The sequence below is a fragment of the Papaver somniferum genome, chromosome 1 (genome assembly GCF_003573695.1).
Source record: "Papaver somniferum cultivar HN1 chromosome 1, ASM357369v1, whole genome shotgun sequence".
In the NCBI taxonomy this organism is placed as follows: domain Eukaryota; kingdom Viridiplantae; phylum Streptophyta; class Magnoliopsida; order Ranunculales; family Papaveraceae; genus Papaver; species Papaver somniferum.
This window is the reverse complement of record NC_039358.1, coordinates 188,586,562-188,658,650: the sequence shown is the minus strand read 5'-3', so window position 1 is coordinate 188,658,650 and position 72,089 is coordinate 188,586,562.

Here is a 72,089-nt window from a genome sequence, read left to right as displayed (position 1 = left end):
GAGTGCTTGCATCATTTGACACTAGTGTTGACTAGATGTAAGGAAAAGAATTTAGTGCTTAATTGGGAAAAATGTCATTTCATGGTAAATCAGGAATTGTCTTAGGGCATATCGTATCTTCAAAGGGTATAGAGGTAGACAGAGCCAAAGTTGGCCTTATTAAGACTTTACACATCCCAAAAACCGAAAAAGATATTAGGTCATTCCTAGGGCATGCAGGTTTTTATCGTCGATTCATTAAGGATTTTAGCTTGATTTCTTGACCTCTTTGCAATTTGCTTGCAAATGATGTTAAGTTTATCTTTGATGATGCTTGTTTAGAGACTTTTGAGAATCTTAAAACTTCACTCACAACCTAGATAAGTTTGGATCCTACCTATTACGTTCTAAAGTCGTAATTTGTACTGATCATGCTACTTTGAAATATCTTTTGTTTAAGAAGGATACAAAACCTAGATTGATTAGATGGATCCTTTTGTTACAAGAATTTTCTACAGACATTAGAGACAAAAAGGGTGTAGAAAATGTAGTAGCAGACCACTTGTTTAGGCTAGTTGTTAATTCCCCTGGTGAATCCCTTCCTATAAGGTATAGATTTCTTGATGAAAAATTATTCTTTGTTTCCCAATCACCTTGGTATGCGAATATAGTGAATTAGCTTGTTACTGTTCGAATGCCGCAACGCTGGGGTAAATTATCTACCCCATACCAGCCACAAAATAGTGGTCAAGTAGGGGTATCCAATAGGGAAATTAAACTTATTCTAGAGAAAAAAATTAATCCTAATAGGAAAGACTGATCGTCGAGGCTTACTGATGCCTTATGGACTTACCATACTGCGTTTAATACCCCCATTGGAATGTCACTTACCGTCTGGTATTTGGAAAGGCATGTCACTTACCTGCTGAGTTAGAGCGTAAAGCATATTGAGCTGTTAAGCAGCTAAAATTTTCACATGACAAGGCAGAAGCTCACAGAAAGCTCCAACTCGATGAGTTGGATGAGATTCGTAGAGATGCATACGATAGTGCTAAGGAGTATAAGAAAGAAATGAAACTTGTGCATGATAAATATATTTTAATAAAGTCATTTTCTCCAGGTCAAAAAGTTCTTCTGTATGATACTCGTTTGCATCTATTCCCCGGAAAGTTCCGCTCTCGGTGGACCGGTCCTTTTGTGGTCCGCACTGTTTTTCCTCATGGAGCTATTGAAATTGAGACACTAGATGGTAGTATTTCTTCAAAGGTTAGCGTCAGAGATTGAATCCCTTTTTAAAGCCTTTTCCTACATGTGATATTGAGGAGGTCCCTCCGGAGGACCCTATTTACCTTGATTGACCAACGAGGTAGTTGTATGTTGTATATTATTTTTGTTTTTGTTTTTATTTCTCTCCTTATTCTCCGTGGAAGGATTATTACGCTTCACCCATGTGTTAGAGCATGGCTCAGTTGAACCCACCAAGCGTTGGTATGTCAAGTTTGGTTGTCATATTTTAGTGAATCAAAACACATGTTAAGAGTCGCTTGATTATGTACTAGAGTCAACTTCGTATAGGTTAGCTTGAAAGTATTATGATATGAGACATTACAAGTATTGCGAAGTCTTGAAGATGTGAAGAAGCAACGAGCTACAACGACAACAATCATCCTTCCACTTGAGGTTAGTGATATTTGACTTGAACTGTTTCATTCCCTAACGTATCTTTCAAGTCGTGCATATTGAAAACATAACTGCGAAGCATATTTGAACTCTAGATAGACATATTATTAAGGAATACAATACGAGGTTTACTGCTTAACCATTAAACTTCGTAGATAAGACATCGCCATAATCATTTGAATGCTATTGTGATTATGTATGGGTATGAGGTGAGGATTTCATCCTAGGGAACAATGTTTACATGTGTTCTAAGGAAGTAAGTTCATAAACTCGTTTGTGAACCGAAAAGGAAATTGCCAGGTGTTATTGGTTTTGTTATTCATTGCATATCTTATGAACAACCAATATGTGTGATTGAGTATAACCGCTCACAACTTGTTTGTGTTCTTGGTAAAACTATTCACAAAGGCCTGACTTATGTATTGGTATGACTTTTATTAGTGAAACCGATCTTAAGTAATCACCTGAGATGGTATGATCGGGTTTGTGTTTTGTCTGACCAAATATGGGAAAGGGAACCGATCCTAGTAAGAGGTGCAATACATCACAAAGGGAAACCGATCCTTGTATGGGGTGCAACAAGGTTTATAGCAGAAAGGGGAACCGACCCTATGGACATGTGCAACACGGTTTTAGGCAAAGGGGAACCGATCCTATGGACATGTGCAACACGTTTATATGTGGGGAACCGATCCTAGTACCTAGTCAAAAGAATTTTGGAAAGCTAGTCTGACTATGCACAGTACTCACATGGAGGTAGAACCGAAATTTGTTTTGGTAGAACCGTTAAACCCATGATTGTGATTGAATATTGGTTTGATCAATCACATAATTCTTGAAAGTTAGATGAACCAATTCTAAACTTGTTTGGAAGTGTGGCAAATCGGTTTCCAGGTTGTAAGTGTGAAAGACAACTTACAAAGTAAGGATGTCGACATACTTTGAACACGTGCTATGAATGTTTATTTCTTTAATTGTTCAAAGATATTACTTAGCGGCTAAGGGAAGAGAATCCCAGGATCGAAACATAAGTAAGTTAAGAATCTTTTAATTAAGGTTATTAATTTCATTTTGTAGGGAAATTCCAGAATTAGTAATGTACATTTACTAATTAGATTTTCCGAGAGATTTCAATCATTATTTTTGGACAGAGCATTTCCAGGAAATATGAAAACCGAATTTGTGCTTTGATGAATATCTTAATAATATTTTTGGTTTTGGAAATTCCTTGGTGTCCAAACTTCCTTGTCTATAAATACTTGAAGTTTGCCTTTCTAGCAAACTAATCCTTCATAACAACAAACTTCCTCTTTTGTTGTTGTTACTGGTGTAGCCGCCTATTCGGAGAGGAGAGTAACCTAATTAGGCGAAATCTCTTACGACCTCTCAATTTAAAGTCTTCTTTGGGATTTAGAAGCTGTAGCGTGTACTGTTGGTGGGAAACTAGATAATTGCGGTTTATCTTTTGTTTTCGATTGACTTGATTGATTAATGGTGGTTGAAAATTGATTGCACCTAGTTTGTTTATTCTTGAGAATCTTCTCTTCTGTTATAAGATTCACTCAAACTAATTCAGAGTTTCGACAGGGATCTTTAGACTGTTGTGAGTTCTAAAGACAATCTTGTGATAATCCATTGTTAACAGACTCCGTTCTGTGCGTGATTGATCATAAGAGATTCAAGTGATGGTGTGCAGGTTTTTATTGAAGATTTAAGAAGATTTGGAGACAAAGAAGATATTGAAGATATGACTTGGGTTTTATAATCTTTGGTGTGCACAATACTTGTTTTGGTAAAAGAGGATACAATTAATAATCGGTTTATCTTTGTGATAGATTGGATTGATTAATTGAGTAGATCGGCATCAACACAATTCTTTGGATTAAGAGTGTTGTTGGCTTAATCTTAAACGACTACTTCGGTAATTTAACATAAGAAAGATCTAAGGACCTGATGAAGGAGTTTATGCTAAGATAAACGGAAGAGCCTTTGTTTGACTCATATCACTTGGTTGAAAAGAGTTGATACCAAACAGATTTGTTGTTCCTTTACTTTTTGGAATACGAACCAAAGGAATTGTTCCAAGTACGTGACTTATTTATAAGTTGGAGGCGTAGGAATACAAACGGAACTAGGTGAACTATAGGTTTAGTTGTTTGGTATCAACTATACGAAGTTGGTGTAATTTTGTGTAGCGGCTTAATCCTGAGAGTATTCAATTATGGACAAGGTCCCGGGATTTTTCTACATTTGCGGTTTCATCGTTAACAAAATTTTGCTGTGTCATTTACTTTATATTTCCGCATTATAATTGTTTTATTATAATTAAAGTAAATCGCACAAACGCTAATTCTTATTTACTTGATAAGCAATCCTATTGTGTTTCGTTAAGTCCGAACCTTTGTATCAAGTAAACATACTTCGTTATTGTATTGTCTTGATCTCGTATCCACAGACGATCACACGAAGTGTGAACCGATTCGTTGTATTGTCTTGAACCTGTCCATAGACAGTCACTTTCGGAGAAAGGAGTTATAGGTAGGAAATTTTTTAGCTTGAGGTATATTTGGGTACCCTCGCCTTTTCAATTGGTATCAGAGCAGGCAAACACGAAAAGATCTAACAATCTGTGTTTGGTGCGATCCAACCTATAAGAATGAATCTAATGGTCGATTTAGTTAACGTTATGCAAGAGTCTAAATACTCAAAATTGAAGATGTTACTACTTCGTTGAATAATGACCCTGGAGTTACGAAAACATCTATGTTTATCTCTGATGATAGAGAAGATGCTGATCAAGAATTGGTAAAACTCCTAAAGCCTATACAATCTCTGTCTTCTAAAGTACTTATTTTAAAGACAGAGTCAAATCTTCTTAAACAGGAGATCAGAGAAAAAGACATTCAACTGAATTGTCTAGCCAAAAAGAAATTGGATCTTGCTGTCAAACTAGAAGCTCTTGGTAAATCTCTTACAGATAAAGAGACACGTCCTATGATTCTGACTAATGATGCTGTTGTGATTTCTCCTGATGCGGAAACTAAAAGTCCTTGCTCGAATTTTACAGACTGTGATAAAACCGGTTTAATCACATCTGAAACAGATCAATATGATGGTAGTTTGCCCAACTACATCAAGTTAGAAGAGGATGAGAAACCAGATATTAGATATACTGATGATCAAACAAAATCTTGTCCAAAGGAAACTTTGAACTGATTCCGTGGTGATTGTAAGGAATACAATTTTCAGTCACTTGACAGGAAATTTATACTTCTTCAACATACAGTGGTAAAAATTTTGAAGGAAGTTTCATGTCTTAAAAAACTGAAAGATCATTCCTCAGTGGAAAGACAGATTATACCACATCCCGATAAGATCAACTCAAAGGAGTCAGAGGAAAGAGTTGATAATCGCTTCTGGAAAAAGGTTCCTCCGCACCCATATCGAAACAGTTTTGGTTTTGATGAGGAACGACTCCAGAAGGAAGGGAAAGAGTGAATCTCTGCCAAAAGAAACAATCAGGAATTTCCGATAGTTGTTTCAGATGATCACACTAATGTGAATAATAAGGAAGTCCTTAGAATGAGAAAATATTATGAAAATCTCATTGAAAGAATTAAGAGAGATTTAACTATCTCCGAGAATTCTCACATTAGTACATTTTCTCCACAAGATCATATCTCTAGAGTTAGAAAAGATCATCATCTTGGGTGTAGTTGCAGGAAATCCTACACTACACCCCTCATATTATTTCATTGTTGATCAACTCATTTTTAGGTTTACACTCTTAATTTTATTGATTAATTTTTGAATGTTCTTACAAGAAAGATAAAGAAGTCAAGAATGATCTCTGCTCTGAACTTTCTCTCTCCTATTTACTTGTTTCTTACTCAAAAAAGATCTCCCTTTCTTTACAACTCGAATGACTATTTATAAGAAAATACATAGTGGATGACAGCTAATCTGTCTTTTATTTTCGACTATCACATCTTTCTCATGTTCCTTGCTGACGTCGTTTCTGAAATTATTCTGCGACACTATTGTATGTACCATTGATAATTTCGCTGAGACATAATTGTTGCGAGATTCTGATCCTACATCTTGCCTCTTCTCATATCTTCTCTGCAAAGTAGAGAATGATGTGAGAAATGCCGCAACTGCTTATCTTCTCATATTCTGCATTTATAACACGTGTTCTTTCTTCCATTTATTTCTCGACACGACTTTTGTAACCGTTACTTTTTAACCGCTTAAATCTTTCCGCATTAACCGTGTTTATTTTCTCGAGGAAAAATTCCCTCTATATATATTTCTTTTCACTCCCTTCTTCTTTCCTTTTATTCTCTCTGCAACTTCATCGTTCTTCTGCAAATTCCATTATTGCAACTTTTCTTCTTTCCTCTTCAATATTTTTAAGTTCTTCTTCATCTTCAAACTAGATCTTCATAGTTCGTGATCTTCTTCGATACAATCTCCCTGCTATCATTTTTCATGGATTCATCAAGGTTAGTCTTCTCTTTTCTTCCTTATGAGTTTTGCTGAAATTGATATATTTGAAATTAATCTTGTTTATTGCCTTATTTGATGTTGTTTATGTGATTCCCATACTCTTGTTATTTCATCAAAAGCGGCTCCAACACTAAATTTACAGTTCAGAACCCTAACAATCCCAAATCACAGCATAAGGTTGTCGCACATAAAAGAAAGTATGTGAATGAGAAGGTAGTAAGAAACACTATCTTTTTCTAATAACAATATTGTTGCCTCTGTTTCTTATCTAGATTGTAATTCGCAGGGAGATAAAGATCTTCAAAAACTTCACAAGAAATCTCGCCACCTCAAGACTGTTCCAACTTCTGTTCCCTTCCACCTACTCATTTCTTCCAAATCTCCCGCGACATCTTCGCAAGATAAACCTTTATCTCCAATTCGTGAAAATGCTGCCTCTGATTTCATTTCTTCCAAATCTCCTGCGACATCTTCGCAAGATAAACCTTTATCTCCAACTCGCGAAAATGCTTCCTCTGATTTCATTTCTCCAGTTAATCTTTATATGATTGAAATTCCCCTTGTGGATCCTTCTGCGAATGAAACCTCTTCTCTTCCCATTGAGAATGTTTCTCAACCTTCTATCTCTACTAGTTCTCTACCCAAGTCTCTTCCCCTGTCGAAAGAAACCGTGGAAGGGATAGATATTGCTTTCAAGGTTTTATCTGAGATTCTGGATGATGGAAAGAAGTCTTCTACTGATCCCATCAAGTCTAATGTTTGCGAAATTCTGAGCAAGCATTTGGGTTCTGACAATCCTGCTTCGCAGACAGCTTTAGAAAAATAATGTAATGCTCTTCGTCTTCAAAATCAGAAACTTCATAATGTTTTGCTGGATCGTGACAATCTTCGCAAGAAGAATTATGAATTAAGAGGTATGATTTCCTCATCTATGTATTTAATTTGCCTTTTCGATGGTTTTATCCTTCCCATGTTTAATTATCCTTTAAATCCCTCTTTCGCATTTTAAGCATTAAATCAGAAACGAATAATGGAGAGATATCAATTTGAATCTGCTGTTGAAGAAGCCCGTGTTGATAAAGAAATATTGATGGATCAATATAACCAATAGATAACCTCTATTCATATTCTCTTGATCAAATAAATAATCTTACCAATGAAAATACCCAATTAGTTCAAAGACAAGATCTATTAAGTAATGAAGTATCTCGTCTTTCTTATTCTTTAACCAAAGCTAATTTAGGGATGGAAACTTTATCAGATGAGAATAAAACCTTATCTCAAGAGAAGCGAACTTATTTAAACAAGATGGCGATATCTTCGCAACAACTTAGTATTCTCCAAAAAGTATGTGCTGACCAAGAGAAATCTCTTCGCTCTTTGAGAAATGAACTTAAAGAAGTAACAGAATCATCTATCGCTGAAAGAGATACACTCATTCAAGGTAGAATAGCTTTAAGTGTGAAGGCAAATCAGCTTAAAGAACAATATTCCAAATTAGAAGAATCTTATTCTTCTCTTGCGAAGAAAAATGCCTTCCTTGTTTCTAAAGAGAAAAATCTTCAGTCTCGACTTAAAGGTTTAGTTGGAGATAAATTTGATGACGCAATGGACCATTGGGAGAATAGTTGTCTATCCTTGATTCAACACCTTATTTCGCAAAAGGAAGGTAGTCTTGACTGCCTTAATTATCTTTTCTTCATATCTCTCTGAATTCCTTATCTTAACAAAATTTTGTATTCTATTTTTCGCAGAGTCTGAGAAGAATCTTCATTCTTCTGTTTCTGATTTGGAGGCTAAATATGCTAAAATTCGCAAAGAGAATGCCTTGCTCGTCTCTACCCTTACTGGTTCTCGCGACCGAGCAGAAAGAAGACTTGATTATCTTGCTTATTTTAAGATATTCAAGATAGGAATCATCAAAGAGCACTTCTTCGCCAAGTTCATCTCCGGGCTGAAGTCCTTGTAAATGACATTTTGTCCAACTCTCTTCCTCCTACATCAATTGATCTAGAAGTAGATGATGATGAAGTTCCTCGTCCTGCTGATAGTGATTATGATTACGAAAGCGGTGCAGAGGATAATTTCCTGGAAGATGAAGAAGAGGTTCCTTCTAAAGAAGTATCTGCTGGTGTTAATCAGAATGAGAAAGAAATTTCTCCTGAAGAAGTAATTGCTGGCGATAATCAAATGCTAGTCATGGCGAAGATCAAAGCCGAAATGAAGGAGAAGCTTGCGAGAATGTTGGCGAAGAATTTCTGTCATCTCCTGCTACTGATATATTGAAGCTTGAGCTTCTTATCTAGCTTTGTTTTCTTGAACTGTCTTATTTTTATCACTTTTGAGAGTTACATTTTTCAATAACTTTGAAGTCAACTTTTCCTTTTAATATTTTGTTGATAAGAAAGATAATGCTTCTTGTGTATCGATTCCCATACTTGCCTCTCATTATCTTTCTTGCAAAAATAATCTGTTATGAATGCTTATCATAATTTGTTTTATCATATGGTCTTATTTTGCCTTCCTAATTAAAGGTCTTATTATGCCATCTCTTGTCATTGCGACAAAATCGCAGGACGTCCTTGCACTTTCATACAAAAACCCATTGATCTTGTCTTAACTTTTCTTTTGTATTATGGCCTCTTCAGGAATGTTGCGACAATATGACAGGCCTAAATATTCTTGCGAAAATAAACCCCATGACATTGCCGTCTTGCGACGAAATCGCAGGACGTCTTCGCACTTTCATGCGAAAACCCATTGATCTCGTCTTATCTTTTTCTTTTATATTTTGCCTCTTCAGGATTGTTGCACAAATATGACAAGCCTTAATATCCTTGCGAATAAAAAGCCTCATGACATTTGCGTCTTAAGACACTTATCAGCTCCCTAATGGAGGGTGCCGCCCTTATCCCCCCTGGTTGCCCCTTCAAGGAGGCGTACTTCTACCATACAAGGTTAGCTCCTCATCCAGTCTTAACAACAACCAGTTTTTTCGCAGCCTCTTATCCCTTTTACCTATAGGGCTTATGGTTACGAGACTGCACCCTAAGTGGGGTTTTCTTCAGGCCGAGTGCAGTATAAGCCAAGACTTGTCAAGAATGGCAAGGACGCTTCAAACGCCCCCGGCACCTTGACTCAACCGTGTACCTCGGCGCCTTGATCATATCTGCACTCCTTGGGAGAGTCCTTATTACCTTAGTCGCCCAACCTAAGTCATATGCTTAAGTTGAGAATCCAAGGTGCCTCTCCCGGATGGGCTTTATTGACCCCAAATCTCCATGACTCAGGTTCCGGTGGCGGTGTAGCCTTTCCCTGAGCCATGTAACAGGTACCCCCTAATATGACGTACTTTAGGTCTTACATTTCCTCTTGCGAAATTTTATTCGCGAACTAGGGTGTACGCCATAAAGGTTCGCCCCTTTCTTTTATGTCATTGTTCTGTGTTATCTCTGCGACAATTTCGCACATCATGATCTTCTTTTGATATGAGTAATTCTGCAATTATTTTTCAGAATTCATAACTTCTCAAAGCTTCTTACTGATAATATTTTCAAATACAACCTGTTCCATGGTCTGTCTAATCTATGACCAACATCTTCCTTCTGGATCCATTAATCTATAAGCTCTGTTCCAACTATCTCCTTAATGATGTAAGGTCCATCCCATTTTTTCGCTAATTTTCCACCATTTTCTCGCTGATATATTGGTGTTTCTCGCAGAACTAAATCTCCTGGTTGAAATTCACGTATTTTGACACGTTTATTATATTCTCGAGCTAATCTTCGCTGATAATTCTCCATATGTTGTAAAGCTTTTTCTCTTCTTTCTTCTAATTCATCAAGTTTGTTTAAAATTAAACCCGCACTAAGATTTTTCTCCCAAGCTTCTCTTTTTGTTGTCGGAATAACAACTTCTGTTGGTAACACCGCTTCAACTCCGTATGTTAAACAAAAAGGTGACATTCCAGTAGCTTCTCTTCTAGTTGTATTATAAGCCCATACTGCATTATGTACTTGTTCGCACCATGATCTGTGATGTCCTTCCAATTTCTTCTTTAATATATCTGCAATTGTTTTATTTGTTGCTTCTACTTCCCATTAGCTTGTGGATACAAAGGAGTGGACTTTCCACATTTTATCTTGAATGCATTAAGTAACATTTCTATATTCTGCCCCTCAAACTGTTTCCCATTATCAGATACCAACTGTGCAGGAATTCCAAATCTGCAAATGATATTTTCGAATATGAATGTAAAGATATCTTTGTCGCGAATATGTTGTACTGCCTTCACTTCTGTCCATTTTGTGAAATAATCTGTTGCGACTATTAAGTATCTTCTTTGTCCAGTTCCTGGTAAAAATGGCCCCACAATGTCTAAGCCCCATTTTCCAAAGGGCCATACACTGGTTGAAGATGACAATGGTGCTCCTGGTGCATGTATTTTCTTTCCATGTCGCTGACAATCTTCGCGCGTCTTGATATTTTTTTGCATCTTCATGCATGTATGGCCATAATAACCTTGCATTTTTGCTCTATGTGCCAAAGATCTTCCTCCACTATGATTGCCAGCATCTCCACTATGTAACATTTTCAGCACCTTTTCTCCTTCCTCTCGTGTCAAACATCTGAGTGATGGTCCACTAAAGGATTTTCGGTATAGCAACCCATCTCTTAATTCATAATTCGTTGCTCGGATTTTTAACTTGTGTGTTTCCAATCTATTTCTTGGTGTTTCTCCTTTCGCCAAATATGCATGAAGTTCCATTCTCCAGTCTGCGACATTGTTCATTTGTTCTTCTTTTCATTATCTATATCATCACATCCACATCTCTTCTTTATTTATTGATGGTGACAGAAGTGTTTGTATTTTTATGCATCTCGCAGTTGGATCTGTCATCATGCTTGAGATGAAAGCAAAAGCGTCTGCGAGTCTATTATCCTTTCTTGAAATGTGCCTCCATTTTATCTTTGGGATTTTCGCTGATAATTCTTCAACCAGCTTCTTGTATTTCTTCAAGGATGGTTCATTTGTAGTATACTCTCCTTTTATTTGGCGAATAACTAGCTGCGAATCACTAGTGATCCTGGCATTTTCTAGTTTCATTTCTATTGCGAATTTTAAGCATGTATCACAGCTTCATATTCTGTTTCATTATTAGTGGATGCAAATTCCAATCTGAATGAAAAAGCCATCTTTATTCCTTCTGGCGAAATTAAAACAATTCCAACTCCATTTCCTTCTCCATTTGATGATCCATCTACCAATATTTCCCATCTATTTGGTTCTGTTAATAAATCTTTTGGATCTCCATGTTCTTCTTCTACATCCATCATTTCTTCTTACTGCTTCATCTTCTTCTAAAGGAAATTCTGCCAAGAAATCCGCAACAACTTGTGATTTTGGTGAAGAAAAATTTCATATTTAATATCAAAGTGGCCTACTTGTGCATTCCATCTCTACCCTTCCTGATCTTTTAGAATTCTTCATCACTGATTCAATTGGTACTTTTGTTAATACCTTTATCTTGTGTGCTTGAAAGTATATGCGGAGCTTAAATGATGCATAACAATGCTAAGATTAACTTTTCAATCTTTGAGTAATTCTTCTCAGCATATTAAAAGTTTTGCTAATGTAATAAATGGGTTTCTCCACTCCTGCGTCTACTCGCAATAACACAACACTTAATGCATGCGACGTTGTCGCAAGGTAAATCAATAATTCTTCTCCTGGTTCTGCCTTTTGTAAAATAGTTGTATTCATAAGATATTCTTTGATTCCTTGAAAAGCCTTTTCACATTCATCACTCCATTTAAATTTTGCACCCTTCTTGAGTATATCGAAAAAATATTTGCATTTGTCTGATGATCGCGAAATGAATCTCCCCAGCGAAGCTAAAAGCCCATTCAACTTCTGTACATCTTTTATTGTTGTTGGTGTTGGCATGTCACGAACTGCTTGCACTTTTTCTGGATCAACCTGTATTCCTTCCTTTGATACAATGTAGCCTAAATTTTTTTCCGATGCAACTCCAAAACACTTCTTAGGATTCAATTTAATGTTATACTGCCGCATTTGTTCAAAAATCTCCCTCAAGTATTGTACATGGTCTTTAGCTTCTTTACTCTTTACTAACATGTCGTCCACGTATACTTCTAATTTTTATGTATCCATTTTGCGAACACCTTCTCTACCATTCTTTGATATGTTGCTCTCACATTTCGCAAACCAAATGGCATTTTCGTGTAACAATATAAACCTCTAGGGGCAAAGAAAGCAGTATGTTCTTGATCTTCTTCAGCGAGAGGAATTTGGTTATACCCTTTGTACCCATCTAAAGATGATACCCTATCATTTCCCGCTGCAGATTCCACCATTTGAGGAATATCGGGTAACGGAAAACTATCTTTGGGGCAAGCTTTGTTCAAATCAGTGAAATCTATGCAAATCCTGATTCCCTTGTTTTTCTTTGGGACAATGACCATATTCGCTATCCATTCTGGGTATTTAGCTTCTCTTATAATTCCTGCCTCAAGCATTTTCTGTAATTCTTCTTCTATTTGGGAATGGTAAGTTGTTGCAATTTTTCTTATTCTCTGTTTAAATGGTCTCACATTTTTGTTAATCTCCAATTGTGGCAGCAATTGATGGATCTATTCCTGGTATCTCATCCATGTTTCCTGCGAAAATATCTTTATATTCTCGCAACAAGTTGACAGTTCTTTCTTCTTCTTTATATCCATTTTGGTTCCAATTCTCAACATTAGAGGCTCCTCTACAGTCCCAACATTTATTTCTTTTGTTGGTTCTGCGGCAGTGTAACTGGGTTTAGGTTCTCCTATTGGTGTTGGTTCTTTTATTGCTTTTATGGGTCCTTCCCCTTCTTCCGAAATTTCGCTGGGTATTCCTTTTCCTCCTTTTGCCCTTATCATATATACTCTAAATTCTTCTTCCTTCTTTGCTTCCTTTACCAATTTTCTGCGAAATTGTTTCTTTTTTGCTTGTTCTTCATAATGTTTTACTTCAATTTGATGACATAATTTCGCATTGTCAACATCTCCTCTAATTTCACCTATTTCATTTGGAGTGGGGAATTTAATACATTGATGCAACGTTGATACCACAGCTTTTATCGCATGTATCCATGATCTTCCTAATAACATATTATATGGCGATTCCATATCCACCACGCACGATGTTACATATGTTTCGATTTCTCCAAGTGGAATTCGTACCACTATTTCTCCTTTAGGTTTTGTTGTGGATTTTCCAAAGCCGTGAACAAAATATGCTGAACTGGACATTTCTTCAACTGAACTTCCTGTATCGATTAAAGTTCTGTTCAACATCCATTCTCCTGTGTATTTTATTGTTGTATCCTTCTCTTTTCGTGTAATAGGCACTGTGATGACCAACAGAGATGTATGGTTCAAATTTTCTTTTGGTATTTCTTCCGCCATGAATGCAATTTTTTGCTTTTCCCAATATTTCAAGGGTGATATTTTTTCTACCGCTATAACTTTCTTTCCTTCAAAATTTCGTTTATGTATTCTTCCTTTGAGGTTTTCATGAAATTCATTGATCAAGCTTTTTGTTATCATATTACACTCCAATCTTTTGCCATTTTCATTAATTCTACTCATCTTTCTTCTAACTGATTCACTGATTTATTTAATCACTTTCTTGATTTGAATATTCTCAATAAACAATCTTCAACTTTCGATCTTCAATCCATGTTTCTAGCGCCATTATGTAGTTGCAGGAAATCCTACACTACACCCCTCATATGATTTCATTGTTGATCAACTCATTTTTAGGTTTACACTCTTAATTTTATTGATTAATTTTTGAATGTTCTTACAAGAAAGATAAAGAAGTCAAGAATGATCTCTACTCTGAACTTTCTCTCTCCTATTTACTTGTTTCTTACTCAAAAAAGATCTCCCTTTCTTTACAACTCGAATGACTATTTATAAGGAAATACATAGTGGATGACAGCTAATCTGTCTTTTATTTTCGGATATGGTTTGCGACATTCTCGCAACCTTACAAATTTTAACTTTGCAAGCTCTCTAATTTTCTCAAGACTATCACATCTTTCTCATGTTCCTTGCTGACGTCGTTTCTGAAATTATTCTGCGACGCTATTGTGCTGTACCATTGATAATTTCGCTGAGACATAATTGTTGCGAGATTCTGATCCTACATTGGGAGAAAATATTTTGGGCAGAAATTCCCTAAAAGAAACATGAACTATGTTTCTGATATTCACTGTAAGCTGGAAAAAGCTTACTCCGATGCAACTTAGTTGTATCAAATGTTGTGCATTCTCATCCTTTCGTGCTCATAATCTTGGATGGGAAAGGTACAATAAAACAGGAGCACAATTGTTTTGTGTAGTTGTTTATCAAAAAAATATTTTGTGACAATATATAGGTTGCTGCGAATCCATGTTAGTCTAAAAATGTTCATGTTTAACATGATTTTCCAAAAATAGGTGTTATTTGGAATTTTCGGATTTTAATAATCCTTCCAAACTTGAGATTTTCGGGCTAAGGAAACGAAATATATTCCCTTATATTTTCGGATTCTCTAAAGGTCTTTTGGTCCAAAAGTTGTCTCTTTTAAAAGGAGGAACTTTCTCTTACTTGTATTTTGATACCCTGATCAATCCTATATATATATATGAGCAAGCATGTCTCCAATAACTCGCAGTGTCTCAAAGGATAATAAAGAGGAAGCTCAAAAGGTTAAGGATTGTCAAGGAATCAATACAGAGAGGAAGAAAAAGGGCATATCAAACATCATGTCTGATTATGATTCTGATAGTTCAGTTGGATCAAAAGATGAGTCATGTCTGTTAGCTTACAACAAACAACATCCTACCAAAACCCAATGGATTCGTTCTGATAGTATGTCTCAATATATCCAAGGTTTTGACGAACTAGAAACCAATCTTGCTATGACTATTCGACATCAAGATTGGGTAAAAGAGAAGTATGAAGGAACAAGAGGAATTCTTGCTGAGCTCAATGCTCTAATTGAAGAACTTGAAAAACAAGAAGTGGTTGCTGACAAGTCCCTGAAGACATGCTTTAAAAGTTTGAACACTAAAGAGACCCCAGTGAACAACAAGAGCACCACTAGAGATTAAGTTATTTACTGTTTTGCTTAATCTAGATTAATAGACATCAATTTTTGATTTTTTCATTGATTGTATTGGTCTATTAACGAATAAAACTATTATGAATAAAATTATTTGATTGCTAATTTTTCTTGTGATAGTCGGTTTACATAGCCTGTGTTTAAATGCTTTTATCTTAATGCTATGTTTGTTTATGGGATGTTTGATTTAGGTTTTACTACCTTAATATTCGATCTCATATATTGTGAACCCTTATGGTTTGGGTGACTTTTTGATTTAGCAGGATTAAGTTCTAGCCCATGTTGGTAGGCTTTATCAAAGAATCATGAGGGGTTCTGGTAGAAACAATATGTGAAAAAGTCACAATATGTTGAATCGGTTTTTGTTTAGGATAAAAGCATATGTGTTTCGACGGTTTTCAACTCTTGTTTGCAATTGTTAAAACCGGTTTTCAACCTTTCTCTGGTAAAGGTTGAGGGTTGTTGTTATTCTCTTTTTTTGCATAAGGATGACAACGTGATGATATTTCGATATCAATTCTCCTTGGACGAAGATGCAAACATATTGGAGTAGTGGATGCTAAATTTGAGGTAACAATCTTGTTAGTTAATTGTTTTCCTGTTTAAGAAAAGCCTGAGTTTATATTATATATATTTGTTGCTTTTTCTTAACAAAATGTTGGTATAATTGATGTTTATTCCATAATGTGTGTGTGGATGTGTGATTCAATTGGTTCCGGTTAAGAAAAACTATTGTTATCTTGCTTTATTGTGTGGTATCAATTGTTTAGGCTTACAAAATTTCGGTACAATTGATGTTGTGTGTGGTTCAATTGGTTCTGGTTAAGAAAACTATTGTTATCTTGCTTTTGTATGGTATCAATTGTTTAGGCTTACAAAATTTCGGTGCATTTGCGGTGCTTTCAATGTCTATGTTGTTTCAATTGCTTCCGGTTGAGGTGAATAATTATGCAAGTTGATTTATTTTGGTTTGTATGAATTATTTATGGATTAACGAAATAAAAAGTGTACGTGATGAGTTGTTTAGTCCAATTCGATTTCGGATAAGAGAAACTAAGTTAATTCTGATCTTAGTTAGACTTATCGAAGTGAGGTTTCGGTTATTCAAGTCTAATCGAATGCCTTAACAAGAAATGCTAGTTAACTAACCTAGTATTTGTCCTGTTTAAAATTGAAAGGTCTAAGTTTATGGATAATTAGAACCTGATGAGAAAAATAGAGTTTATCTTTATTTTGGTCTTATCGAATTAAGCGGTTGTTTTTGAACAATCGGTTTAGCAAAGGGACTAAAGTGCTTAGTTTATTTTTGGTTTGCTAAACTAAATTGGAAAAATTATTTCAGACAATTGTTTCCTTGATAACATATCAAAATAAAACTACTTGTAGTTTCGGTTTTGATATTGGTTATCAGAACATGATGTGTGGAACCCTCGTGCCTAACTCTACAGGTTTGCAAGTCTATTTTGAGATTTGTAAGATTCTTTTCGTGTTGTCCTTTATTTTTTCGTTTCTTTGTCATTTTTGTGAAAAAAAGGGGGAGAAATATATGGAGTAAACAGGTGATACTGGCATTGATTTCGTATTGATTGGTATCGCTAAGGAAAAGAACAATGGTGCTTGAATGTTTATCTAACGAAAGAGTGAAAGCACAGACTAAGGGGGAGTACATGTCATATGAATTGGTATAACAAAGACGTGCGGATTGAATATCTACCTATCTTACTTAGGGGGAGTAATAGCTTTGTTATTATAATGTCAACAACGACATTTTCAAGGATTGAATGTAAGCAGTTTTATTGTGCCGTTGAATCGGGGATCAAGCAGATGTGTAATGAATTCTTGTAATTTGTTTATCCATATGATGTAAGAGTTTTGTCACTAAAATTGACAAAGGGGGAGATTGTTAGAGCATGGCTCGGTTGAACCCACCAAGCGTTGGTACGTCAAGTTTGGTTGTCATATTTTAGTGAATCAGAACTCATGTTAAGAGTCACTTGATTGTGTACTAGAGTCAACTTCGTACAAGTTAGCTTGAAAGTATTAGGATATGAGACATTACAAGTATTGCGAAGTCTTGAAGATGTGAAGAAGCAAGGAGCTACAACGACAATAATCATCTTTCCACTTGAGGTTAGTGATATTTGACTTGAACTGTTTCATTCCCTAACGTATCTTTCAAGTCGTGCATATTGAAAACATAACTGCGAAGCATATTTGAACTCTAGATAGACATAGTATTAAGGAATACAATACGAGGTTTATTTCTTAACCATTAAACTTTGTATATAAGACATCGCCATAATCATTTGAATGCTATTGTGATTATGTATGGGTATGAGGTGAGGATTTCATCATAGGGAACAATGTTTACATGTGTTCTAAGGAAGTAAGTTCATAAACTTGTTTGTGAACCGAAAAGGAAATTTCCAGGTGTTATTGGTTTTGTTATTCATTGCATATCTTATGAACAACCAATAGGTGTGATTGAGTATAACCGCTCACAACTTGTTTGTGTTCTTGGTAGAACTATTCACAAAGGCCTGACTTATGTATTGGTATGACTTTTATTAGTGAAACCGATCTTAAGTAATCACCTGAGATGGTATGATCGGGTTTGTGTTTTGTCTGACCAAATATGGGAAAGGGGAACCGATCCTAGTAAGAGGTGCAGTACATCACAAAGGGGAACCGATCCTTGTATGGGGTGCAACAAGGTTTATAACAGAAAGGGGAACTGATCCTATGGACATGTGCAACACGTTTACAGGAAAAGGGGAACCGATCCTACGGACATGTGCAACACATATAAGTTAGATACCATATATATGTGGGGAACCGATCCTAGTACCTAGTCAACCGAATTTTGGAAATCTAGTGTGATTATGCACAATACTCACATGGAGGTAGAACCGAAACTTGTTTTGGTAGAACCGTTAAACCCATGATTATGATTGAATGTTGGTTTGATCAATCACATAGTTCTTGAAAGTCAGATGAACCAATTCTAAACTTGTTTGGAAGTGTGGCAAATCGGTTTCAAGGTTGTAAGTGTGAAAGAGAACTTACAAACTAAGGATGTCGACAGACTTTGAACACGTGCTACGAATGTTTATTTCTTTAATTGTTCAAAGATATTCCTTAAGGCTAAGGGAAGAGAATCCCAGGATTGAAACATAAGTAAGTTAAGAATCTTTTAATTAAGGTTATTAATTTCATTCTGTAGGGAAATTCCAGAATTAGTAATGTACATTTACTAATTAGATTTTCCGAGAGATTTCGATCATTATTTTTGGACAGAGCATTTCCAGGAATTATGAAAAACGAATTTGTGCTTTAATGAATATCTTGAGAATATTTTCGGTTTTGGAAATTCCTTGGTGTCCAAACTTCGTTGTCTATAAATACTTGAAGTTTTCCTTTCTAGCAAACTAATCCTTCGTAACAACAAACTTCCTCTTTTGTCGTTGTTACTGGTGTAGCCGCCTATTCGGAGAAGAGAGTAACCTAATTAGGCGAAATCTCTTACGGACGCTCAGTTTAAAGTCTTCTTTGGGATTGAGAAGCTCTAGCGTGTATCGTTGGTGGGAAACTAGATAATTGCGGTTTATCTTTTGTTTTCGATTGATTTGATCGACTAACGGTGGTTGAAATCTGATTGCACCTAGTTTGTTTATTCTTGAGAATCTTATCTTCTGATATAAGATTCACTCAAACTAGTTCTGAGTTTCGACAGGGATCTTTAGACTGTTGTGAGTTCTAAAGACGATCTTGTGATAATCCATTGTTAACAGACTCCGTTCTGTGCGTGATTGATCACAAGAGATTCAAGTGATTGTGTGCAGGTTTTTATTGAAGATTTAAGAAGATTTGAAAACAAAGAAGATATTGAAGATCTGACTTGGGTTTTATAATCTTTGGTGTGCACAATACTTGTTTTGGTAAAAGAGGATCCAATTAATAATCGGTTTATCCTTGTGGTAGATTGGATTGATTAATTAAGTAGATCGGCATCAACACAATTCTTTGGATTAAGAGTGTTGTTGGCTTAATCTTAAACGATTACTTCGGTAATTGAACAAAAGATAGATCTAAGGACCTGACGAAGGAGTTTATGTTAAGATAAACGGAAGAGCCTTTTTTTGACTCATATCACTTGGTTGAAGAGAGTTGATACCAAACATATTTGTTGTTCCTTTATTGTTTGTAATACGAACCCAAGGAATTGTTCCAAGTACATGACTTATTTATAAATTGGAGGCGTAGGTGTGAGTGGGGAAAAACGATTTGCTGGCTTTTATGGAATTGAAGAGTCGACCGTGTGGAGACTCCTTGAACCGAGCGAAATGTTGAACCTTACACAGATGCACTGCAAGAAGGGAGTGCTTTAAGTTCGAGAGATCAATCTATAAGACCCCGGACTAAACCAAAAACAATGGCCGTTCCAGAGTCAATTCGGTCACAAGAGAGGATGGGTTGATCTGGAGGAGGGAAGCTGAGGAATACGTGAGATCAATGGTGACCTGAGATTGTAGGTGTGTTGTGAATTCAGCATGAAAATTCTCTGAATGATTGAATTTTGCTCAATTGAGAGTAATTTCTGTGAGTTCGTGTAGACGAAAGATTGTCTGTATGAACTTTGATGAGAAATTGCTCGTCTTAGTGAATGTTGTTCGAGTGTTCCAAAACTTCTGTCTTTTCAATCAGGATTCAGAGACATTTTATAATGTCGTAGTTGAAAACACCATGATCCCATGAAGTGTGACAGTTGCTGGAATCAGAGAATGGGAAATGGGGAAATATTGCTAGTTTGAACAAATATCGTTCTTTTAATGAATTGTTGGTAGCTGGACCAAGTAAAATATTAATTTAAGTTACTGACTGCTGGGTCGAGCATAATAAATACGAATGTTAATCATGGAATCAACATAAAATTATTAGAGTGTTCGAATCTGCTCAGAATTACGTTTCTGCAGAGCTCTGGATTCAAAATCCTAATTTTACCGAGATAATGATTTATTGAAAATCACATACGACCGGTTACATGGGATGACGGGTTCACCATATAATGCCCAGATGCTCGAATAAGCAAAAATACCAAAGTCTCTTGAGGACCAGTTGGTGAAAGAATGATTAAATGTTGGTTTAATCATTTACTGAAATAATGCTCGTGTGAGCGACAAATCATAAACCCTGGTTTTATGGAAAATATGAGGGACCGTCTAAGAGGTCATGGGACCGGCTCTTGATGGCCGTGGGACCAGTAGATGGTCATTTGAGCAAACTTCCAATTGTTTGGAAAGAGTTTGAACCTAATATGAACAGCTGAGCAAATTAGGTTAAAATCATTAAAGCACACGGGACCAGCTGTTTGCAAGCCTTAGGGCCATCCTTGGTCGGTCAAGGGGATGTGCCCGTGTCACCATGATGTCCGTGCTTCAGTTCTGAGAATTTTTATATTTTCTGGTGCACGTTTGAGCAACATTTGGAGAAAATATGAAAAATCCATGGTTTTGCTGAAACTGGGAAAAATACATGAGATGATGAAAATAATAAATAAACAAGGAATCACAAGTTGTGGGACCGACCACGGTTAGGGCATGGCCGGCCGGCTGACACGCGGTCCCACATGCTTTTCCCAGTTTTATGTGATTTTATGTATTTTTCTCTGATTTAAGGGAAATTCCATGAAATTGGAGAGTTTGGAGAAATTAGGGAACTTCTATGAGATGAGAGACATAAATTAAAATATAAAATAGGGAATGGGAGTGTGGGAACGGCAATGGCCGTGGCATGGCCGGCCGGCCAATGGGAGCGGGTCCCAAGGCACTCTTCCCAATTTTATGTAATTTTGATGATTTTAGATAATTTTCATAAAATCAAAGGGATTTGTTGAAAATCAAGATATTTTGTTGAAATCAGGGAGTTTTCATGAAATCAGGAAACAAAACACCAAATAATAATAAAATAATGGGCATGTGGGACCGACTAGGGCATGGCCGGCCGGCTAGAGCCCGGTCCCACAGGTTTTCCTAATTTTTTAATATTTTCCATGATTTTAGAGAAAATACATGAAATTAGGTAATTTTAGGAAAAATTCATAAAATCAAGGAATTTTCATAATTTGAGAAGGAATAATAAAATAATGGGACGTGAGGTGTGGAACCGGCCGGCCGGCGGTCCCACGAAACCTTTCCCTAATTTTATTATTTTTGATAAAATCATGTGATTTAGATAAAAATACATGAAATTAGGTAATTTTCATGATTTAAGGGAAAATTCATAAAATCAAGGAATTTTCATAATTTTAGAAGAAATAATAAAATAATGGGACGTGAGGTGTGGGACCGGCCACGGCCAAGGCATGACCGGTCGGCCGACGGTCTCGCGACACCTTTCCCTAATTTTATTATTTTTGATAAAATCATATGATATAGATAAAAATACATGAAATTAGGTAATTTTCATGATTTTAGGGAAAATTCATAAAATCAAGGAATTTTCATAATTTGAGAAGGAATAATAAAATAATGGGACATGAGATGTGGGACCGGCCACGGCCAAGACATGGCCGGCCGGTGCTCGGTCCCGCGACACCTTTCCCTAATTTTATTATTTTTGATAAAATCATGTGATTTAGATAATTTCTTTGAAATAAAGGAAATTTGCTCGAACAGAGGATTTTCATGAGATCGTGAAATAGTAAAAATATGATAAAATATAAAATTGGGCGCGGGACTAGTCACGGCATGACTGGCCGGCTGGTGAGCCTAGTCCCCTGGCGCTTTTGCTTAATATTTTATTATTATTTTCCCTTCCTATTTTGCATAGGTTCCTCGTTCGTTCGTATTTTTGAAATGCTCGTTCGTGCATTCAAAATGCTGGTCTGTGCATTATCTGCTAATTACACTTGCACCATTTTGTCAGGGCTTATTCGATGCTCAGATGCCTGTTTCGTTGAATATTTATTACTAACCTGTGGAATTCTGCTGGGAAGAACCACAGATTGAAGTAACGAAATATAACGAGGAATCGTAGAATATTGCTGAATTCAGGCGATTATTGACGACTCGTAGAATATTGCTGGATATTCAGGCGATGGCTCGTAGAATATTGCTGGATATTCAGACGATTTAAGATAATTAATTGCTTGGCTCTATACTAGAAGGCTTCCTGTCTAGGAGCATTAATTATCTGAGGGTTGAGCAATATGAACTTGCTGGAGTGTCATATTCCTCTTGCATAGTCGGGGAAAACTGGTTACATCCCGAAGACGTTGTCGCTCTATACTAGCAGACATGCTGTCTAGGAGCCGCCCAATCTTTCGATTCTATACAGTATGAGATGTGTCGTGGCCTCAGCTGAGAGACTACACATCTTCATCTTCTCTGAGAGACTTTCTCCATCAGAGGTGGCATGAGCTTTCATGCACAGAGACATGAGTCTCGATACTCATCCGATTGCCGGATCCGGAGTAATTACTGAAATTGCTCAGTATTCATGAGATGTCGTGGCCTCAGCTGAGAGACTACACATCTACATGTACTCTGAGAGACAGCCTTCTCAGTCAGAGATTTATGACATGAGCTTTCATGCTTTATGAGAGACATGAGCCTCAATACTCATCCGGTTGCCGAATCTGGAGTATAGTTTTACAATTCTACCCTTTGTCGAAAATCACATCTACATTAAGTCCCCTGCTTAGTGAGGAACAGTCATGTTCCTCAGTCAGCATTGAATGGTGATTTTAGGTACAAACAAATAAGTAATTGAACTTAGTCATAAGATAAGATATTACCGGATTTCGACTGAATGAGCAAACCATGGTTTGAGCGGAAACCTCTGTGGCATAATAGAACATCATCCAGTGAACATAAATTGATATAGAACCGCTGATTCGATGGTGGAACCTTGGTTGGTTTAGGATTCACGGGTCGGGCCCAAAAGGGAAATCCTTATGGAATTAGGTTTTGGAAATAAAATTAGGTATAAAAGGAATTAATCCTCTTTTTTTTTTCTCTCACTTGACCACCATCCTTCATTTCCCTCACGTCCGTGCATCAGGAGCAGCAGGAGATTTTCGCCGGAGTTCGCCGCCGTCGTCCGACACCGTCCGGCCATTCCGGCCGGCGCCGTCAGGTGAGTTGATTTTTTTTTTCAGAGTTTTCTGATTTCATGAGTTTTCATGCTTTCACCATGTCAAAATTCTATACATGTGTATATGTTGATGTGAGTTTTGTAGAAAAACCCTTGTTTTATCAAACATATGTTCGTTCGATCGTTAGTTTTGAAAACTAATAAAAATCCCTGATTTATGAGAGATTTTTTATATATGTGGACTTAGGTCCAGTGATAAAACTTAGTGTATGAGCTTTCATGTGAACCAAGATTTTACCTTAATAGATGTGAGCTTTCACAAAACCGAAATAAACCCCGTTTTAGAGGATAATGCTCATTCGAGGAAAATAGACTATATATTTTTATGTATGTAAATTATGTCCAGTGATAAAACTTTATTTATGAGCTTTCATGAGAATTAGTATTTTATCACAATAGGTGTGAGCTTTCACAAAACTAGCATAAACCTTCGTTTTTAAAAAAATATACGAAGGAAAATATATTTTTTATATATATGTAGCCGTGACATATTTTATGTGAAACATGATGACATATTTTATTCACATGGATTTGTTCTTATTAGATAAATTCTGAAAATTTATATGAACAAATTGCATTAATTATTGATTTATAAAATCAAGACATGGGTTTTGAGTAACCTTCAAACTAGACAACTTATTTATGATGAAGTCATGTCTTATTGTAAATTCATAGTTCAGTTGTGTGAATGTTCACATTATGAAAATTATGTATATGATTTTATGAGAAAATCATTTTCCATGAACTAATGAAGTTTTGTTCGTTATTGCAGATTTCAAGGAACGAATTGATTTCGTGTGTTAACTCTTGTATTGCAACCACTATTGTTAGTGAAATTGAAAGAGGTAAGATTCAAGAATTACCATTTTGTGGATGAATTTATCTGCATGTCGATAACTCCATGCTCCTGGTTTCAGAAAATGCCGGCTTCCAGCAGTCGTAGTTATTCCTCCGGTTCTGACGAAGATCCCAAAGCTCCCATAGCTAAGTCGAGAGCCAAGGTAATTCGCGATGAGGGAGCAAATCCCAGCGTACCCTTGAATGAGCGGAGAGTTACTTTTGCCGAATCAGAAAAGAAAAGCCGAAGACGATGAGAAAGATGCTCGTCAGCGCAAAAGGATCGAATCCGGCGCAAAATACAGAGAGCTGAGGAAAAACGCCAATTCTTGGACGGGGTACCCTCTGATTTGATGTTATGTTCTTGAAGAAGAAACCACTTGGGGTTTGCCTGATCAGTGTGCCAGAGAACTCGAAATTCCCATGAGCAGATTGACGAAGCTGAAGCGGAAGAAGATTCAGATTCAGATGATGATTTTTATGCTCATCCAGACGTCACCAATAGTCATGACAGTGATTCCGAAGAATATGATTCCGAAAAGGATAGTGATGAAGACTCTGAGAAGGACAATGATGATGAATCTGACAACTCAGATGGATCTGACGAGTAGCTTTACTTTCGATCTCTTTTTCTTTTTAGTATTTGAATACTCTCAATCTTCGTAGTAGATGTCTTCATTCGAACAATTTTATTGAAGTATTTAGGTCTTACTTTCAAACGAGAGATTTTATTAACGTGAGTTCTTCTTGATTGAATTAAGCAAACCGAGCCAATCTTCACGCCGAACTCATTGTAATCTCCCTTAACTCTTGTGGTTCTTCGTCTTATGAAAATATCCAAACATAAGATGTATAGTACATGGGGTCATGTGACTTGCCGATCACAATTAACCTTGGTCAGTCCCCAGTGCACTATTTTACTCCGCATTTCCAGTTTGACCTTGTTCAAGACTTAGGGTTTCAGTAAAACTAGTAACTGAATTGGAGATAAGTGCCTTCCGTATCTTGTATATATCTTTGTATATTTAGGGTTTATCACTTGCGCCAACATTTCCTCCATTCCTAAGTTAGTTTCATCACAAAAGAAATTTCGATCACCATACCTCTCATATCATGTCTGCTGATAATACTTCTTCTCAAAACGGACTTCAGTCGAAACATGGAGTAGAAGCGCCTATCTTGGTAAGTTGCACATCTTTTCCGTCTCGTTCAGTTGAGGTTACTGATCGTAGAAGATGATTTGTTGCAGGATAACCAGAAGAATCTTTCTTCTCACAATTCAAGGCCCAAGCGGACTGCTAGAACTCCTGCCCGGTATAGGTCGGCTCCTGCTGAGACTGGATCATCTGTAAGCAATCTATAATCCTTGAAATTTTACCATGTCTAATTCAGAAATTAAACACTTCCCCGTTCATCACAGGATGTTCGTGTCGTTGTTGATGCTAGAAGAGAAGGAGTGGAAAGTCCGTGACTGTGGTCGAGGTTGAAGATAGTAGCAATCAGCATGTGAAGATTCTGCAGAATCCGTGGAGACAGAAGACAGTGTTCATGCCCGTGAATACCCGACAGTGGGCTCTTGTTTGAAGCTCCATTGATTAACACTTTCCCAGATAATGAGGTGGTTGGTGGATTCGTCATTCCCAAGTTCCATGCACCTCTGTATACTAAGATCTGGAAAAAGTATGGGCATATTGCCACTACAGAAGTGTGGAAAGGTTTTCTACCCACCCTCTGACTACAGTTGCAGGGCTGCTACCGATCATTGAAGAAATGAACCAAATGCACCTGCGAGACGTCAAGAATCAGGAACTACACAAGTGGGATGAGATGATTTCCAATTGTGAGATATTGCGATTCAATGTGAGCTGGCTTCGCCGTCGTCTTGAGATAATTAAGATCCATAAGGCGGCGGAGGCTGCTGATGCGATTTCCATGACCACTGCTTTATTGGAGGAGGAAAAGATACTGGCTTTGGAGTCAGCGAGGGTCGAGAAGGCGGTTGAGGATTTGAAGGCAAAGACTAGGATCTTCCAAAAGAAACTCGACAGGGTTTCCTACAGGGATTATCCATTGCTGGATGGTTTGCTCTGAGTGAATATTCAGGAGAGTTGAAATGTAGGTTTCTGACAAGGTAGAATATTCTGATAGCATGAGGAGTTTTTGTTCAATTGATGAATATTTGATGAACAAATGAGCATCTTGCATGCTCTTTGAAGGAAATATATTACATTTGAGATGTATTTGAAATAAAGGTTAATTATCTGATGTTGATCAAACGTAATAGGCTTTGAGCCATTTGCCATTGATAACATTTCCTTCCTTTCCTCCACTGATTGCTAAAAGTATCCACTAGACACCGCTTTGATGATAACATACGACCCTTCCCATTTCAGAGAGAATTTGGGAGCAGACATATCTTGTTGAATGTGCTTTGCCGTCTTTAATACCGAATCTCCTACTTAAAAAGTTCGGGGTTTTACCATTTTGTTGTAAGCCCTGGATATTCTCTGTTTATAAGCCTCCATGTACTTTTCTACTTTAGACTCCTTGATTCAAGCATGTCTAGTTCAGCAACTCTTGACTTGGACACTTCAGCTTCATCCCATCGTATTCCACTAGTCACTGCAATCCTTGCTAAAGGAATTTTTATCTCGGCTGGGAGTATAACATCAGCCCTATAGACGAGCGAAAACGGTGACGTTCCAATTGAGCTTCTTGGTGCAGTTCTGTAAGCCCACAAATCCATGGGAAGTTTCTCATGCCACGATCGTGGATTGTCATGAATTGTTCGACTGATAATCCAGATTAAAGTTTTGTTGGTACTCTCTGCTTGGCCGTTTCCTTGGGGGTAGTATGGTGTGGAGAAGATCTGTTTAATCCCGTACTCCTTGAGCAATTTCTCGACATCTCGGTTGGCGAAAGGAATCCCATTATATGTTATGATATGTTTAGGGACGCCGAATCTACATATAACATGCTTCTTGATGAAGGCTGCAATAGTTACCCCTGTGGTACCTCTGAGCGGGATTGCTTCGACCCACTTAGTGAAATATTCAGTAGTTGTGATGATGTATTCATGCTGCTTTGAGGATGTTGGGTTGATCTTCCCGATGATATCAAGTCCCCAGCTATAGAAAGGCCATGGACTATTCACAGAGTGTAATGGAAGACAAGGGGTATGAATGAGATTACCGTGAGTCTGGCATTTATGGCACTTCTGAACGTATGCGGCTGCATCATCTTCCATAGTCGGCCAGTAATATTTCTCGTGGATTTGGAGAAACAAATTCTTTTTCCCCTGATGTTCTCCTTCATGAGTTTCTTTCAGGACTGTCAGGATTTCATCTTCGGCTAGGCATCTCAACAAGTCTCCTCCAAAGCTTTTGAGGTATAAGATTCCGTCAAGAAAAACAAATCTCTTAGCTCTCTGTATGAGTTTGATTGCATCTTTATTTTCTAGTGGCGATTTGTTGTCTCGAAGATATTCGATGTAAGGCTGCTTCCAGTCCCTGGTGTGAAGGAGTGTTAGCACTTCCAAATGATGAGGAGGTGTCTGGCAATTAGGACAAGCTCCCTGCAAAGTCCTCGATTGTGTTTCAGTGGAAGGACAATAGTACCCGAGTCTCTGGAGTCTTCTATAAAGTGTTATTACCAGCGTCTGTCCGCACACTTCTTGATGCACACTTTCGAGTTTCTCTTTAGCTTCTTCATCACTCAGGCATCGTGATAGAGAGACATCGGGGTTGCGATGATATAAGGCCCATTAAGCAAGAAGAAGTTCTTCAACTCTTTAAGGCTGATTGTCCCTTCTGTAATGGAGCTGCTCAGTTCATGAATGATAGGTGCTCTCCAGTCATTTGCTTGAGATTCTTCAGTTTGATTAAGCCACGTGGATGATACAGTTCGTCTTTGCACTATGATAGCTTTCTATGACCCTTCAAATTGCAACTTGGAGGCAAGGGTTGCTAAGCAATCAACATGCTTGTTGTTGATCCGACTAGTATGGGTGATGGTCGTATCGGAGAAATGAGTCAGGAGTCGCTGTGCTTCAGCTCTGAATGGAGCAAGTGTTATCTCTTTCAGAGAGTACACCCCATTCATTTTATTAACTAGCAGCTTTGAATATCCTCTGATCTCCAGATGCATTGCTTCTGCTTGTTTATCTAAGGATAATCCTAGCAAGAAGGCTTCATACTCTGCTGAATTATTTGTACAGTTGAAATCCAGCTTGAATGAATGTGAGAATACCTATCCTAATGGCGAGACCAAGACTATGCCTGCTCCTCCGGTATCATTGGTAGGAGTGGCGGATCCATCAAAATACAACAGCCATGTTTCCTCTTTAACGACTGAGATTCATGGCAGTTCTCCTGGTACATCATCTTGTAACATCGCGGAATCTTCTCCTGGGAAGGCCGCCAGTAAATATGCTACTGCTTGACCTTTGATTGCTTTGAGGGAAACACATACTATGTCGAAATCTGACATCTGAAGCAGCCACTTCCCAGGTCTTCCTATCAGAGCAGGTTTTGAGAGCAAAAACTTTATGGGATCAGCTTTGGATACAAGCACGTCTCTGTTGGAGAGTAAATAATGCCTGAATCTTTGCATTGCATGATCTAACGCCAGGCATGCTCTTTCAGCTTTCGGGTATCTGAGTTGAGCATCCTTCATGGTTCGGCTGTAATAGTATATCGGATGATCGACGCCTTCTTCATCTTCCTGAGCTAATAGGGCTCCAATAGAAACGTCACTGGAGGTTGTGTATAGTATCAGCGGTCGTCCCTGCACTGGAGACCTCATGACTGCGGGTGATAAAAGTATCTGTTGTATCTTCTAGAACGTGGAGGAGTGAACGAAGCAATAAGTGGAGCCAATCCTGGTATGAAGCGTCTGATGTAATTCACTTTACCCATGAAGCTCTGTAGTTCCTTCACAGTGCGTGGAGGAGGCATGGTGGAGATGGATTTTTCTTTGTCTGGGTCGAATTTGATCCCTTCGGCAGTGACCAAGAATCCAAAAAACTTTCCAGAAGAAACTCCAAAAACGCATTTTAGAGGATTCATCTTCAACTTGTATTCTCTGCATCTTTCGAAGACTTGTCTCATAACTTCTAGATGGGATGTTCGAGCTTTCGATTTCACCACGACATCGTCAACATAATCCTCTACTTGCTTGTGCATCATATCGTGAAATATTGATGTCATGTCTCGTTGGTAGGTGGCGCCGGCATTCTTCAACCCAAAGGGCATCACAGTGTAATGAAAATTCCCAATGGGAGTACGGAAGCGGTCTTGGAAGCATCATGTTCAAACATTTTGATTTGGTTGTACCCGCTGTAACCATCCATGAACGAGAACATACAATGTTCGCTGGTCGCATCAACGAGCATATCAATGTTGGGTAAAGGAAAGTTATCCTTCGGGCAGCATTTATTCAGGTTTCTGAAATCTACACAACATCTGATTTGACCATTTTTTCTTCTTAACTGTGACGACATTAGCCAGCCATGTTGGGTGTTGAATAGGCTAGATAAATCCTTCTACCAGTAATTTTTGAATTTCGGCCTTGATTTGTTCCTCGACTTCATGCCTGAACTTCCTGGGTGGTTGTTTGATAGCCTTGGATCCAGGAATAATATGTAGACGGTGAGTGACCAATTTGTCATCCAGACCAGGCATTTCTTCATATGTCCAAGCAAATATATCCCAACACTCCTTCAGTAACTCTACCAGGCCTGTACGCTCTTCCGGTGATAGCGCAGAACTAATTAAGATTGGTCTTGGATCTTCCTATGTGCCGATGTTAACCGTCTCAAGATCATCAGTGGTAGAATTCGTGCCATCTTGCAACTACTTTGGAGCTTCCTGAACTTCATCCTCAGGTGGCTGTTCATTCTGACACGATTCACCAGTGCGGGGAGACTCTTGATCAATCTCCCCTATTAATTTCTAATCTTTGCGTCGCCGGTAAATGACCCTTCCTTCTGCGCCATGAGTGGTCATAAAATTGGATCCTGGGATCATAGTTTCATCTTTTCGGCGTTTGACCCGTGTAGCAGGTGACTTGACTGGTTCTGCTTCTGAAGATGGTGATGACGCCGCAGATGCCTCAATATCCTTCCAACTTGGAAGTGGAGTAGTGTAGATTTTCTTAGGAGGTTCAGGGGCGCTTCTCTGGGACTCGATGAATTCCGCATCGTAGGACAGAGCATACGAAGATGATGAAGCAGCTATGCGAACGATCTTGTTATTGAGTAAATCCTTCATGCATTGATGGTAGGTTGATGAAACCACTTTGTTGTCATGGAGACAAGGTCGCCCAAGTATCATGTGGTAGTCAGTTTCTTGTTCGATCACGTGGAATTTCACCTTTGGTTGAATTGGTCCTACCCTCAAATCTATGTACGCGTATCCATATGTGTGGCTTCGTCTTCCTTCAAACCCTGTCATTAGGATGGGATGACGAATGAGTTTACCTCGCGGGAATCTGGCCATTCTAAGATTTTTCATAGTGACAATGTTCGTGGAAGCACCGGTGTCGATGAGAGCTCTTCTGAATTCGGTGCCTTTGATGAAGCCAGTCACGTACAACGCGCGATTGTGCCCTTCATCTGCCATGCGATCTTCTTCTCCAAAAGTGATGTTGTCGATTGAATGTCCAGTCATCAAAGAAACTTATTCAACTACTATGTTTGGTGAAGTTATTTTTACATCGGACGATATCTGACTGAGTGCAGCAAATGTGTCCATGTGTTGCTCCTTAGAGAAGTGTAGGATTTCACATAAATTTTCGATCAAATGTGCAACTTCATGTTCCACTGGTTCCTCACCTGTGGTGAAACTGTTGGTCTGAGGAGGATTACTAGTCGAAGGATTTGGAGGTTCCACCATCTCTGCTCCTAAAATCCTCGTCACGTGTACCAGGAAAGTGAACAGGCTATCGATTGCCCTTTTCAGCCGGTCCACGTTTCTTGACAGGTCTTCTTCTCTTCGTGCCAATTCATCCAAGCTTGGGATTTCTCCATCCACCGGTTCAACGGAGATAAATGGAGTTGTAAAATATGATAATTCATTGTAACCAGAATTGTTCGAAGGAGTGTAAGATACATTACCATTCGAGAGATTCTGGTTGGGATCTGGAGCTGTTGAGTCATTCCTAAGACCGACCATCCTTGTGAAATCGTGAGATTGAAACAGAGAGATTAATCTCCCACTATGGTCGCCAATCTGTGAGTGGGGAAAAACGATTTGCTGGGATTTACGGAATTGAAGAGTCGACCGTGTGGAGACTCCTTGAACTGAGCGAAATGTTGAACCTTACACAGATGCACTGAAAGAAGGGAGTGCTTTAAGTTTGAGAGATCAATCTGTAATACCCCGGCCTAAACCAAGAACAATGGCCGTTCCAGAGTCAATTCAGTCACAAGAGAGGATGGGTTGATCTGTAGGAGGGAAGCTGAGAAATACGTGAGATCAATGGTGATCTGAGATTGTAGGTGTGTTGTGAATTCAGCGTGAAAATGCTCTGAATGATTGAATTTTGCTCAATTGAGAGTAATTTCTGTGATTTCGTGTAGACGAAAGATTGTATGTACGAACTTTGATGAGAAATTTCTCGTCTTGGAGAATGTTGTTCGAGTGTTCGAAAACTTCTGTCTTTTCAATCAGGAGTCAGAGACATTTTATAATGCCATAGTTGAAAACACCATGATCCCATGAAGTGTGACAGTTGCTGGAATCAGAGAATGAGAAATGGGGAAATCATGTTAAAACCAACTACTCATCGTGCGGAGACTTGGTTAACTTTCCACCCGCTACTTTGCTGACTCTTCCAACTGATTGCACGACTTGCTCACATTCTCATCGTGGGTGAACACACTTGTCGTAGACCGCCAGACCAAAACCTAGTTAATATCCCCCCATGTGACACGATTGGAATCTCGTGATTTTGGAGTCAGTTGCTGACTTTATGGGACGATGAGTCCATGTAGCGCTGAGTTGAACATGTGTGAGTAAATGTTTCGAAACTCATGAATTTAACGTGTCTGCTGAGACGAGGTATCATCATAACCTAAGACGAGCAAAAATGTGTTGCTAAATTGTTGAATATTGATGGTTGAACCAACATTCTCTGGTTTGAGCAAATATTGCTAGTCCGAGCGAATATTGCTAATTCGAGCAAATATTGCTAGTTTGAACAAATATCGTTCTTTTAATGAATTATTGGTAGATGGACCAAGTAAAATATTAATTTAAGTTACTGACTGCTGGGTCGAGCAAAATAAATACGAATGTTAATCATGGAATCAACATAAAATTATCAAAGTGTTCGAATCTGCTCAGAATTACGTTTCTGCTGAGCTATGGATTCAAAACCCTAATTTTACCGAGATAATGATGTATTGCAAATCACATAAGACCGGATACATGGGATGACGGGTTCACCATATAACGCCCAGATGCTCGAATGAGCAAAAATACCAAAGTCTCTTGAGGACCAGTTGGTGAAAGAATGATTAAATGTTGGTTTAATCATTTACTGAAATAATGCTTGTGTGAGCGACAAATCATAAAACCTGATTTTATGGAAAATATGAGGGCTGGCCAAGAGGTCATGGGACCGGCTCTTGATTGCCGTGGGACCAGTAGATGGTCATTTGAGCAAACTTCCAATTTTTTGGAAAGAGTTTGAACCTAATATGAGCAGCTGAGCAAATTAGGTTAAAATCATTAAAGCACGCGGGACCAGCTGTTTGCAAGCCTCAGGGCCACCCTTGGTCGGTCAAGGGGATGTGACCGTGTCACCATGATGTCCGTGCTTCAGTCCTGAGAATTTTGATATTTTCTGGTGCACGTTTGAGCAACATTTGGAGAAAATATGAAAAATCCATGGTTTTGCTGAAACTGGGAAAAATACATGAGATGATGAAAATAATAAATAAACAAGGAATCACAAGGTGTGGGACCGGACACGGCTAGAGCATGGCCGTCTAGGGGTGTAAATTGGGCCCGACCGGACAGCCCGACCTATTTATTAAATGGGACGGTATAGGGCGGGCCGGAACATCTCTTATCCATAAAATTAAAAGGGTCGGGCGGGCAGGGTTATTTATTTACAGTTAGTACCCATGGCCTACCCAAGCCTGTTTTGTAATTTGGGCTCGGGCGGGTAGGGCCGGGAGGGCCTTGAATATTACAAACAAATATATATATACATATATATATATTATACATATATATGTTAAAAATAAAAATAAAGTAGTAATAATACACAAGTTTTACTTAAAATTAATAATCAAATACGAGAATTGAGATGGGAATAAGATAAACCAAACTTCCTATAATTTTTCCTGAATTGAATCATCAGAAAAGGAAACTGTCTTAGATTTTGCTCAATATTTTCTCTATATGGTTAACAAAATTAGACTCCAATGGAATAAAAGTTAAGAAATACATAAGAAAACTATGAGGGTTGACTGTATTAAGTATATGTACCAAGTATATTCTAGGATAAAACAAATGAGAACAGTCACTTAGGCTAGGTAAATGGTTAACACTGGCGGGCTAACATGGCGGGTAGCATTGACGGGATAATAGGGAGGGTATTGGGCCGGGCAAGAAAATTTGAATTGTGGCCCGTGCCCGCCCTCTTATTTAAATGGGCTAGGTCGGGCCAACCCGTAAAGGGCCACGGTCACCCATGGGCTGTCATGGGACAGGACGGACGGTACTGAGCCTCGGGCTCCGGGCAAAATTTACACCCCTATGGCCGGCCGACTGACACGCGGTCCCACATGTTTTACCCAGTTTTATGTGATTTTATGTATTTTTCTCTGATTTAAGGGAAATTCTATGAAACTGGAGAGTTTGGCGAAATTAGGGAACTTCCATGAGATGAGAGACATAAATTAAAATATAAAATAGGGAATAGGAGTGTGGGACCGGCAATGGCCGTGGCATGGCCGGCTGGCGAACGGGCGCGAGTCTCAAGGCACTCTTCCCAATTTTATGTAATTTTGATGATTTTAGATAATTTTCATAAAATCAAAGGGATTTGTTGAAAATCAAGATATTTTGTTGAAATCAGGGAGTTTTTATGAAATCAGGAAACAAAACACCAAATAATAATAAAATAATGGGTGTGTGGGACCGTCTAGGGCATGGCCGGCCGGCTAGAGCCCGGTCCCACAAGTTTTCCTAATTTTTTAATATTTTCCATGATTTTAGAGAAAATACATGAAATTAGGTAATTTTAGGAAAAAATCATAAAATCAAGGAATTTTCATAATTTGAGAAGGAATAATAAATAATGCGACGTGAGGTGTGGGACCGGCCACGGCCAAGGCATGACCGGCCGGCAGCGGTCCCGCGACACCTTTCCCTAATTTTATTATTTTTGATAAAATCATGTGATTTAGATAAAAATACATGAAATTATGTAATTTTCATGATTTTAGGGAAAATTCATAAAATCAAGGAATTTTCATAATTTGAGAAGAAATAATAAAATAATGGAACGTGAGGTGTGGGACCGTCCACGACCAAGGCATGATCGGATGGCCGGCGGTCCCGCGACACCTTTCCCTAATTTTATTATTTTTGATGAAATCATGTGATTTAGATAAAAATACATGAAATTAGGTAATTTTCATGATTTTAGGGAAAATTCATAAAATCAAGGAATTTTCATAATTTGAGAAGGAATAGTAAAATAATGGGACGTGAGGTGTGGGACCGGCCACGACCAAGACATGGCCGGCTGGTGCTCGGTCCCGCGACACCTTTCCCTAATTTTATTATTTTTGATAAAATCATGTGATTTAGATAATTTCTTTGAAATAAAGGAAATTTGCTCGAAAAGAGGATTTTCATGAGATCGTGAAGATAGTAAATATATGATAGAATATAAAATTGGGCGCGGGACTAGTCACGGCATGACTGGCCGGCTGGTGAGCCTAGTCCCCTGGCGCTTTTGCTTAATATTTTATTATTATTATTTTCCCTTCCTATTTTGCATAGGTTCCTCGTTCGTTCGTATTTTTGAAATGCTCATTCGTGCATTCAAAATGCTGGTCTGTGCATTATCCGCTAATTACACTTGCACCATTTTTGTCAGGGCTTATTTGATGCTCTGATGCCTGTTTTGTTGAATATTTATTACTAACCTGTGGAATTCTGCTGGGAAGAACCACAGATTGAAGTAACGAAATATAACGAGGAATCGTAGAATATTGCTAGACATTCAGGAGATTGATTGATGACTCGTAGAATATTGCTGGATATTCAGGCGATGGCTCGTAGAATATTGCTGGATATTCAGACGATTTAAGATAATTAATTGCTGGCTCTATACTAGAAGGGCTTCCTGTCTAGGAGCATTAATTATATGAGGGTTGAGAAATATGAACTTGCTGGAGTGTCATATCTCTTGCATAGTCAGGGAAAACTTGGTTACATCCCGAAGACATTGTCGCTCTATACTAGAAGACATGCTGTCTATGAGCCGTCCAATCTTTCGATTCTATACAGTATGAGATGTGCCGTGGCCTCAGCTGAGAGACTACACATCTACATCTTCTCTGAGAGACTTTCTCCATCAGAGGTGGCATGAGCTTTCATGCATAGAGACATGAGTCTAGATACTCATCCGATTGCCGGATCCGGAGTAATTACTGAAATTGCTCAGTATTCATGAGATGTGTCGTGGTCTCAGCTGAGAGACTACACATCTACATGTACTCTGAGAGACAGCCTTCTCAGTCAGAGATTTTATGGCATGAGCTTTCATGCTTTGATGAGAGACATAGCCTCAATACTCATCCGGTTACCGAATCTGGAGTATAGTTTTACAATTCTACCCTTTGTCGAAAATCCACCATCTACAGTAGGAATACAGATGGAACTAGGTGAACTATAGGTTTAGTTGCTTGGTCTCAACTATACGAAGTTGATGTAATTTTGTGTTGCGGATTAATCCTGAGAGTATTCAATTCTGGACAAGGCCCCGGGGTTTTTCTGTATTTGCGGTTTCCTCGTTATCAAAATCTTGCTGGGTCATTTACTTTATATTTCCCCATTATAATTGTTTTATTATAATTAAAGTAAATCGCACAAACGTTAATTCCTATTTACTTGATAAGCAATCCTATTGTGTTTGGTTAAGTTTGAACCTTTGTATCAAGTAAACATACTTCGTTGTTGTATTGTCTCGATCTCGTATTCATAGACGATCACACGAAGTGTGAACCGATTAGTTGTATTGTCTCGACTTTGTCAATAGACAATCACTTTCGGAGAAAGGACTTATAGGTAGGAAAAGTTTTAGCTTGAGGTATATTTGGGTACCCTCTCCTTTTCAGTTGGTATCAGAGCAGGCAAAAACGAAAAGATCTAACAATCTGTGTTTGGTGCGATCCAACCTATAAGAATCAACTCAAGTTCTCATGAATCGACTTCAATTAACGTACCGCCAAGATTTGACGGAACAAACTATCTATGGAGGAAATCTTCTATGAGATCTTGTTTCAATCACGAGACCTTAATACTTGGCTATTAGTCGTCGATGGTTTTATTCGTCCAAAGATAGAAAATTCAGAAACTGAGTTTAAACGCTTAGTAGATTTTTCAAAAGAAGAAAAGGCGCTTGCAAAGCAGAATTCAGATGGTTTGAGTGCTATAATACATGATATAAGCCGTGATCTATGAAAAAGTGGGGGTCTAATAACACCACCCAATAATTCGATTAGCAATCTGTATGGACTAACTCTGAAATACTTTGCTAGAGAATCAACTAGACAGTCAGACTCAATCTAGATTAAAGTATCTCAAGGAGTTATTATCTCTTAATTGTTTTGATTTACTCAAGCTAAAACAATAGCGAGTCTTTAATCAAACACCAGGAATAACTTGGACTGTACCAAAGACCAATGTCCAAGGATCAATCAATATCAATCAACAACCAAAGGTTGGATTTCCAATTGATGATCTTAACGCACAACCTGTATTATTTCTATTATATAAAAATATAATGCGGAAAAGAAATAACACATATACCATAAGTTTTGTTAACGAGGAAACCGCAAATGCAGAAAAACCCCAGGACCTAGTCCAGATTGAATACACATTGTATTAATACGCTACAGACACTAGCCTACTCCAAGCTAACTTCGGACTGGACTATAGTTGAACCCCAATCAGTCTCCCACTAATTCAAGTTACAGTTGTACTCCTACGCCTCTGATTCCAGTAGGATACTGCGCACTTGATTCCCTTAGCTGATTTCACCCACAACTAAGTGTTATTGCAAGCCAAAAACGCATACTTGATAATAAACAAATTTGTCTCACACAGAAAAGTCTATCAAAGGATAAATCTGTCTCCCACAGAAAAACCCTAGGTTTTGTTCCGTCTTAAAATATTGTGAATACCAATATTATGTAGATCACGTGTCACGATCTTAGTGGCCGCATATATACCTAACTGTGTAGCCTTCGCTAAACAGAGAAGCCTGAGTAACAAGGGATACCTTCGCATATCTACTTTATCTCATCCCAAGAAAGAAGGCGTGAACGGTCAAGATAAGGAAGGAAAAAGCCTAGTCTATATAGAGTCAGCTGGCGAGGGGACAGAGGTAGATGACGCATCCAATCAGCATTAAATGCTCAAATCTCTTATCTACACGCATGAATCTAGGCACGTGGAGAGAGAAAGCGTGGCAGAACCCGATTGGCGGAAGTTGGCGGTGAACGAAGGTACAACCTGTACTAAGGTTGGGTAGTTCCCGAAGGAACGTGGGCCAGCTGAGGTGGCGAAATATAACTGGAGAAAGTACGTGGTGGACGAAGGTACCATTGGTACGAAAGGTATATCAGCAGATGATGGACCCAGAGGCAGTAAAGATATACCTGGAGAAAGAGGGGCTATAAATATCAAGCTTCACCAACAAACTAAGGGAAATCAATATCTAGGAGAGAAGATCTAGTCTTAAGCTTATACCTCTTTAATGTTTAGAACTTAATTATTTACTTCCACTTGAGTTCTCTCTATTACTTTGGGAAGCATTTAAGATCTTTGTAACCACCACAACTTAATACAAAAACAAGCACTCATTACCCCGTGGATGTAGACAAATGTCGAACCACGTAAATCTCTTGTGTCTCATGATAACTTAGAAGCTTTTACATTATACTTGTGTTCTTCGTTGTTATTGTGATCTTAGATATCATTTATTACTTGGAAATATCGGTTCAACGGAGGTATCAATACTACTTAGTATCAGATCCTCAAAGCTATTACATTACGTAGACTACGGGAAAACGAGTAGTCACAGTTTGGCGCCCACCGTGTTTTGCTCACGAACCTGAGTTTAGGCACAATTTTACATTTTACTTATACATCTTCTGAAACGAAGGGATGTGTGTTTCACCGATGAATCTCACTCTCTAGTGATTCGTTCATCCATTATTTGTGTATGTTTTCGAGTTCATAGCATCTAAAAGCGTGCCTCATTACAGATCCACAACAAATCTTTCAAAAAACATACTCACAAAACGCCAAAATGTTTGTTTTATACTAAAACAACCTTTCTTAAACAAAGCACATCTTAGATCTGAGAACCTTTGACTGACAGAGGAATCTCAGTAAAATTTTAAGGATAAAAGATCTTCCAACGCATTCAATAGCCTTGTTTTTTGCAAGATCTGACACCCCCCTTTTTCATTGGTTTTCGACATTTTAAGGTTGTATTTTCCAAGGATGTCATAAGCATTTAATACATGTCTGTCAAAAACATTATTTCAGTCATTTTTCTGAAAAAGATGCTTAACAGTCTTGTGTGTCAGAGCATTAATATCTACTTTTAACGAAGGTACCCAAGTACCAGACTTCTTCGATTTTTCTGTAGACGCAGGATAACCAAAGCCGAAGGCATGCAGAAACCAACTGATGTACCAACAAGCTCACGACCAACTATCACAAGAGGGAGATCTCAAAAGCCGTCTCAAGCAAACCAAAGGAAGGAAGCGGAGGATGTACAAAGCGAAATAGCAAGAAGAACAGTTGCTAAAAAATCGCCTATTCCTGCTGAAGGGATAGGGAAAACATCAGGAGCTCAACCAATCTACGACATGCCATTACCGGAGCATGCTACAGCTACGAAGCCACTTTTGGCCAACGCAGGGTTACCCATAACCTTAGCTCCTACGGGGCGAGGGTTTGGAAACCTAACTCCAATTCAGATAATTCCAGACGCGCCAATTATAGAGGAAGGAGTGGAAAACTCTGAAGATCCAGCAGACAACACTCCTCAAGGGGGTGGAGCCCACAACGAAGACCAAATGACGGCACAAATAGCATCTTTGTTACTCCGTAACAAGAAAAACGAAGATGCAATGCATGAGATGGCCCAAGAGAACCAGAACCTCAAAGGTATGTTAGACATACAATTCGAAGGTTCCCAAACTCACCCTCCACAACCGAGGCGTGAAAATGGGGCTATCTCAGGAAGACGAAGGGTGGATCTCAACCCACCAAAGGCGAATCAGCCTAAGGAAGCAAGGAGAGCGCACCATGATCCAGTTGAAACGGATTCAACATACAAGCCCTCTCAAACCTACTACGACGAAGCATTTTCCAAAGATGCTCACAATGTGAACATGGTCATGGAGCAAATGGAGAAAATGTGGAAGGAAATCCAAGGCCTAAAAACTGGCCACGCAGGCGCAAGACTAGAAGAAGTACTACAGGAGGCAACCACGTCACCACTATCCTTTCGCATTTTGAGGGAAACCATCCCTCCGAAATACCCGGTACCTACGTTCCAAGCATACAACGATACCTCAGATCCCGCAGCCCACCTACGGTATTACACTCGTGTCCTTGCCCATTGGGAAAGAAACGAGGTGGTACTTTGTAGGTACTTCCCAGCAAGCTTGACGAGATCAACACTGGCCTGGTATGACAACTTACCAGCAAACTCAATTGACTCCTTCGACCAATTATCTACGGTGTTTTTGGAGACATACATGTACAACAAATCAACAAAGGCGGGGTTAGATAGGCTATTTGCTTTAGCTATCGGTCCCCGGGAGACGCTGATGCAGTACACAGACAGGTGGCAAAAGAGATGCCAAGCAATTGGAAAAGTCAATTCAGAAATTAACATAAATTGCTATAAGTACGGACTTGATAAAACCTCAGCCATCTTCGTGGAGCTTCACAACAGAGCCCTCGATTCCGAAGGCGAGCTCAGGGTTGTCCAGGACCGTTACATCAGACTCGAAGAAATCCAGAAGGACAACCCCAGGGCACAAGCAAAGACAACAACGACTCCGCAACAGACTAACTCTCTGGAACCAATTCCGGAGGTATCTAAGCGATAAAACGAAGCCGGGGGCAGAACCAATTCTCGAGACAAGCGATCCAAGCACGGAGATGGAAAACGAGGCAAAGGAAGAGAAAAATTTATGGATAAGGTTTACACGAAGTTAAACACAAATTTCTCTCACATCCTAAGCAAGGAGGGAGCAAAGCCAGGCTTCCCTTACCCTAATACTAGGGGAAAGTATCCAAAAAAGATAAAGGAGTCTAAGGAGTACTGTGCGTACCACCAATACTACGGACATACTACTGATACATGCTACCACCTGCGAAACGTGACCCAAAGATTCATCGACGAAGGTAAATTCATGGAGTACGTACAACTGCAGCCAGCGGAGACTGAGGAGATCCCAAAGAAAAGGGTAGAACTACCTCAGGATGGAAAATATATCAACATGATCACCTTCTCCAGCGGAGGTCAAGAATAAATGCTCGAAGATATCCTCGAGTTAGCTCGAAACAGAAAGAAGATTGAATCCCATGAAGTTTTCAAGCTAAGTGGACCACCAACTAGCACTTGAGAGGACTGGATGGCCACGCCATTAACCTTTTCAACAAAGGACGTCAACCAGGAGGTTGAAATGCACAACGATCTACTAATGATCACTCTTCCAATACATGGATGGAACGTTACGAAGGTCCTTGTGGATGGGGGCAGTTCGTTAAATGTGCTATTTTAAGAACCCTACCTACGCATGGGTTTGACATCAGAACAAATGGATTCTTCCACTTGCACAATATATGGTTTTAATGGAGCAGTCTCAAGACCGAAGGGAGTAATCGTCTTGCAGGTACACGCAGGACCCTTAGTAACTAGTACACGCTTCTGTGTGGTGGACGCACCTTCGCCTTATAACATAATCATGGGAAGACTATGGGTCCATCGACTGCGAGGAACAGCTTCGACGTACCACCAGTACCTACGCTTTCCTACACCTATGGGTGAAATGGAAATCAAAGGCGACCAGCAAGATGCAAGGATATGAAATCTAGCAGAAATCAGACTCAACGAAGAAAGAACTGCTACTCAACAACATGAAAGAAAGAGACGTAAGGCAAATACCAAGGAAGTACAGGACACAGCCTCCTCAGTACCTAAAGCCATCTCAGACCCGGAGACAAGCACCTCCGCCACTCTAGGCGCAGATGTCTCCGCCAAATGACATTACAGAAAAGCACTCCTCAAATCTGCTCACCGGTAGAACCAACAAAGAAAATCAACATCGGGACGGAGGCAGAACCAAAGATGCTCAACATCGTAAATTTGCTTGATAAAGAAGAGGAGATGCAACCATAAAGTCTACTAAAAGAATACGCAGATGTCTTCGCATGATCAATGGAAGACATGCCGGGAATCGATCCGAATTTGGTCTCACACCACCTTCGGCTCAGACCGGAGATACCACCGTTCAAACAACGCATACGTAAAGTGGCATACATCTACCACGAAGGGGTGGAAAAAGAGTTGCAAAAGTTACTTGCAGATGGATTCATACGAGAAGTCAAATATCCCACTTGGATATCAAACATGGTCATTGTTCCTAAGAAGAACGGAGGTGTACGCATTTGCATCGACTTGAGCATTCTCAATGCGTACTAATTTCCATTCTTGAACTTCCTTCTTTGTGATTCACCAACAACATTCTAGTAAAAGCTACAAATTAGATTAGAAGAGTATTACTCCAAGAATCCAAGTGCCCAAGTCCAAGAGAAGTGGAACAAGTGCGACGAAATGGAGCAAAATACTCAAAAACAAGAGACAGAACAAATACCAATCTTAACTCATCCAAAATCAATAATTATCATCTCCATTTTGAAGAGAATTAAAAGAGGAATATAATTCAAAAAGAATAAGTTCATTCCGAGTTCGGACGAAGAAGTTACGGCCAAGACAAGTTTACCGAATATCGACGTCAAGTATGCATACGGGTTTGCAAACGAATTTTCATGACAAAAAAAGTTTGTAGACTGGGTTTGCGAACTTAAACCCCTGGATTTTTATTTTAAATGATGGTATGCATCCCTGGAATGTGTACCATGAAGTCCAAACATCCCGAACGGCTATTTTCAAACCTAAACATATAAGAACCTTAAACACAGATCAAGTTAGGCAGAAATGAACGATAAGCAAGGTACATGGATCATAATAAGTACTTAAGCAAGTAAAAACACAAATATGTCTCAAGTTTATAGACATACCTTTTTATAATAATCCAATCGAATTCTACAACCTTACTGAACACAATCTGTGTGCCCCAGTTCTCATGCTTCCTTTACCGTAACAGGGCATTCCTTGGTGATGATGCACTTTCAACACAAACAAGTTGTGTTGAGATGAACATTGTCTTGCTCACCATGGAACCAAGAGAGAGTTTCTTTCTAGCAACTCTTACATCTTGTAGGGTTGAGAAACACCCAAGGAACTGTTTTTATAAGTCTATCAAAGAACTTCAAGAGAACCCAAAAGGATTTGTGTTTCTGATTTCTTGTTTTCCAACTTATAAAAAACAGTTTATGCAGATAGTTTTTAGTACTGCGAGGGGAAACTCTTTTGATAAACAGAGACATCCTAGCTTCTTCATAAAAGAAGGCAATACTACTATCTTGATATGAAGTATCAGGAATTGAGTAACGAATCAATTCATGCTTTGAGGTGATACACTCAGATGACTGAGATTTAAACTCCCCTTGTAATTCGTTTAGTTTGTTACAACTAATTGGATTACGCAGTGGAGGAGCATTGCTCTCACTGATTAGTAAATCAATATCAACCTCAACATAAATATTATTCATCATAACTTGATTAAGCCTGCCAAGAGATTCTTGCTCTTTCTGGAGGTATAACTCAACATCAAGAGATAAGCTCTCAAGATTCTTTTCAAGCCCTGAAAACACTTCAAGGGATTTTAAACCTGGTGGAAGTTTAGATAGAATTTCTTCTACAGATTTAATTAAATAATTCATGGAAGAGAATTCTGAAATCCCTGGATCTGGTGGTGCATTTATTGAGATAACACTATTGTCCATAGACTCAGATCGCTTACAAACACAGACTTATAAGGTCTTTAATGTGTTTGCCTGCTCTGATACCAATTGAAAAAGCGGGGGTCTAACAACACCACCCAATAATTCGATTAGCAATCTGTATGGACTAACTCCGAAATACTTTGCTAGAGAATCAACTAGACAGTCAGACTCAATTTAGATTAAAGTATCTCAAGGAGTTAATATCTCTTACTTGTTTTGATGTACTCAAGCTAAAACAATAGCGAGTCTTTAATCAAACACAAGGAATAACTTGGACGGTACCAAAGACCAATGTCCAAGGATCAATCAATATAAATCAACAACCAAAGGTTGGATTTCCAATTGATGATCTTAACGCACAACCTGTATTATTTCTATTATATAAAGAATATAATGCGGAAAAGAAATAACACAGACACCGGAAGTTTTGTTAACGAGGAAACCGCAAATGCAGAAAAACCCCGGGACCTAGTCCAGATTGAATACACACTGTATTAAGCCCCTGCAGACACTAGCCTAGTCCAAGCTAACTTCGGACTGGACTATAGTTGAACCCCAATCAGTCTCCCACTAATTCAAGGTACAGTTGTATAAACGACGCCCCTGATCCCAGCAGGATACTGCGCACTTGATTCCCTTAGCTGATCTCACCCACAACTAAGAGTTGCTGCAACCTAAAATCGCAGACTTGATAATAAACAAATCTGTCTCACACAGAAAAGTCTATCAAAGGATAAATTTATTTCCCACAGAAAAACCCTAGGTTTTTTTCCGTCTTAAGATATAAAATCAAGGTGAACAGGAACCAATTGATAATACGGTCTTATATTCCCGAAGAAAAACCTAGATTAATCAATCACCTCTCAACAATCCTTCTTGACTACACAAGCGGTTTGTCGAGGAATCACAAACAGTGAGACGAAGATGTTTGTGACTTCTTTATCTTTCCTATCGGAGAACTCTCACGATCTCAAGCCAATCAAAGATTGTACTCGTACGACAGAAGATGCAAGATCGGATCACACAACTACGATAAAAGTAGTATCGGTCTGGCTTCACAATCCCAATGAAGTCTTTAAGTCGTTAACCTGATTTTAGAGAAGAAAACCAAAGGTTAAAGTAGAATCGACTCTAGCGAGCGCACTAGTATCACACAGACGTGTGGGGATTAGTTTTGCACAATGCTAGATGTCTCCTTTCTATAGCCTTCAAATCAGGGTTTTGCCTTAGTTACAAAGCAATCCATAATCACCGTTAGATGAAAACTTGATTTAGATTCAAGCTAATATTTCTCAACCGTTAGATCGAAAACTTAGCTTGTCACACACACTTGGGTAGACGTTTACTGGGTTTGTGAAAACCATGCCCAAACGTATACGTGTATGTTGGTTCAACATAGTAACCCAAAAGGTTAACCATATGAGCAATTCATATTAACCTAGTTCTTCTTCACCATAACTAGTTCAATTGACTCAAATGAACTAGTTAGAGAGTTGTTCAATTGCTATGAGATCTTATGTAACTACACAAGACACAATTGAAACAAAGATGATTCGATTCGATGAATCGGCTCATGAACTTTATAGCCACGGTTTGCATAAAGCATTCCTTAGTAATTTAAGTTTCATGTTCAGAGCACATCTTTAGATCATAACCACTTAAGCTCACAAACAAGTTCGCGGACTTAAGGCAACAGTCAGAGTTTTCCAAACTCAGCAGAAAATCTCGGCAAAGAGACTTCCGCAGTTCGCGGACTAAACACGCAAACGAGTTTTTGGAAAATCCCAGCAGAAATTCTCTGTAAGAGAACTTCCGTCAGTTCGCGGACTGGGTTCACGGACTTGGCAAAGCCAATTCCTCCGGTTTCTGTCAATCAACAAAGTTCGAAAACTTCGGATTAAGGAATACATGGTTATGTAATCTAAACTCTCATTCCAATCATTGAGACATTCTAAGAGGACGTTATATAGCCGTTATTCACAGACCGTTTCACGTCGGAGCAATTCTCAAAGTAATTGAAACTTTTCATGACTTTCGTCACTAAGTGAAGATAAACTTGATCAAAGCGAAACGCTTTACCAACACACGATTTCGAGAAAAAGATAAGTAGTGAATACTCAGCTCGAAATGTCAAATGTGTATGATCCAGTCTATATAGCATACGACTTTTTGTCTCATAAGAAGTAGGAGATAGAATAGATAGACTTTTGAGTGATAGATAAGTTCAAGTCTCCACATACTTTTTTGTTGATAAGTTCCACGGTTCCTTGAGTATATCTTCGTGGTTGTATGATGAATCGCCATGAAGTCCTTGAGCTCAACTACACTTTTCTATCCTAGTCCGAGACTTAGCAATAATAGACTAGAAATCAAGACTCATAGTTTTGATCACTAACATTGACAAACATGCTTGATATAGCAACGACCGATATATGCTCTAACAATCTACAACATCATGTATCAACATGTCAAACTTCGAAAGAAGCTTGGGATAATCTTCAGATCGTATTCGAAGGAAACACTTCCGAGAAAAAAGCTAGACTTCAAACTCTTACGTCCAATTGGTAAAACCTTCGAATGGATGACAACGACACTTTTAAAGAGTTCCATCTTAAACTCTCTGAGATAATCAATGCCTCTTTCTCTCTCGGAAAGACTATCTCTGAAAAGGATATAGTGTACAAAATTCTCAGATCGTTGCCACCAAGATACGATTCTAAGAAGCATGCAGTCATAGAAGCAAATGATCTCTAAACTCTCTCACGAAGTACACTCGTTGGAAAATTAAAGATCTTTGACCATGAATCACAATCTATTCAAAGTAAAGGAATCGCTTTTAAAGCTGCAAAAATTCTGAAAGCTCCAATGGAGAGGAATATACATATATGGATGATTCAGATGAACAGATTGCAGAAAATTCTGATGATGAAATTGAACAATCATTATCTTTGATTACTAGACAGTTTCGAGATCTCTTAAAGAAGCGAAATAAGAGATTCATTAAGGATACTCATCGATCCTCTCGTCCACATGATCGAGTTCCTGTCAAAAAGGATCATGAAGAAGATAATGAACATCAGCCGCAATGCTTTAAGTGTAAAGGTTTTGGTCATATTGCTAAAGACTGTCCCAATCTTAAGAAATACACTGGAAGCAAGGCGTTGGTTGTAACTCTATATGAGGCCTCTGACTCATACGATTCTGAAGAAGAGAAAACAACTAATATTTCATTAGTTGTTAATCTTATTTCTTTCTCCTTCATTAGTGATTTACCTATTTTAAAAATGGACATGTCTTCTGATGTTATTAAATCATCTAATGGTAAAGGAAAAAATAAGACAAGATGCAAAAACTGTCTCAAAAACAGAATTGCTAAAAGTTGCATAGGCAACCCAAGTCAATCTCAAGATACTTTGTTAGTTCGAGGAAACAAGAAGAGAATTTCTCATACAATACTAGATCAGGGACAATCTTTTTGTTCTAATTTCCATAATGAGAGAAATCTCATACTAATACAACTTGATCGGTATTAGAATTCTTTCCTTACCATGTGTGCCGAATTTTGAGTGAGGAAGAAGAAAAATCAAGGCACTTATGTGTAGATTATGGAAATAAAATCTAGTATTTGAAAATATTTGATATATTCGTATCTTTAGGAATATTATATTTTCGGAAGTATGAAAATTATAAAAAGATCATTCTCCTTCTTTGGTTATTCCATTTTCGAACCATGAGTCTGGATCCAACATCATTTTTGGCAAGATGCTAGATCAGAAAGATCAACTTAAGATTAAGTCTGGATCTTCTCTTGATATTAAGAGTAAAATTAGAAAAGGAGATTGGCTTATCAAGAAGGAAAGAGAGAATACTCTGAAGAAAGATCAATGTATTGAAGCATGGACACACTTTTGTGTTCAATCAAAGACAGAATTACATGCTCTTGCAGAATCCTTCACGAAAATTTCTCACCTGCAAGAGATTCTGGTCAAGCAACAAGGTTTTCTACTTGAAGAAATTCACAAGCTGAAGTCTGAAAGTAATAATCCGCCTTCATTTAGCACTGATATGAAGGACTGAGTTGCAAAGGAAAATAGACATCAATTTATGTATTAGGTCTATTATGAATAAAATTATTTGATTTATAATTTTTTCTTGTGATGGTTTTTGATTTACATAGCCTGTGCTTGAATGTTTTATTATTGCTATGGATGTTTATGGGATGTTTGATTTCGGTTTTATTACCTTGATATTCGATCTCATTATGTTGTAAACCCTTATTGTTTGGGTGACTTTTTGATTTAGCAGGATTAACTTCTAGCCCATGTTGGTAGGCTTTATCAAAGGATCATGAGGGGTTCTGGTAGAAATAATATGTGAAAAAGTCAAAATATGTTGAATCGGTTTTGGTTTAACATAAAAGCATATGTGTTTCGACGGTTTTCAACCTTTCTCTGGTAAAGGTTGGTTGTTGTTATTCTTTTGTTTTGCATAAGGATGACAATATAATGATATTTCGATATCAATTCTCCCTGGAAGAAGATGCAAACATATTGGAGAAGTGGATGCGAAATTTGAGGTAACAATATTGTTAGTTAATTGTTTTCCTGTTTAAGAAAATCCTGATTTTTATTTCATATATATTTTGCTTTTGCTTAACAAAATCGGTACAATTGATGTTTTATTCCATGATGTGTGTATGGATGTATGTGTGATTCAATTGGTTCCGGTTAAGAAAAACTATTGTTATCTTGCTTTATTGTGTGGTGTCAATTGTTTAGGCTTACAAAATTTCGGTGCAATTGCGTGTTTTAATGCTTATGTTGATTCAATTGCTTCCGGTTGAGGTGAATAATTATGCAAGTTGATTTATTTGGTTTGTATGAATTATTTATGGCTTAACGAAAAAAAAAGGTTTACGGGATGAGTTGTTTAGTCCAATTCGATTCTGGATAAGAGAAGCTAAGTTTATCTTAGTTAAACTTATCAAAGTGGAGGTTTCGGTTGTTCAAGTCTAATTGAATGCCTTAACAAGAAATGATAGTTAACTAACCTAGTACTTGTCTTGTTTAAAATAGAAAGGTCTAAGTTATATGGATAATTAGAACCTGATGAGAAAAATAGAGTTATCTTTATTTTGGTCTTATCGAATGAAGCGGTTGTATTTGTACAATCGGTTTAACAAAGGGACTAAGTTGCTTAGTTGATTTTTGGTTTGCTAAACTAAATTGGGAAAATTGCTTCGTGCAATTGTTTCCTTGATAACATATCAAAACAAATTACTTTGTAGTTTTGCTTTTGATATTGGTTATCAAAAATGGTGTGTGGAACCCTCGTGCTTAACTCTCTAGGTTTTCAAGTCTATTTTGAGATTTGTAAGATTCTTTTCGTGTTGTCCTTTATTTTTTCGTTTCTTTGTCATTTTGTGACAAAAAGGGGGAGAAATATATGGAGTAACCAAGTGATATTGGTATTGATTTTATATTGATTGGTATCACTAAGGAAAAGAACAATTGTGCTTAAACGTTTATCTAACGTAAGAGTGAAAGCATAGACTAAGGGGGAGTAGCATATCATATTAATTGGTATAACAAAGACGTGCGGATTGATTAAATCTACCTATCTCACCTTTAGGGGGAGTATTAGCTTTGTTATTATAATGTCAACAACGACATTTAAGGATTGAATGAATGCAGGTTATTGTGTTGTTGAATTCGGGAATCAGGTGTATGTGTAATGAATTCTTGTAATTTGTTTATCCATATGATTGTAAGAGTTTTGTCACTAAAATTGACAAAGGGGGAGATTGTTAGATCATAGCACGGTTAAACCCACCAAGCGTTGGTATGTCAAGTTTGGTTGTCATATTTTAATGAATCAAAACTCATTTTAAGAGTCGCTTGATTATGTACTAGAGTCAACTTCGTATAGGTTAGCTTGAAAGTATTAGGATATGAGACATTACAAGTATTGTGAAGACTTGAGAAGTGAAGAAGTAAGAAGATACAACGACAACATCATCCTTCCACTTGAGGTTAGTGATATTTGACTTGAACTGTTTCATTCCCTAACTATCTTTCAAGTCGTGCATATTGAAAACGAAACTGCGAAGCATGAACACTCTAGATAGACATAGTATTAAGGAATACAATATCAAGTTTATTTCTTAAACATTAAACTTTGTAGATAAGACATCGACATAATCGTTTAAATGCTATTGTGATTATGTATGGGTATGAGGTGAGGATTTCATCCTAGGAAACAATGTTTTACATGTGTTTTAAGGAAGTAAGTTCATAAACTTGTTTATGAATCGAAAAGGAAATCGCCAGGCGTTATTGGGATTGTTATTCATTGCATAGTGAACATCCAATATGTGTGATTTAGTATAACCGCTCATGACTTGTTTGTGTTCTTGGTAAAACTATTCACAAAGGCCTGACTTATGTATTGGTATGACTTTTGTTAGTGAAACAGATCTTAAATAATCACCTGAGATGGTATGATCGAGTTTGTGATTTGTTTGACCGAATTTGGATAAAGGGGAACCGATCCTATGAAGAGGTGAAACACATCACAAAGGGGAATCGATCCTTGTATGAGGTGCAGCAAGTTTGTAGCAGAAAGGGGAACCGATCCTATGGACATGTGCAACACGTTTTTAAGCAAAGGGGAACTGATCCTATGGACATGTGCAACACATATGAGTTAGATACCATATATATGTGGGGAACCGATCCTAGTACCTAGTCAACCGAATTTTGGAAATCTAGTGTGACTATGCACAATACTCATATGGAGGTAGAACCGAAACTTGTTTTGGTAGATTCGTTAAACCCTTGTGATTGAGTGTTTCTTAATCAATTGCATAGTTCTTGAAATTCAGATGAACCAATTCTAAACTTGTTTGAAAGTATGGAAAATCGGTTTCAAGGTTGTAAGTATGAAAGAGGACTTACAAAGTAAGGATGTCGGCATACTTTGAACACGTACAGTAATGTTTATCTTTTATTGTTCAAAGTTATTCTTCAATAGCTACAGGAAGAAAATCTCAGGATCGAAATTTAAATAAGTTAAGAATCTTTTAATTAAGGTTGTTAATTTTATTGTAGGAAAATGAGAATTACTAATGTGCATTTACTAGTTGAGATTTTCCAAAGAGATTTTCGGTCATTATTTTGGACAAAGCATTTCCGGGAATTATGGAAACCGAATTTGGAATATATTGAATATCTTTGAGAATATTTTCGGTTTTGGAAATTCCTTGATGTCCAAACTTCCTTGTCTATAAATACTTGAAGTTTGCATTTCTAGCAAACTAATCCTTCGTGACAACAAACTTCCTCGGTTGTGTTGTTACTGGTGAAGCCGCTTATTCGGAGAGGAGAATAAACTAATTAGGTGAAATCTCTTACGACCGCTCAGTTTAAAGTCTTTTTTGGGATTGAGAAGCTCTACGAGTACCATTGGTGGGAAACTAGATAATTGCGGTTTATCTTATGTTTTCGATTGATTTGATTGACTAACGGTGGTTGAACTTTGATTGAACCTAGTTTGTTTATGCTTGATAATCTTCTCTTCTGATATAAGATTCATTCAAACTGGATCGAAGTTTCGGCAGAGATCTTTAGACTGTTGTTAGTTCTAAAGACGGTCTTGTGATAATCCATTGTTAACAGACTCCGTTCTGTGCGTGATTGATCACAAGAGATTCAATTTGTTGTGTGCAGGTGTTTATTGAAGATCTAAGAAGATTTGAAGACAAAGAAGATATTGAAGATTTCTGATTTGGGGTTCATAATCTTTGGTGTGCACAATACTTGTTTTCGTATAAGAGGATCCAAATATAATCGGTTTATCCTTGTGGTAGATTGGATTGATTAGTTGTTTAGATCGACATCAATACAATTCTTTGTGATTAAAAGTATTGATTGCAAAATCTTAACAATTACTTTGGTGATTGAACATAAGATAAATCTAAGAACCTGACGAAGGAGTTTATGTTAAGATAAACAGAAGAGCCTTTGTTCGACTCACATCACTTGGTTGAATAGAGTTGATACCAAACAAATTTGTTGTTCCTTTACTGTTTGGAATACGAACCAAAGGAATTGATCCAAGTACGTGACTTATTCATAAGTTGGAGGCGTGGGAATACAGACGGAACTAGGTGAACTATAGGTTTAGTTGCTTGGTCTCAACTATATGAAGGTGGTTTAATTTTGTGTAGCGGATTAATCTTGAGAGTATTCAATTTTGGACAAGGTCCTGGGGTTTTTCTGCATTTGCGGTTTCCTCGTTAACAAAATCTTGTTGTGTCATTTACTTTATATTTCTGCATTATAATTGTTTTATTATAATTAAAGTAAATTACACAAAAGTTAATTCCTATTTACTTGATAAGCAGTCCTATTGTGTTTGGTTAAGTCCAAACCTTTTTATCAAGTAAACATACTTCATTGTTGTATTGTCTCGATCTCGTATCCATAGACGATCACACGAAGTGTGCACCGATTAGTTGCATTGTCTCGACTCAGTCCATAGACAATCACTTTCGGAGAAAGGACTTATAGGTAGGAAAAGTTTTAGCTTGAGGTATATTTGGTACCCTCGCCTTTTTGACAACAATAAAGTCTATTCATAAAAGCACAAAGTTCAGGTGTTAGAAATGACATGGTAGTTTCTCCATATCTCATTAAGTCCTTATTACTTTCTGTTTTTATTTTATTTTTTTTGAAAATTTATATGTTTCTCTAAGTGATTTGGTGTGGCACATGCATCGAATTGTTATCACCACTGGGATGAAATAGAGTGATTGAGTTACTAATAAATAAATAAATAAACAATAAAAAAAAAAAAACCGCTCGGAAAGAGAGGCTCTGGCGAATATTCAGGTGCAGATGGGGAAAAACGATTTGCTGGTTTTTAAGGAATTAAGGAGACGATCGTACAGAGGAGACTCCTCGAACCGAGCGAAATGTTAAACCTCACACAGATGCACCACTGCAAAGGGGGTGCTTTAGATTCGAGAGATCAATATGTAGTACTCCGGCCTAAATCAAGACAATGACCGTTCCAGAATAAATTCGGTCACAAGAGAGGATGGGTTGGTATGTAGGAGGGAAGCTGAGAAATGTGTGGAATCAATGGTAATCAAAGATTATGGGTGTGTGAATTCTGAATACGATAAGCTCTGAGTGATTGAAATTGCTCAATTGAGATTAGTTGCTCAATTGATGAGTTGATGATATCGTGTTGTTAGTTTGACGTGAGATTGATGATACTGATGATGCTTCAATCATGATTCAGAGACTTATTTAAATTGCTGGAATTGTAGACACCATGATTCCATGAAGTGTGACAGTTGACGGAATCAAGGAGTGGGGAAGTGGAGATCGTGTTTGAAACCAGTTTCTCAACGTGTGGAGACTTGGTCGATTTTCCACCCACTACCTCGTGAATTCCTTCAACTGATTGCACGACCTGCTCACATTCCATCGTGTGTTTGAACACACGTGCCGTAGACCGCCAGAGAAAAACCCTAAGTGATATCCCCCCAAGTGACACGATTGACGTCTCGTGGTTTGTTAGTCAATTGATGACTTCGTGGTTTGATGGGACGATGAGTCCATGTAGTCGTTGAGTTGAACGTGATGTTCCGAAACTCGTGAATTGAACATGTCATAAGACAGAGGTATAGTTCTTACGATAAAGTGAGCAAGTATTGCTCATTCGATGGATCGTTGAATATTGATTGTTGAACCAATATTCCTTGGTTTGAACAAATATTTATCATCTGAGCAAGTGTTGCTCATGTGATGAATTGTTGAATATTTGGTCGTCTGAACATGTGTTGCTCGTCTGATGGATTATTGGCAGCGTACCAAAAATATTAATTAGAATATTGTACGTTGAACCGAGCATAATTAATAAAATTAATGACCATGAGGTCGTCATAAAATTATTAAGGTTAGAATCTGGAATGATGATCCTTGGATTCAGAAACCCTAATTTGATCAATTGATGATCAATTCATGGTTCGTCATAATTTCAACCATGGGACGAAGGAGGGAGAGATTACATGGGACCGTGGATCAACCATGTAGTGTCCATATGCTCACGTGAGAAAATACGAAGAACTCCTGAAGAGTTGACGATTTGTTGGTGAAAGAATGATTAAATGCTGGTTTAATCATTTATTCGAAAATGCTCGTCTGAGCCTTAGGTGAGAAAACCTAATTAATTATGACGAGGCGAGGGACCGACCATGGTGCCATGAAACCGTCCCTGGGTTGTCCCGTGACCGCCTGACGATCACTTCATGAAAATCCAAAGTGTTTGGGAGAGTTTTGGACCTAATACGAGCAATTGTGCAAATTAGGTCAAAACTGTGAAAATTGATGGGACCGGCTTCCATGAGACAAAGATCCAATCTTGGTTGGTCAAGATAGCGTGCTCGTGTCCCCAAGGCGTCCGCGTCTCAGTCCTGAGAATTTTGATATTTTCTGGCGTGCAATTGAGCATCCATTCGAGAAAATATGCCAGAATTAGGGTTTCGACGAAACTAGGAAAACACCATGAGATGATGAAAAATAATTATAAAATAAGGAATGAGGAGGCGTGGGACCGCCATGGTCAAGGCATGGTCGTCCGGTCGTGACCACGGTCTCGTGGTGCCTTTTCCTTAATTTTATAATATTTTGATGATTTTATGAAAAATTCATGAATTTTAAGAAATTTGATGAATTTTGGGAGTTTCCATGAATTGAAGGAGTTTTCATGAGTTCAAGGAAGCAAAAAAATATTAAAATAATAAAACAAGGGAGTGTGGGACCGTGGAAGGCATGGCCAGCCGGCTAGGGTCCGGTCCCACGAGTTTCCCTAATTTTATAATGATTTTATGAAAAATTCATGAATTTTGAGAAATTTGATGAATTTAGGGAGTTTCCATGAATTGGAGGAGTTTTCATGAGTTCAAGGAAGCAAAAAATATTAAAATAATAAAAAACAAGGGCGTGTGGGACCGTGAAAGGCATGGCCGGCCGGCTAGGGCCCGGTCCCACGAGTTTTCCTAATTTTTTAATTTTTGTAGGTATTTTGATGATTTGAGGTAATTTTTCCTAATTTGAGAGAAATACCATGAAATCAAGGAATTTGATGAATTCAAGGAAAACTAATAACAAAATAATAAAACAAAGGGACGTGTGGGACCGGCTAGGGCATGGCCGGCCGGCCAAGGCCCAGTCCCCCAAGTTTTCATAATTTATTTTATTTTATTATTATTTGATGATTTGTGCAAAAATACCATGAAATCAAGGAGTTTTTTCATGAAATTAGAGAAATAATAATAATAATAATAAAATAATAAGGAACCGTGGGTATGGGGCCGGTTGGGCCAAAGGCATGGCCGGTTGGCCAATGGTCACGCCCCACACTCCTTTTCTTAATTTTATATTATTTTTTATGGATTTATGGAAGTACCATGAAACCGAGGAGTTTCCTCAAGACGAAGGAGATTTGATAAAATGAGAGAATTTTCATCAAATCATGGAAAATAATAAAAATGCATTAAAAATATAAAACTTGCGTGGATTTGACCACGACACGGTCGATCGGTCGTGCGTCCGTGCTCCCAGCACCCTGGTCAATATTTTTAATTATTTGTTATTTTCTTCTCTATTTTGCATAGGTTCATCGTTTCGTTGTATTTTTGAAATACTCGTTCGTGCGGTGACTGTTAGTGTATCATCGTTGAATACACCTTCACCATTTGAATCGGGCCTTACTTAGAGGTAGCTCAGACTCCCGGTTGCTGATTATTTATTACTAATTATGGAATTCGGTGGAGAATAATTCACAAAACTGAGCAATAAGATGTTTATTATTAATTCATAGGATCAGCTGAGGATTCGACTACGAATTCAGAATAATAAAGTGAGCATTACCATTCCATGGGATCGTAGATTCGACCATAGAATCAGAGTAATTAAGATTTATCTATTACCATTTATGAGACCAGTTGTGGATTCAATCATGAAATCGGAGCAATGAGATAATATAATTATTGTTATTCTATGAGATCAAGCTGTGGATTCGATCATAGAATCAGAACAATCGTTATTGCCATTCCATGGGACCAGTCGTGGATTCGACCATGGAATAGGAGCAATTAGGAATAATTAACTTTGTGGCTCTATACTAGCAGGGCAAGCTGTCTAGGAGCATTAATTATCCCGATATGAGCTTGTCGGTAAGTCATATCCTTTATATAGTCAGGGTAAACTTGTTGTTTGTTCCTGAAGACGTTATCGCTCTATACTAGCAGAGCAAGTTGTCTAGGAGCCGTCCATCTCATGATACTATATAGAAATAATCACTGAAAGTGTTCAATATTCATGAGATATGTCGTTGCCCAGCCGTGAGACTACATATCTACATGTACTCTGAGAGAAAGTACTCTCCGTTGAGAATTCGATGAGAGAGTTGTGTCTCGATACTCACGTCTGATTGCTGAATCAGAGCTTCGTATAATTATGAGTTTACGATTTTAGCCTTTGTCGAAAATCCACCATCTACATTAAGTCCCCTGATTACTGAGGAAAGCTGTGTTCCTCAGTCATCATTAAATGGTGATTTTCCAGCCATAAACAATAATACCAGTAATTGAACTTAGTCATAAGTTGAGACGTTACCGGATTTAGAGAGTATGAGCAAACTACGACTTGATGAAGGCTTCAATGTCATGATTGGAGCATCGTTTGATGAGCATAAATTGGTGTTGAACCGCTGGTTTGGATGACGACTCCGTGGTCGGTTAAGATTCGCGGGTCGGGCCCAATAAGGAAATCCTTAGAAAATTAGGTTTTGGAAATAAAAATTGATATAAAAGGGATTAATCCCTCTTTTTTTTTATTCCTCCCTCACACGACCAGAACCTTGATCAACTCTTCATCTTCATCACGCCAGCAGCAGGAAGTTTTTGCCGGAGCTCCGATCGCCGCTGACCGTCGCCGCCACCGACCAGGTGAGCGATTTTTTTTTTTTTTAGTTGTTGTTTACATGAATTTCATGAAGTGATCATGTTGAGATCATATACATTTGTATACAGTTGGTGTGAGTTTTATGAAAAACCCTAGTTTTTTATAAACATATGTTCGTTCGATCGTTAGTTTTGTAAACTAACTATAACCCCTGATTTAGGAGAGTTTTTTTTTTTTAGTATATGAACCTAGGTTCAGTGATAAAACTTAGTTTATGAGCTTTCATATGTACCAAGGTTTTATCATAAAAGAAGTGAATTTTCATGAAATTGGAAAAATCCTTCGTTTTAAAGACAAATAATGATGACACGAAGGAAAATATGTATGATGAACTTGTGTCCAGTAATAAAAATTTTCTTATGAGCTTTCATGTGAATACAAAACTTTATCATATGTATGAGATGTGAGCTTTCACACTATTTTTTGAAATAAACCTTCGTTTTAAAGACAAATAATGACGACAGGAAGGAAAAATAGTATATATATATATATATATATATATATATATATATATATGCAGCCGTGATATATATTGTGCAAAATATGATGATATATTTTATTTGCATGAGTTTGTTTTCGTTAGATAAAATTCTTGAGAATTTATGTAAGCAATGTTGCATTAATTGCTGTTTTTTTGAAAAATCAGAAACGTGGGTTTTGAGGAACCTTCGAAGATAGACAATATATTTATGATGAAATATTTTATTGTTATGAAATTCATAGGTCAGTTGTGTGAATGTTCACATTATGAAAATTGTGTTCGTGATTTTATGAAAAATCAGTTTCGAAATTAATAAAGCTTCGTTCGTTTTTTGCAGTTTTCGAAGAGACGAACGATTTTGAGGTGTTAACTCTATCATTACTATCACTATTGTTAGTGGAAGTATAAAAGGTAAGAGTTAAGAGTTACCATTTTTTGCTGATGTTGGTTTGTTTACATGGTAGTAATCTTTGATCTTCCGGTTCCAGAAAATGTCGACCAACAATAACAGCAATTACGATTACTGGTATTCCTCTTCTTCCTCTGGCTCTTATGATGAGGATTTCGACGCTCCTGTAGCGAAATAAAAGGCTAGGGTTACCCAGGAATGGGCGAAGCCTAATGTTCCTTTGGGTGAGCGAAGAGTCTCTTTTGCTTAACTCGAAAAGAAAAGAGCTGAAGACAAAAAGGAGGATGCCCGTCAACGTGAAAAAGATCGCACCCGGCGTAAGAGACAGAGGGTTGAGGAGAAGCGTCCATTCTTGGATGGGGTGCCTTCTGATTCTGATGCTGATGCTTCTGAAGGAGAGATCACATGGAACCATCCGAGCGTTACATTAAGCCTGATCTATATGAAAGAGAGCATCAGAGGACGATGAAGAAAATTGAAGCTGAAGCTGCAGCAGAAGATAGCTCGGATTCAGATGATGATGTTATCTTCCGTCCGGGACTTCACCAATGATTCTGACAGTGACTCTGAAGAAGATGATTCCAAGAAGGAAAGTGATGATGAAGCTGACAATTCGGATGAGTCCGACGAGTAGTTTTACTTCCATCTTCTTTAGACGTTAGAGCATTCCCTTTTAGTCTTCATAGTGGATATCTTTCTTTTGACTGTTTAAACGACTTTACTTCAATTAGACTTTTCTTCTGAATGATGAACATTTTGTTAACGTCGATTTATTCTAATCCATGACATGGACCAATGTCCATATATCCAAATTCATCATGACTTGTCGATTTTCATGAGAAGTAACACACGGCCGAGAATTCATGACGTGTACAAGGCTGCGTGGCCTATCCTTTGACCCATGATGTTCAGTCCCAAGTGTGTTATTTTCCTCCGTGTCTTCGGTATCGATATTTGAAGCCTAGGGTTCCAGTGAAACTCGTAACTGAGTTGACTATATGACTATCTCCTGATATATATATCTTCAATACTCCAAATCTATGATCCAAGCAAATATTTCTTCCATTCCTGAGTCAGTTTCATCGTGCAAAGAGGTTTTGATCCTACCCTCTTTCCGTCATGTCGAGCAATAGCATTTCTTCTCAAGATGATCTTCGGTCGAAGCGTGAAATAGCAACGTCTATCTCAGTAAGTTGTACACTTCTTCTTCTTCTTCCCCTTTCTTGTCTTTGTTTAATCGAGATTGTTGATCACAAGAGAATGATTTTTCGTAGGACTGTAAGAAGAATGCTACTCCTCATAATGTAAGGCCTAAGCGGACTGTTAGAGCTCCCGTCCGGTATGGATCGGCTCGTGCTGAAGCTGGATCGTCTGTAAGTAATCCTATGACTCTTGAGATTGTACCGAATCCCGGGATTAACACTCCTTCGTTTCATCGTAGGCGGATGTCCGTGTCGTCGTCGATGCTAGACGAAGAAATAGTGGAAAGTCCGTGACCGTGGTTGAGGTTGAGGAAAGCACTAACCAGGCATGTGAAGATTCTGTATGATCCATGGAGACCGGAGACGGTGTCCATGCTCGTGAATACCCAACCGCTGGACTTTTATTCGAAGCCCCATTGATTAATACCTTCCCAGATAATAAAATGGTCGGCGGATTCGTGGTTCCCAAATGTCATGCGTCTCTGTATACCAAGATCTGGAAGAAGTATGGTCACATTGCTACCACAGAAGTGTGTAAAGGTTTTCTTCCAACCCTTTTAACCACGGTAGCGGGGCTATTGCCGATCATCGAGGAAATGAATCAGATGCACTTGTGAGATGTCAAAAACCATGAACTGCACCAATGGGATGAAATTATCTCAAATTGTGAGATATTGCGATTCAATGTAAGCTGGCTCCGTCGTCGTCTTGAGATAATTAAGGTTCATAAGGCGACAGAGGTTGCTGATGCAATTTCCATGAATGCAGCTTTACTAGATAAGGAGAGGATGCTGGCTCTGGAGTCAGCAAGGGTTGAGAAAGCAGTCGAAGACTTGAAGGCAAAGACCAAGATTTTTCAGAAGAAGCTTTACGAGGCTTCTTATAGGGATTATCCGTTGCTGGATGGTTTGCTCTGAGTGAGCATTTGTGGTTGTTGTTTTTTGAGTAAATCTGAGTTTCTAGTTAGGTGAAACAGTTGAAAATGGTATGAACGAATTTTGCTCATTTATGAAATGTTTAATGAACAAAGGAGCATTAGCATGCTCTTTGGAGGAATGAAATTACATTTTTGAAAATGCTTGAAATGATGAAGAGGTAGTTTGTTTCATGGATCAGGCATAATAAGCTTTGAGCCATTTTCCATTGATGATGTTTCCTTCCTTTCCTCCATTGATTGCTAAAATTTTGTAGTACCCGTTAGACACTGCTTTGATAACAACATATGGCCCTTCCCATTTAGGAGAGAATTTAGGAGCGGACATGTACTGTTGAATGTGCTTTGCCGTATTTAATACCAAATATCCTACTTGAAATGTTCGAGGTCTTACCATTTTGTTGTAGGCTCTGGAGATCCTCTGTTTGTAAGCTTCCACATATTTTTCCACCTTGGTTCTCCTTGATTCCAGCATATCTATCTCAGCGATTCTTGATCTGGAGATTTCGGCCTCATCCCATTGTACACCACTGGATGCTGCAATCCTGGATGAGGGAACTTTGATTTCTGCTGGAAGTATGGCATCGGCTCCATAGACAAGGGAATATGGCGAAGTACCGATCGAGCTCCTTGGTGCAGTTCTGTAAGCCCATAGATCCATGGGTAATTTCTCATGCCATGATCGAGGATTGTCAGGGATCGTCCGACTGATAATCATGACCAAAGTCTTATTGGTATTTTCTGCTTGACCATTTCCTTGTGGATAGTAAGGCGTAGAGAAGATTTGTTTGATCCCATATTTATTGAGCAGCTTCTCAACATCTTGATTGGCAAAAGGAGTTCCATTATATGTGGTTATATGGTTAGGAACTCCGAATTTGCATATTATGTGCTCTTTGATGAAGGCGGCAATTGTAACTCCAGTGGTGCTTCGAAGGGGAATAGCTTCGACCCACTTGGTGAAGTACTCTGTCGCAGTAATGATGTATTCATGTTGTTTTGAAGATGCTGGATTGATCTTTCCAATGATATCTAGTCCCCAGATGTAGAAAGGCCACAGACTATTCACAGAATTCAACGGGAGACAAGGAGTGTGGATGAGATTACCATGGATTTGGCATTTATGACACCTCTGAACGTGTGCGGCTGCATCATCTTCCATGGTTGGCCAATAATATTTCTCATGAATTTGAAGAAATAGTTTCCTCTTTCCTTGATGTTCTCCATCATGTACTTCCTTCAGGATTGTGGGATTTCATGTTCGGCTAAGCACCTCAGTAAATTTCCACCAAAGCTTTTGCGGTATAAGATCCCATCGAGATAGACGAATATCTTAGCTTTCTGAATGAGTTTGACTGCTTGCTTCTTTTCCAGTGGTAGTTCGTTGTCCCGGAGGTATTTGATGTAAGGATCCCTCCAGTCCCCAGTGTGGTGGACCGTCAAAACCTCCAAGTGATGAGGAGGTGTTTGGCAATCAGGACAAGATCCTTGTAAAGCTCTTGATTGATTCTCCATGGATGGACATTAGTACCCCATTATTTGAAGCTTTCTGTAAAGTGTTATCACTAACGTTTTCCCACAGACTTCCTCATGTATGCGCTTGAGTTGTTCCTCCGCTTCGTCGCTCGCAAGACATCGTGATAGAGATCCATCAGGGTTTCGATAGTATAGCCCTCCATGAAGCAAAAATTAGTTCTTCAATTCCTTGAGGCTGACTTGGCCTTCTGAGATAGAGCTGCTCAATTCATGAATGATGGGTGCTCGCCAATCGTTCGCTGGAATATCTTCGATCTGAGTGAGCCAAGTCGAAGATATTGTATGCCTCTGTACAGTGATCGTTTTTTGTGCTCCTTCGAATTGCATCTTGGAGGCTCTAGGCAATCAACATGCCTATTGTTAGTCCGTCCAGTATGGACGATCGTTGCGTCAGCAAAATAGGTCAACAGTCGCTGAGCTTCGGTTCTGAATGGAGCAAGTGTAATTTCTTTGAGAGAATACATTCCATTCATCTGGTTGACCAATAATTTTGAATCTCCCCTTATCTCGAGGTGTGTTGCTCCTGCTTGCTTGGCCAAGGATAATCCTAATAGGAAGGCTTCATATTCCGCTGAGTTGTTGGTGCACTGGAAATCCAACTTGAACGAATGTGAGAAAACTTCACCAGATGGAGACACCAGCACTATGCCCGCTCCTCCGGTGTCACTACTAGGGATGGCAGATCCATCAAAGTATAGAAGCCATGTTTCTTCCTTGATGACCAAGATGTTTGGGAATTCTCCGCGCACTTATTCATGTAATGTTGTTGTGTCTTCCCCTGGAAAAGCGGCGAGCAAGTATGCGACCGCTTGACCTTTGATGGCTTTAGGTGGCATGCAAGCTATGTCAAATTCTGACATCTGGAGTAGCCACTTCGCTGGTCTTCCTATCAAGGCTGGCTTTGATAGAAAGAACTTTATGGGATCAACTTTGGAGATGCGTACGACCCTGTTAGATAGTAAGTAATGTCTGAACTTCTGGATTGCATGTACCAATGCCAGGCATGCCCTTTTGGCCTTCGGGTATCGGAGTTGATCATCTCTCACTGTGCGGCTGAAGTAGTAAATCGGTCGTTCGACGCCTTCGTCGTCTTCCTGAGCGAGGAGTGCACCGATGACGACGTCACTGGAGGCTGTGCAAAGAATCAGAGGTCGTCCCTGCACTGGAGACCTCATGACGGCCGGTGACAATAATATCTGTTGTATTTTATGGAAAGATTCTTGTTGAACAGTTGTCTAGGTGAAGCTTGCTCCTTTCTTCAGCAGAGGTGTGAACGAAGCAATGATTTGAGCTAATCCAGGAATGAAGCGTCGAATGTAATTTACCTTGCCCATAAAGCTCTGCAGTTCCTTCACGGTACGTGGAGGAGGCATGGTGGTAATAGATTTTGCCTTGTCTGGGTCGACTTTGATCCCTTCAGCCGTGACCAAGAATCCTAAGAATTTTCCGGAAGAAACTCCGAATGCGCACTTTAGAGGATTCATTTTTAATTTGTATTCTCTGCACCTTTCAAACACCTGCCTTAAAACTTCGAGATGAGATGCTCGAGTCTTCGATTTTACCATCACATCATCAACATAGTCTTCTACTTGCTTGTGCATCATGTCGTGGAATATGGCAGTCATGGCTCGTTGATAGGTGGCACCAGCATTCTTTAATCTAAAGGGCATCACAGTGTAGTGAAAATTCCCAATCGGAGTACGGAACGCAGTCTTGTTGGCGTCATGTTCATACATCTTGATATGGTTGTACCCACTATAGTCGTCCATGAATGAGAACATACCGTGACCACTGGTTGCATCGACGAGCATGTCAATATTGGGTAGAGGAAAATCATCCTTTGGACAACATTTATTCAAGTTCCTGAAGTCTACACAACATCTGATTTGACCATTTTTCTTCTTAACAGGTATCATATTTGCTAGCCATGTTGGATGAAGAATAGGCTTGATGAACCCTGCTGCCAACAATTTCTGGATTTCGACCTTGATTTGCTCCTCGACTTCGTGTCTAAATTGCCTGGGCGGTTGTTTGACAGCTTTGGAACCAGGGACGATGTGTAGGTGATGGGTGACGAGTTTGTCATCTAGACCCGACATTTCTTCGTACGTCCAGGCGAAGACATCTTGATATTCTTTCAATAATTTTACCAGCTCGGTCCGCTCCTCTGGTGATAGCGCTGAACTGATCAGGATTGTCCTTGGATCGTCTTCAGTCCCAATGTTGATTGTTTCGAGATCGTCAGTGGTAGAGTCAGTGCCGTCCTGTAGTTGTCGTGGGGCATCTTGGACTTCTTCTTCAAGTGATAGCTCACTCTGACACGATTCTTCATGGTGGGGAGACTTTTCACCGTTCTCTCCGATTAATTGCTAATCTTTCCGCCGGCGATAAATGACTCTCCCTTCTACGTCTCGATCGGTCGTGAAGTTTGTCCCTGGAGTCGAGATTTTATCATTATGGCGTTTAGTCGGTGTAGTAGGTGACTTGATCATTTTAGCAGCTGAGGACGACGAATCGGTATCAGCCTTCTCGATAGTCTTCCATCTTGGAAGTGGAGTACTGCGAATCCTGCTTGGAGGTTCCGGGACGCCTTTTAGAGATTCAAGGAACTCAGTATCATAGACGGGAGCATAAGGAGATGATGAAGCCGGAATGCGAATGATCTTGTTGTCGAGCAGGGACTTCATGCATTGATGATATGTTGAAGGAACCACCTTGTTATCATGGAGCCATGGGCGTCTCAGTATTATGTGGTAGTCAGGTTTATCACATGAAACTTTGCTTTCGATCGAATCGGCCCCACCCTCAAATCTATGTATGCATATCCATATGTATGGCTTTGACTTCCTTCAAATCCTGTCATTAGGATGGGATAGCGAACGATTTTACCTTGTGGGAATCTGGCCATCCTGAGAGTCTTCATAGTGACAATGTTGGTGGAAGCACCAGTGTCAATAAGAGCTCTTCTAAATTTGGTGCCTTTGATGAAACCAGTGACATACAATGCTCGGTTGTGTCCTTCATCCGTCATGTGATCTTCTTCTCCAAAAAAGATGTTGTCGATCGAATGTCCAGGCACTAGGGAGACTTCTTCAACTGATGGTGTTGGTGGCATTATTTGTACGATGGATGATATCTGGTTAAGTGCTGAAAATGTGTCTGTGCGCTGATCCCTGGAGAAGTGCAGGAGTTCGCATAGATTTTCAATCAAATGTGTGACCTCTTGTTCCACCGACTTCTCGTATGTGGTGAAGTTGTTGATTTGAGGGTCAGATGACGCCTCATTCTAGGTGTTGAGGCTTTTGGAGCGGAGATACTTCCTAACTCGGATGTCAATCTGATGAGAAAGTCGAGGATGTGGTTTATCGTCTCCTTCATCAGGTCCATGTTCCTGGTATGGACCTCTAGGATTTGAGCCATCCAACTCTGCCAAAGTTGGGATCCCTCTGCCCTCCATGCCGCCAGGTGTAACATGAGGAATGTTGCCGTTTGAAATATTCTGATCTGAATTAGTTGAATTAGTCCTAAGACCAACCATCTTGTGAGATTGTGAGATTGCAACCGAGAGAATGACCTCCCACTATGGTCGCCAATCTGTAGATGGGGAAAAACGATTTGCTGGTTTTTAAGGAATTGAGGAGACGACCGTACGGAGGAGACTCCTCGAACCGAGCGAAATGTTAAACCTCACACAGATGCACCGTTGCAAAGGGGGTGCTTTAGATTCGAGAGATCAATCTGTAGTACTCCGGCCTAGATCAAGACAATGACCGTTCCAGAGTAAATTCGGTCACAAGATAGGATGGGTTGATCTGTAGGAGGGAAGCTGAGAAATGTGTGGAATCAATGGTAATCAAAGATTGTGGGTGTGTGGATTTCTGAATACGATAAGCTCTGAGTGATTGAAATTGCTCAATTGAGAGTAGTTGCTCAATTGGTGAGTTGATGATCTCGTGTTGTCCGTTTGACGTGAGATTGATGATACTGATGATGCTTCAATCATGATTCAGAGACTTATTTATATTACTGGAATTGTAGACACCATGATTCCATGAAGTGTGACAGTTGACGGAATCAAGGAGTGGGGAAGTGGAGATCGTGTTTGAAACCAGTTTCTCAACGTGTGGAGACTTGGTCGATTTTCCACCCACTACCTCGTGAATTCCTTCAACTGATTGCACGACTTGCTCACATTCCATCGTGTGTTTGAACACACGTGCCGTGGACCGCCAGACCAAAATCCTAAGTGATATCCCCCCAAGTGACACGATTGACGTCTCGTGGTTTGTTAGTCAATTGATGACTTCGTGGTTTGATGGGACGATGAGTCCATGTAGTCGTTGAGTTGAACATGATGTTCTGAAACTCGTGAATTGAACATGTCATGAGACAGAGGTATAGTTCTTACGATGAAGTGAGCAAGTATTGCTCATTGGTTGGATCGTTTAATATTGATTGTTGAACCAATATTCCTTGGTTTGAACAAATATTTATCATCTGAGAAAGTGTTGCTCATGTGATGAATTGTTGAATATTTGGTCGTCTGAACATGTGTTGCTCGTCTGATGGATTATTGGCAGCATACCAAAAATATTAATTAGAATATTGGTCGTTGAACCGAGCATAATTAATAAAATTAATGACCATGAGGTCGTCATAAAATTATAAAGGTTAGAATCTGGAATGATGATCCTTGGATTCAGAAACCCTAATTTGATCAATTGATGATCAATTCATGGTTCGTCATAATTTCGAACATGGGACGAAGGAGGGAGCAATTACATGGGACCGTGGATCAACCATGTAGTATCCATATTCTCACGTGAGAAAATACGAAGAACTCCTGAAGAGTTGACGATTTGTTGGTGAAAGAATGATTAAATGCTGGTTTAATCATTTATTAGAAAATGCTCGTCTGAGCCTTAGGTGAGAAAACCAAATTAATTATGACGAGGCGAGGGACCGACCATGGAGTCATGAAACCGGCCCTGGGTTGTCCCGTGACCGCCTGACGATCACTTCATGAAAATCCAAAGTGTTTGGGAGAGTTTTGGACCTAATACGAGCAATTGTGCAAATTAGGTCAAAACTGTGAAAATTGATGGGACCGGCTTCCGTGAGCCAATCTTGGTTGGTCAAGATAGCGTGCTCGTGTCCCCAAGGCGTCCGCGTCTCAGTCCTGAGAATTTTGATATTTTCTGGCGTGCAATTGAGCATCCATTCGAGAAAATATGCCAAAATTAGGGTTTCGACGAAACTAGGAAAACACCATGAGATGATGAAAAATAATTATAAAATAAGGAATAAGGAGGCGTGGGACCGCCATGGTCAAGGAATGGTCGGCCGGTCGTGACCACGGTCCCATGGTGCCTTTTCCTTAATTTTATAATATTTTGATGATTTTATGAAAAATTCATGAATTTTAAGAAATTTGATGAATTTTGGGAGTTTCCATGAATTGAAGGAGTTTTCATGAGTTCAAGGAAGCAAAAAAATATTAAAATAATAAAACAAGGGCGTATGGGACCGTGGAAGGCATGGCCGGCCGGCTAGGGCTCGGTCCCACGAGTTTCCCTAATTTTATAATGATTTTATGAAAAATTCATGAATTTTGAGAAATTTGATGAATTTAGGGAGTTTCCATGAATTGAAGGAGTTTTCATGAGTTCAAGGAAGCAAAAAATATTAAAATAATAAAAAACAAGGGCTTGTGGGACCGTGGAAGACATGGCCGGCCGGCTAGGGCCCGGTCCCACGAGTTTTCCTAATTTTGTAATATTTTTAGGTATTTTGATGATTTGAGGGAATTTTTCCTAATTTGAGAGAAATACCATGAAATCAAGGAATTTGATGAATTCAAGGAAAACTAATAATAAAATAATAAAACAAAGGGGCATGTGGGACCGGCTAGCGCATGGCCGGCCGTCCAAGGCCCGGTCCCCCAAGTTTTCATAATTTATTTTATTTTATTATTATTTGATGATTTGTGCAAAAATACCATGAAATCAAGGAGTTTTTTCATGAAATTAGAGAAATAATAATAATAATAATAAAATAATAAGGAACCGTGGGTGTGGGGCCGGTTGGGACCAAGGCATGGCCGGTTGGCCAATGGTCACGCCCCACACTCCTTTCCTTAATTTTATATTATTTTTTATGGATTTATGGAAGTACCATGAAACCGAGGAGTTTCCTCAAGACGAAGGAGATTTGATAAAATGAGAGAATTTTCATCAAATCATGGAAAATAATAAAAATGCATTAAAAATATAAAACTGGCGTGGGATTGACCATGACACGGTCGGTCGTGTGTCCGTGCTCCCAGCACCCTGGTCAATATTTTTAATTATTTATTATTTTCTTCTCTATTTTGCATAGGTTAATCGTTTCGTTGTATTTTTGAAATACTCGTTCATGCGGTGACTGTTAGTGTATCATCGTTGAATACACCTTCACCATTTGAATCGGGGCTTAATTAGAGGTAGCTCAGACTCCCGGTTGCTGATTATTTATTACTAATTGTGGAATTCGGTGGAGAATAATTCATAAAACTGAGCAATAAGATGTTTATTATTAATTCATAGGATCAGATGAGGATTCGACTACGAATTCAGAATAATAAATTGAGCATTACCATTCCATGGGATCGTAGATTCGACCATAGAATCAGAGTAATTAAGATTTATCTATTACCATTTATGAGACCAGCTATGGATTCGATCATGAAATCGGAGCAATGAGATAATATAGTTATTGCTATTCTATGAGATCAAGCCGTGGATTCGATCATATAATCGGAACAATCGTTATTTCCATTCCATGGGACCAGTCGTGGATTCGACCATGGAATAGGAACAATTAGGAATAATTAACTTTGTGGCTCTATACTAGCAGGGCAAGCCGTCTAGGAGCATTAATTATCCCGATATGAGCTTGTCGGTAAGTCATATCCTTTTTATAGTCAGGGTAAACTTGTTGTTTGTTCCTGAAGACGTTATCGCTCTATACTAGCAGAGCAAGCTGTCTAGGAGCCGTCCATCTCGTGATACTATATAGAAATAATCACCGAAAGTGTTCAGTATTCATGAGATATATTGTTGTCCAGTTTTGAGACTACATATCTACATGTACTCTGAGAGAAAGTACTCTCCGTTGAGAATTCGATGAGAGAGCCGTGTCTCGATACTCACGTCTGATTGCTGAATCAGAGCTTCGTATAATTATGAGTTTACGATTTTAGCCTTTGTCGAAAATCCACCATCTACATCAGGCGATTGAAAACCTGGATTGCTTCTACATTATTATTATCAGCTCTTTCTACATCATTCCCACCAAATCTCTTCACAACAGATTCCTCCTCAAATTCCCTATCTTTTGATATTTGTCTCATGCGATTCTGAGGAGTTTAGGGTTACGGTTATTGCAGTAACTTCTTTCTTCATTATGTCGATGACAAGAAGATCATCACAACCTTCATCCACAAGTTTACCTGTTAATCATAAGGGAGATGTTACTGCATCTACTTCCGAGGAAGTGGTTGTATTTTCTCAAGTACAATCAACTAACACAACTTTGGTGGATGATGATTCATGTCACTGTCCTTTTGAAAACTTCGAAGAATGTCAGGATGAAGTTGATGGTCGAGGTTACGCCAGAACTTCCATTTTTCGTCACATTATAGACAGACATATACGCACTGAGGAACGTAAATCTATTTGCAGGGAGATAATCCGCACTCAGGTACATGTTTACACTGCTTAACCAATTGCAGAGTTGGCTATGCCCAATTTGCATGCGTTTAAATTCCTGGAAGAGGACATGTCGTGACCACATTGGTGATGCTACCCCGAGACCTCTCAATGGCAATCATGTCGAGTTTCTGATACACGGAATTGATAAACCTACTGTAGACACGCATGCTGCAGTACCGCCTGCTAATGCAACACCCAGTATCACTGAGAATGATAACATCCCTGCAAGCCTGACGGTGGAACTTCTTAACTTAATCTTTTAAAAGAGGATAACTACTACAGCCATCATTCCTTCACCTTGTAGGTTAAACTTCTCAGGAACCATAAAAAGTACTCTAGATAAGATCACTAACAATCCTATGGACGTTTCTGCATGAATACAATTACTTTTATTACCCACCTGCACCTTGAATCTGTATATCCCAAAAACATCTATGGAAGGCAGGTCTGGTAATATAAAGCGTCTTCATATTGCAGCCATCAACAAATCCCTAGAACTTTGGAGGGAATCTAATGGGTGTTATAACTTGGTTCAGAAGCTGCTGGACTCGAATAAGCCAGATCAAACTCGCAGGCCTCAGCGCAAGAAGAAGAAAAACTCTAATGTAGAAGCATGTAGAAAGAAATTAAATTATGGGCATTACACTGCTGCCATACGTGTGATTTATTCAAATGGGATTGCACCAGCCACTCCAGAAACTTTATTTGAATTGCAGCAAAAGCACCCACCTACACCTCCTCCAAAGATTCTAGTAGAAGAAGTTACCACAACTCGACTATCTATTGACGCCATTACAGTACTGAAGGCCATAAAAATCTTTCTTAAGGGCTCATCATGCGGACGTGATGGACTCATGGCACAACATTTACTCGATGCAGTGAGCGGTGCTGCTGCAGCCGTTTCTGAAGATCTTTTGGAGTCTATTATAGGTGTGGTGAATTTATGGGTAGCTGATAGGTGTCCTGCAATACTAGGTGAATATGTTGCTAGCGCACCGCTGACTCCTTTACTCAAACCTGGGGGAGGCCTATGACCAATTGCAGTTGGCACTATATGGAGAACGCTATGTTCAAAGCAAGCCGCTACATCATTCTGCAAAGAGATGAATACATACTTCGACAAGCATCACTTCGGAGTTGGGGTTCCGTGTGGTGCTGAGGGCATATTACAATCAGTTAACAGACTACTGGAGTTGAAGTGTGATCAAAATAACTTGACTATGTTGCTGGTGGACTTCACAAACGCCTTCAATCTAGTGGATCGAACTACACTAATAACTGAGATAAGAAACATATGTCCCGGCATAGCCAAATGGGTAGAGTTCTGTTACTCCAGGCCAGCGAGATTGTATTATAATGAGTCTATCCTAACATAATCTAAAGGCGTGCAACCGGGCGATCCCTTAGGTCCCCTATTATTTGCCTTAACACGTGCAACATAGCTACTCACTACAAGCTTGATCTTCATGCATGCTTGTTAGAGCATTGCTCGGTCGAACTCGCATGCGTTGCTATCTCAAGCATGTTTGTCAATGTTAGTGATCAAAACTATAAGTCTTGATTTCTAGCCTACATAGCTAAAGTTCTCGGACTAGGATAGAAAGTGTAGTTGAGCTCAAGAACTCCATGGAAATCATCATACAAGACGAAGGACTACTCAAGGAACTGGTGGATCTTCATCGACTAAAAGGTATGTGGAGACTTGAACTTATCTGTCACTCAAAAGTTTATCTATTCTATCTCCTACTCTTGAGACAAAAGTCGTTTTGATATATAGAATTTCATTATGCACATTTGCTATTTCGAGCCGAGTTTATCTCTCCTATCTATTTCTCGAAATATGTGTTGGAAAGCTTTCGCTTTAGCCGAATTCATCTTTACCTAGTGACGAGAGTCACGTTATTTTTCAATCACTTTGAAAATTGCTCTGACGAAAAATAGTCTGTGAATAACGGCTATATCCGTCCTCTGAGAATGTTTCAATGATTGAAATGAGAGTTTAAATTACATAACCATTGGTAGGATATAAGCATTATTGTGGAAACACATATATGTATAAGTCCTTATTCCTTGAACCAAAGTTTGCGAACTTTGTTGATCAAGAGAAATGGAAGTGGCGTGAGCCAAGTCCGCGAACTGGCGGAAGTTCTCGACCCGATAATTTCTGCTGGAGTTTGTGAACTCCTTCCATGAGCTTAAGTCCGCGAACCCAGTCCGCGAACTTGAGTAGGTTATATCTAAAACCGGTTGTTCTTGAACTCATGTTTATTTAAACTAAGGAATGTTATTGCAAACCGTGGCTATAAAGTTCATGAACCGATTCGAGTGAATCAAACCGTTTCTGCTTCGATTGTGTTTTGCATAGCTACATAAGATCTAAGCAATTGAACAACTCTCTAACTAGTTCATTTGAGTCATTTTAACTAGTTATGGTGAAGAAGAATATGGTTGATATGAAAGTAATCATATGGCTAACCATTTGGTTAACTATTGTTGAACCAACAAATGTTAATGTTTGGGAACGATTCGTAAACCCAAAATTGGACATTTCATTTGTGTGTAACAAGATAAGTTTTCGATCAAACGGTTGAGAAATATTAGCTTGAATCTAATCAGGTTTTTCCTCTAACGGTGAATATTGAATGCTTTGTTACCAAGCTAACATTGATTGCAAACCCTGATTTGAAAACTATATAAGGGAGAACTCTAGCAACTGGGAAACCTAATCCCCACACCTTACGTGTGATACTAGTTGCATAACTAGAGTCGATTCTCCTTTAACCTTTGGTTTGTTCTTCTAAACCCGGTTAACGACTTAAAGACTTCATTGGGATTGTGAAGCCATACCGATACTACTTTTCTTGTAGTTGTGTGATCTGATCTTACATCTTCTATCGTTACGAGTATGATTGTAATAATTGGCTCGAGATTTTATATCTCCGATAGGCAAGATAGAAAAGTAATCACAAACACTTCGTCTCATCGTTTGTGATTCCACAGTATCTTTT